This window comes from Phaethon aethereus (assembly GCF_964289735.1).
Source record: "Phaethon aethereus genome assembly, chromosome: 1".
NCBI classification, from domain to species: Eukaryota; Metazoa; Chordata; class Aves; order Phaethontiformes; family Phaethontidae; genus Phaethon; species Phaethon aethereus.
In genome coordinates this window covers 145,824,523-145,896,611 of record NC_138575.1, presented here as the reverse complement: position 1 = coordinate 145,896,611, position 72,089 = coordinate 145,824,523, and the positions used below count along the sequence as shown (strand labels likewise).

General features: G+C 41.6%; 1 protein-coding gene across 1 annotated transcript; it reads right to left on the bottom strand.

Moving 5' to 3' along the window:
• Positions 1-20,171: 20,171 nt before the first annotated feature.
• TUBGCP5 (tubulin gamma complex component 5) lies at positions 20,172-49,950 on the bottom strand (the record flags this gene model as incomplete). The annotated part of the gene is made up of 23 exons (XM_082004955.1): positions 20,172-20,218; positions 21,204-21,304; positions 23,840-23,928; positions 24,944-25,069; positions 25,822-26,000; positions 26,992-27,112; positions 27,216-27,300; positions 27,563-27,745; positions 28,716-28,904; positions 30,326-30,524; positions 31,465-31,733; positions 35,855-35,970; positions 36,633-36,835; positions 36,991-37,237; positions 37,550-37,643; positions 38,186-38,275; positions 39,710-39,827; positions 40,863-40,998; positions 41,471-41,550; positions 42,820-42,916; positions 45,862-45,970; positions 46,050-46,103; positions 49,790-49,950. The coding sequence occupies 23 exons, from the start codon at positions 49,948-49,950 to the stop codon at positions 20,172-20,174; spliced, it is 3,093 nt and encodes a 1,030-aa protein (XP_081861081.1).
• Between the last annotated feature and the right edge of the window lie 22,139 nt (positions 49,951-72,089).

The following is a 72,089-nucleotide window of genomic DNA, read 5'->3' as shown; positions in this document are numbered from 1 at the left end:
GAAATTACCATAAACTCTTCATTTTTACAAACCATACAAGTCAGACCACAGAGACTCATTTACCTCACCGTTCTTGGACACCAGTATCGTAAATACACATCTCAAAAAGCAAAATTAAGAAATTCTCCAAAGCTTGTATTTTCAGTCATTTAACCATGAGCTCCAAGAAAACTTGAAGTTTAAAAGAAGCGTGAATCCATTCAAAATGCAGATAGTTACACTTCAAACAGCCTGAAACAGTTCAGGAAAAACATATCCTATAGCCACCATAACTGCAGAGCAAGTTCCCACTGCTCGAGAGGAGAGGTTGGGGCCCTGGGGTCACAAAAGGCTGGATCAGCAGTTTCGGGTTGCAGCTGCAAGCCAGGGGCCATGTGCCACACTCTGAGCTGGATCAGCAAAGCCTGACCCGCTCCAGCACAGTTTCTCTCTCCTTCTCCACTGCAGGAGAAGTTACCACAGTACACTCAGGGACGTGCTCGTGTAATTGCAAAAGCAGGGCAAGAAGAGATGCTGCAGCACACACCACCTCCTACGGAACGGGCCACAGCTGCACTCAGCACAATATAAACTCTTGAAACTAGCATATATTCAACAGCAATAAAACAAATACAAATATTAGCCAGAGAGTACAGCCCAAGAAAGCAGGGGTGTTTGGGGACATTCAGGGAACTGGTTTTGGTAAAACCACGTTCCACGTAACCCAAAAAGATCTCAAACATTGAAATTTGTAAGTGGAAAAAATTATTTTTTATCCAAAAAATGGAGAAGGATCATGCCAAAGAGTGAGATAGTTAAGGTGGGGTCTAAACAACTAATAAAAAATTGCTGTATTACAAAAAATTTTAGAATATTTTATGATGCAGATGAGAACACTGTTTCATTTGACTGAAAACAGGTGTTGGGAATGGATGCCCCATGCCTTTTTGCAGTCCATGGGACACGTTTTTTCATTTTGCTTTTAAGTAGATGCATTTGATCTCCAAGTGCTTGTACATATTCCCAGGCTCAAAATAAGACAAAGAGGAAGTTTGTCTGCACTTTAAACAGCACTTCCTTTGACATTGCCTCTCTTCCTTTCCTAAATCTGCAAAAGCATCTTTTAATCTTAAATTAAAACAAAATCTCGAGCCTGGCATGGATACTGAAGATTACAATTACCATGCAATCCATGAATTGAACTATGTATCCACATGATACATTTTGTCTTTTCAAAACAGGCATAAATAAACAAAGAAAGCAAAGCTTACCCAACTTTACAGGGCAGCATATCATGTTGAAAATCAGGAAAATTCTATGTTAAAGGGGAGAAGAGAAGCATACGCTTCAAAAAGGAGGAACAATGGCATTCCACAGTCCATGCACAGGAAGAGAGAAATTAAACTAGAGAAAAATTTTAAAAGATGATTGAATGGCCTGCTGAACCCAGGTCTATGGGACCCATCTCAGTGAACTCCATGGGAGCTAATGACAGCAATCCCACAGGAACAGGCTTAATCTACATAGCAGCAGCAGTTAAGTTTTATCCCTCTAGCAACACAACATTTTCAGGTTTCTTCTGCTCCATTGCGTCATTCTTCTGTGCTAGGCTTGCAGAAAATCAATTAAATCATTTCTCTATGAAGAAAATGATTCAATATTCTGTGTAATGTTCCTACTCAAGTTAAACAGCAAGACTGATCACAAAAGGCCCTTGTGAAGGGAAGAGGTAGGAAAAGGAATAGATTTTCTCTTTTAAGAATAGCCCAGCAATTACTACAATATTCACTTTTCTTTTAAACCTCCAAGATCTCTCTCAAAAATTCCCTTTTAGTTCTATTTTAATTAAACTTCAAAAGCCTCAGCTGTTCAACTACATACCTATCAATTCAAACTGAGCAGAAAACATTTTAACAGACTAAAGTACTTCACAGAACAGCAATGCGTTGGATTTTTTCCCTTTGAATGCTCTTTTTCTGTGCTCTGGGCAGCACAATCTGCCTTTTTGCCAAGGGGATCAGCGTAAGATGTTCCTTTCGGGACTGGAGCTCCTCTTTGTTCCTAAGCAACAGATTTGCATAAGCTAAAGAAGCAAAATAGAATGCTTTTCACATCATTTACTGGCCTGCCTTATTAAAGTAAAAGACAGAAGAAAGCAAAGAGCAGCTGACAGTCCTTTGTGCAACAGATCTGACATACTGTTAAGCTTTCAAAAATACATCTGTGATTGGAATAAAAAAAGGCTCAACAGGTGCAAAAGAGAAAACAAAAATTCCAGCACTGAATCATCCCATCCCAGCACCATAGCAAGTCCCAAAAGATTGGCCACATAATGGGAACAATTAATTTAGTATTAGACTCCTGCAAGGCGGCGTGGCTCTTATCACCCCGAAAACCAAATTCTGTGCCATGTCAGATACTTCAGTATAAGCAACCACTGGCAACAATGGCAGCACCATTAATGCAACCTAAAAGCCACGCTTTCATGAGTCAATACTGTTCCTCCCTCCCACAAGATAATCAAGGTCAGGAGGACACCGCTGCTAACAATGCTGTCATGTAGCTGAAATGGCTCGCTGACACACTGACTACCAGCACTCAGATGACAATCGGTCACTCCTGTCAAGTAACTATAGGCGTTCCCTTCCAATGCCTTGGACAAATTCAAGCACATTTCCAATGACAGGAAGGCCTGAAACTCTTTCATCACAAGAAGTTATGAATGGGAACTCTCAGGCTCTTTGGACAAAGCCTACATCAAGACTGGTGGGCCACTGTAGGACAGAACCATCTTCTCGATGCCTGCCACCAGATGCAGGTCTACTAGCCACTCCCTTTTAAAGGGTCAGTAAGAAAACTCTCCCACAATTAGAGAACATCATGTAACCCTAGCACTCCCACATCACAGCACAAGGCTGGAGTCACTATGTTCTTCCCAGCAAGTTAGCACAAGAATGGGCTTATCTTTTCCTGCTCTGTTAGCAGCCAGCCATAGCACATGGATGAGCACCTACTAATACTACAGCAGCAGCACCTGCAGTGGACAATGCAGCAAGTCATCACCGGGTATTTTGATAGGCAGCCTGGCTAGTACTGTGCATCTGCAGTATCATTCCACATCTTGAAGCTTCGGAGACAGATGCAACTTCCTGATAACAAAACATAGGGTCAAGTGCTATCCCCTTGCAGAAATCTCAAGCGCAGTGCAATGCACATGCTTCAAAAATGGGTAACCAACTCTGCACATGCCCACTTGTTTTATTTGAGAATCCATTATTGATGGATGATGGACTATATCCATGATGATATGGGAGAAGTCTAACTCCATAAAGTTTGCTCCAAAGGCAACCCATGCATGTGAACAAGGAGGGAGGGCCTGTCACTGCAGCTTGGTCTGCAGCACGCAACCCCCTCTGCAACAGCACTTGTGCTACAAGAATTCACAGAGGGGTTTTGCTTAGTTTGTTTTATCTGTGTACCTAAGTCTGAAGCCCAAGACACAAGTGGCCAATATAAAGTCTGCTGTTGGGGGGAGGGGGGGCTAGATGGCTGAGGGTGCTTGTGCTGGTTTACTAATTAATTCTTACAAAGCTGAGTGAGTTCTGAGTGAACATGGAAAAAAAAAGTATTAATCCTAAACGTACATACATATTAAAAAACATTCTGTAATATTTGGCCTCTCTTTGGGCTAGAATGAAGTTAAAGATTTATCTGTTGTCTCATTCTAGGCTAGGTGTGATGAGATAAACAGCTGCCCTTTTGCTACCCTTATTTGCCTCACCCCTTTAATAATCCCTCATATTACATCTTTGAGTTGCACCAACTGCAACTTACATTTTGCTTGTCCTTCAGCTTCCAGCTCTTTCTTCCTATTGCTTCTTGACTAACTCCCTCCCCTTCTCTTTTCCATGTTCTCTCATGTCCTCTCACCCATTTCACTCCTCCCCTGTTGTTCAATCTTCTTGTTTTGCTGCTTTAGCCATTTTGCCATGCTGCTGCTGTGATCTCCTGCAGCTGTCCTCAACAGGCATTTCTTCCACATTTCTGGTTCCGATTCTTCCTGCTGCTGCATGGGTGTGTTAGGAAGCAATGTTGCGTGGCATTGCTTTGGGCAAGACTAAAGTTTAGCAGAGAAGCTAAGCACTGAAGCACAGCGCTTGTGGCATATTCAGCAGTTGTGAAAAGATCTCTCATTTCTGAGCAAAGACTCCCAGCATAAGGATTCTGTAAAGAACGAGGAAGGAAGCAGCAAGAGCAATAACCACCCCAGAAAGAGGAGAAAGCAATGGGCACATGGAATTAGCCTGGCACTGCTCAGGCAAAGCACCTTTCATCCTGCAGAAAGGCTACCATCACAGATTGCTCATGCCTGTTCAACATGGGTTTGGCTGGTTGTCCTTTGTATTTGGTGCGAAGGGACTTGAACCAAAAAGGGCACACCTGTGTGCCTGCACTGAAGGAGCAGTGGATGGTGGGCTGAGCACCAGTCCATCACATTACAGGTGAGGGAGATGAGCCACAAAGATCAAGAGAAAGACAAGAGTCTGGTGTCTTTAGATTTCAAGCTAAGCAACCCCTCAGCCTTAGACAAACTGTTTATTTAAGCATGTGAGTTCCTGAACTGTAATTTCTTTTCACAAGACTGGGGAGAAATAAATAAGAAAACATTGTTTCCTCAGGGGAGGTGGGGAGAGCACCCTCTTCCCCAGCCCGGTTCCAGACATGGCTGCTCCAGCGTTGGCCTTATCGCTTCTCAGTGGAGCCCACCCAGCAGCAGCCCCTGCTTGCGGGGAGGCCACCCGCGACAGCACTCCTGAGGGCAGCTGCCCGGGTAGGGGCAGCCCCCCAAGCCCCACTTCCGCAGTGCCTCCGCATTACGCATCCAGCTCTGTCTTACAGCATATGCTCCCTGATGGCATGACAGGCATTAATAATATCCGGCGGGGTTTTTTTTTTTCAACGCAAATCTGCAGCTGAAGCTCTGGCTTTGGCACTGCATTATTTTAAGTTTAAAAAGCGAACAAAGGCTTCAATAAAAATGACTCTTTAAAACAGAGGCTGTGCGCTGTCATTCCCACTCCTTCCCTCTGTCTGTAAGTAGTTAGTAAATTAACAATACAACTCTCAACTTTCATTTAAGCAAAAAAAAAATTACATTGCTTTATCTGATAAATAAGTTAAAAGATATTTTAGGCAAATTTGTACTGTTCATGCTTAAAAGTAGCTTATTACTTACTGTCCAACACAGTACAGGAATAATGTACAATTTTGCAAAATTACAGTATTTTAAAAAAACAGGCTTTAGAGGCTGTTAAAAAAAAGTACTACTACGTGCATTTCAGGGAAGAGGTGGTGAATCAAACAAGAAGCAAATTGTAATGTAATAGTTCTCTTAAAAGATTAAGGAAATACTACAGGACAGGGTGGAAGAGAAAACTGAAATAAACAAATAGCTTTTAGTTTCTTAAGCTTTCTTTTTGCTCTAAAAGAGCTCATCATCTGTAACATTTTATACAATACATGAAAATATGCAGTTTCAGTGAAAATTCACCAAAATCTTTACTTCTGATATTACCCGATAAGCATCCACATCTGTCTTGAGCAATTTGTCATGACAGTTGACCTGAACTTTACATTCAGAATATATCATTCAGTGTACTCTCCTTATTGATTTAACATATGTCAGGGATCCCACTTAAAGTTATTAGAGCTACACTGAAAGAAGACTATAAATCAAATTCAGGTCTATAGCAGTTTTATTTCCTTCCAACAAACTGCCCGTGTCCCTATCAGAATTAAAGTATTTTAAAGTGACATGCAGACTACCATATTTTTAATCTAAAACCTGGAAATAAATCTCTTTTATAACCTGTAGTGCATAATACAAGCACCTCCAAAAGCTTCCTGTACGATTTACACAGCTGGAATCACTTCTTAGCATGTCAATTCTTGAGACTCATGTCCTAACACAAAAACCACAGTACTGGTTTTGAAATCTGAGTATTTCCTTCTAAAACCAAAAGCACCATTTAGGTTTTTTTTCTTTTACTTAATATTGCATTCATTCATAAGAACATTACTGAGACTTAACCCAGTTCATCATCTGTAGAGAGTGTCATCTAGTAAGCATAAGTCTACACACTGTCTGAAGTCTTAAGATGCTTTTTATTGGGGGAAGGGGGAATGGCATTTTTGCTCCAAATGAGTAATTCTTGGCTTTAAGAAGTTGCTTGGTCATTCTACTACCTCCTGACCAAAAAAAAAAAAAAACCACACCCTGAAAAGCAGACCTGCAGAAACTAGCCCTGTAAGAGGTTTGATGAAAGATACCCCATTAAACTGAGGAAATCTCCCAGCATCTGGTCCAAGCACGGAGAAATCCTGCAATTTCGCTCCAGGAGTACCTGCTTTGTAAGCCAGGAGTGCTCAGGAACCAGGGAAAGGAGAGCACCACAGGCTGCTGCCCTGGCACATACCTCTAATGAAAGCAAGAACAGAAGCATCAGCTTCTCCCAGGTTACCCAATTACTAGAAATAAGAAAAGCTGTATGAAAGCTAGCAGGTAGAACCTCCCCTCTCGTGGGGAATATTCACTTTAGGCTGTGCCTATGCCAGGGCACCTGTCCCGGCAACATACATGCAGAACCACAGAGCAACCACTCAACTGAAGGACCACCATGTTCACCTTCGCTTCTCTCTGATTATCGAGAAGAGTTTAACCGGGACCTCACAGCACGACTTGGAGGGTTGCAAATCCACACCTGGCAGACCACAGCTGGCTAAGCCCCACACAGGGAGCACCCAGCAAGCAGCTCATTTAGCTATGAAGGGATTTCCACCCTGAGAGCCCTCCTCGAGCTCAGCGCCTCATGAGACTGATGCCCCACTGGGGTGCCTGCCAGCAGGAGCAGAGGTCTGGCAGAATGAAACAGCTACAGAAGATGTGGGGAAAGGATATGGCAGCAGGGCACAAGTGCTGCTCCTAGCTATCCCTGGGAGCAGGGAGCACCACCTCCCAGCCACGAAGGCTTGGAGAGCTGGGCTCCCTCCCAGCACCCCCAGCCAGATCTGCTCTCCACTCTGCTGCCCACAACCCTAAATCACCTCTCCCACAATGGTCTTTCTCTAGACAGGCTGACGGTCAGCAGGACAGCAAGCAGAGGGGAGGGAGTCTTCTACTGAGGTGGCAAATGCCTGACAACTATTCGTGCCAGTATCCACCTTTACCACGACCCTACTTTTTAGAGTTAGAAGTCCAAGACTGCCACTTTTCCCAAAACACACTGAACTGTCTGAAGGCAGGATTTTCTCCACAATGCACACATTTATAAATGCATGTATATTTATAGACATAATAGAGGTAGAGAGCAAACAGTGCATACTGTCACAGAGAAAATCTTTTAAGTCCTGTGAAGGAAACAAGCTTCAGGTTTTTTTGCCAGTGTGTTTACAACAGATAAGGAGCTACCCAAAAGATAAGTTACAACATTTTTGGTGCCAAGAGATAGAAAGATTATCTGCTATTTCGCACCCTCTGCTTTCCTGTAGTAAGTCTCATCAATGCATCATACATTAATTTTACCACTAGAAAGAGGTGACGTGGATTAATGGAATTATACTCCAACCAAGAAAATCAATACACACTCTGAGTTATCAGTATTACACAGCAAAGCACACCCCTGAGCCCTACAAACATCAGCTTCTAAGGGCAGATGTATGGTAAAGAATCATCCTAAACTGATGTCTGTAGCTTAAAATATAAGTACCATTACTAAGTTCTCGGTAAGTTTTTGTAGGTATTCAACCGTATTTCACAATGTTGAAATGTCCTTCTTTCAGGTTACTGTGTCAGATCTGCACACACAACAAAGGACAAATATAGGTGGCTTTCATTTGTTATGTATTCAAATAACAACGTAGCCAAAAACTAACAAAATGCCTGGCAAGAATAAGGTCTGCCAGAGGCCACTTGTTACAAGGTACATGTTCTAAATATCAATAGTTTCCAGACCTGTTATATTTACTACTCCCTCACAAGCCTGTGTGATCCAAGTGAGAGCATGTCCAAATGGAAGCTCAGGGCTGTTCAAAGGAACCACATTCCCAAGTGCCGGGATGGATCCACCCGAACCACTTCACTGGCCATCCACGCTTGGCTGGTGTCAAGCTCCTGCAGCATCCCTAGGTAAACAAGCACTTAACTTGGTTCAAGAGTAATTGGTTATTAAGTTGGGGCTTGCCATGGTAACTACAGCTATTTTAAAACATATAAACAATAAACATTCAGAAACTCGCACTGCCACCATTTCAAGAGAAGCGAAGTCAATCATATGGCCAACTTCTGATTCACTATGGTACAACACACCGCCCGATATTAAAGTTTACTTTACTTGTTGGTACAGCGAAGGAACCACATGAAGAACTTGCCCTGAGAAGGTAGAGCAACAACTGTAAAATGAAACCGTTTTGATGCACACATAAATACATGTGGAAATTATGCTAAAATCAATTTCCTCTTGTATAGCACGGCAAGCAATTCTATCAGCTTTTGGGCCAAAGGATGAATAAAACTGAATCCAAGAAAAGGAACTTTGTGGGGATTTTTTGTTCCATTTTTTTGTTCCAGCTTGGCAGCTCAAATCGAACTGCCCTGAAGTTCCCCCCTCAACCTGAGTATCTTGGAAATCTTTGAGAAACAAAACAAAAAATAAAAATCAGATGATTCTGAGAAGACAGTTATGACCAGATTGTGAAACCTACCCTTGGGAACAAGCCACCTTCCAAGACACACCTCTCGCAGAATGAATAAACAAGGCAGTAACCAAAACTTCAGGAGTATATCAGACAAACTTCTAACACAAAACATGCAGCTGGAACAGATATCTGTCATTATTTAATTACACTTTAAAGTCTGTGTAATAGGTCAAGAGAATTTGTGTGTCCAAGGCCAGGGGCCAATTTCCACCTAAAGCAAACTGAAGAAACAAGAATTTTGTTAATGAATGCTTTGGATATTACAGGCACATCACTAAAGGTCTACCAGCTTTTCTAAGTCATACATTCAGAATTTAAGAACTGAGGAGTCTGGATTGTTTGCAGAACATTCCCTTTCCTATAACGTAGCGGGTTTTTTTGTTTTGTTTTTTAGAACAACTTATGTAATTCAGCTCTATGTAAATGTAAATGCAGCTCCATCTAAATGTAATTTAAAATTAGGTTTAAATACTATGATATCTATTAAGTGAGAAGTTTTAAGTTAACACTGCTGAACACATTTCAAACACCACTCTACTCTCCTCATCATGACCCTTGACAGGAATTGACCAAACCAAAGTCTTACTCATCTTCAGCAGTGCGGGGGGGGGTGGGGGGGATGGGGGTGGTGGTATAAGATATTGAAGGGTATTTTTCTAAGCTTCTGAGTGGTTTGTTCACAAAATAACAAATTAGGTGTAGCAATCCAAAACCCACAAAGCACAATTGAGATATTCTATCAATCACATCGTCCTTTACAAAAAAAAAGTAAATTAAAAAAATAAATCTAAGCTGCTGCAAAGAAAGAATATTGTATGTTTCTTAGAGGACAAGCTGAGCAAGCTTTGACAATACCAGGACTAAGCCTTCCTGCTGTACCCCAATGCTGTACAGGCTGTTTCCGAATTCCTCCACCTCCCTTACAACTACAGAGACACTGGCTGCCTACAACAGCCAGGCTTCACACACCAGTTGTCTGGGAACACTTAAAGAGCCTTTTACATTAAATCAAGAGAAACTCTGTTTACAAATGAAAAAAAAAAAAGTTTTTACAAGGTAAAAGTAGGACTTAAATAAAGCCAAGAACCAGAACACTTAAGCAAGGACTAGCAATGCATTTTCTAGCATATAGCTCAGAGATACCTTCTCTGAGCATAAAACACTTAGTAAAAGTGCAATTAATATAAACATAATCCAGAGATCGCAGAATTGCATTACAGTATTATTAGAAGTTCCACTGTGAAAAACACACTAACCAGCAACACTGCATGTATATGTGTTCAGTAAATTTATTATAATAAAGTTATGGCAAGTAAGTAAGCTGAATGCAATAAGGACTGGAGTCGCTCATTAGCCCAAGCTTTCCATTTCCCACAATTTACAGCAAAGCGTGGTATGACCTTCTAATTAAGAAGAAGTTCCTCCAGACAGCTTTCCTCCCCCTCCAGTGCGTGCTCTCCAGGCACCACTCCAGGCAGACTGGCTACATCCCACAAAGACAACTTCCTCCTAACAGCCTCCCTGGCACAAACAACCATTTACATGCCCAAATGCTACTCAAACCTGTCATCAAACAACGCAGGAATGAAGATCAAGGCAGCGAGAGTCCCACTGAAAGGCAAAGATGATTAGCAGAGTTGCTGATGAATTACAGGAATGCTCACGCAGATGAAGTGCATGTCTGTCTGCATCTCTTTGCTCGTCAGAAGCAGGCAGAAGGATGGGGTACCAGGACACCCATCCGGGCAGTTTCGTGCCCCTACTACATTGCTGCTCTCACGACAGCACGGTTATTTTAACCGGATAAAACCAAATTTCCTCAAGAGGAAGCTACTCTACATCCTTAGGCAGCCACTAGATCATCTCCTTCATCTGAAGAGCAGGACGAATTTACATAGGGCTTTTTACTTTTATTTTTTCCCTCATCTAACCTGCTCCCGGACAGCCTGTGGGAAGCGGAACTCCCACCACCCCGGTGCTACAGACACGCTACGCGAGACAGACCACAGTTCAGACCCCACACCCACAAGAAGAGACTAAAATTGGCTTTTAGATAACCCCCCCTTGAGGCTTCACCCGCTGGCGGGCCCCGCCGGAGGGAACGGCCACCTGCCTGCCCGCCGCGCCTCCGAGGCGAGGCCCGCACCCCGGGCCCGAGCAGCGGCGGCCCCGCCACCTCCACCCGGGGAGGCCCCGCAGCTCGGCGGGACGCATCCGAGGGGGGTCAGCCCGGGGGAGCTCGAAAAACAGAGCCAGGGAGGGCGGGGGGGGGAAGAAGAGGGAAGGGAATAAATAAGTCAAAAATAAGCGTACCGGGCTCGCGGTCACTAGCGAGGCGCGCGGAGGGGGCGCGGAACCGCCCGGCGCCTCAGACAGAGCGTCTGTGACCGGGAGAAGCGGGCGAAGCCGCACCCGAAGCGTCGGAGCCGGAGCAGCCGCCGCCGGGACGGCCCCCACCCCGCGGGCAGGCCGCTCCCGGGCCCGGCGAAGCGCGGCTCACCCTCTCGCCGCCGGCTGCCGGGAACGGCGCGGCCCGGCGGCGGGAGGGGCTCGTCTGTCCGCCCTCCCGGGGGCTCCGCTTGGCCCGGCCCGGCCCGGCCCGGCCCGGCCACCAAGGGTCGCGTCGGCCCGGCGGCTCCGCTCCTGGTCCGCGCCTAGCGGGGAGTTTCCTGTCTGAGTCACTTCAACTGGGAGCTGCGCAGGGAAACACCCTTCCTGCCGCTCCAGCTCCTCCTCCTCCTGCCTTATCCCAAACCTTTCCGCCCCTTCCCCCCGCGGCAGCCGCCGGCTCCTCCTCCCTCTCCTCCTTCTTCTCCCCGCTGGCAGCGGGAGCCGTCCTGGGGCGGCCACAGGCGGCAGAGCTGCGCGCCCGGCGGGAGCCGTCTCTTTGCTCTTGATGCAAGCGACCTTCCCTGTGCCACCTGCACAGGGGAATCTATACATAAAGAAGACAAATCTATTTATAGAGACGACCGCGCCCCCCTCGTCCGTGCACACAAACCCCCGAAAGCCCGGTCCGGCCGCCCCCCGTGAGTTTTGCCGCTTTACAGTTCTAGCACGATGGCCAGGGGAGAGAGCCCAGCAGTGAGGGTGGAGGTCCTAACCTTAAAAGGATCCCTTGTAAGCGTCCTCTAGAGGGTGCTCGCGGATGTCTTTTTCGTGTCCGAAATGCCACTGTTCATTGACACTAAAAAACAGAAAAACCAAGAATGGCCAAGTTCCACTGTCTCTTAATAACCTCCCACTTTTTTTTTTCTTTCTGTAAAACACAACAAACGCGTATGTATTTGCGCATTTTAAACTTCGCTTACCTCTCCCGTGTAACGTTCTCGCATTTCAAGTTTGGGTTTTCTTTTCTTTCTTCAAGATTCGTCTAATGAACTTGATGCTGCACCACAAAATGAAACTGACAGCTCTTTTTCACTGAAGTTTGTCAAGACTGTTCTTTCCATCCGCTATTTTACGGCAGACAGAACCCACAAACCTACTAGATGTAGGGGTTACAGTCAGTCGAGTGCATGGAAACTGCCAAACAAATTTTCCTCAAAGCCTACTTGCTTGTATTTAACAGCTTTAAGTTGCAGCCAACATTTTATTTACTCTTGAAAACCCTCCCGAATCATCAGCAAACTACACAGTATTGCTGTAGAAAGCAATTTTAGATCTCCGTTTTCAACAGCTATTAGTGGGACACTGTGCTATTAATGCTGTGCTGAGAACAAAATGATTAATCCTTTACTTAATCTATTAGTGGGTTTTTTTTCAAACAAGTTTTCACTTTATTAAGTTTCCTTAAATAGCCTTTTTGTAAGAGCATCTACAAGAAAGCCTTTGAAAAGTGAAGATAAGTTGCTAAACCCCCTAATTCTCCTTATTTCAACTACTCTCTAATCCAATTATTCCCCCCATTCCGTATCATGAAGAATTCCCACAGCTTGTGGAGACGCTATACATCATTTCAAAATGCTATTGTTACCATTCCATCATACTACAGACACATTTCCAAAGTTGTATTTTTCCCAGGGCTGCAATAGTCTTTTCTGTGAAACAGCTTCTTTCCTCAGATGTTGGCTGCAGATTCTTCTCTGACTGTTTGTGTATATTCATAAAGCATTTCAAGTGCATATACCACATGAATGAATTTCACCCATCACACTCCTTGTCAGCCTAGCTTTTAAACCCAGCTCAGTAAAAACTGTAAAACACAACCAGAGCCGGATGCTCCAAGTTCTAAAATGACAGCTGATACCGTCCAACACTATCCATCCCACACCCTTTTCCACAAACCCTGCTTGGGGCAACAAGCTCACTAAAGTAACAAATAACTCACCTTTGTTAAGGCAGGATCGGTTTTGTTTCCTTGTCCTGGGTGAGTGCAAATTCAGAACAGCTTTGTCTTAAAGCAGCCACCTTGGCCTACATCAGCAGTGAGATCTCTGTTATCAAGCCACAGCGGAGCAGCAACGACAGGGAACTTGCTCCAAGCGAAGCCAAAAGCTCCCAGTGATATCTGATCAACAGCAGCTTGCCGCCAGATGGGTGATGCTTGGCAGCACTCCCATGTGAGGCTGCCACTGCAGCTCCCCTACTTGCCGAAAGCCACCTGGTGCCAGGAGCGGCTGCTTCGCGTGAAAGCAAGACGCTGCCAGCCAGCATCACACTGTCCTACCAACCACAGCTTGTCCTAAGGATTGGCTGATGCCCCAGGTCTTGCTATGCTCCTTCTACAGGAACTGAGTGGGTGAAGGAGCTACTTCCCCATGGCTGGGGTGATCTGCTCTTTATCGACACTCCTGTACTTGAGTTTATAGCTACCCATGAGGTCAGATAACAGAATATTGATGACAACATGCAGGTAGTCAAGATTTGTGTTGCTTTTCTATTATTTGATGTTGGAACTGGAGGACAATCACATTTTCCCATCTGGATGTTGATATGTTCTCATGTAAGCATGAGGCACACTTAGGAAAACTATTTTAAAATAGCCCACATCACACCATTCTAGCTGCCTGATTTAATTCTGTAATGCCCCCACAACTCCCTGCTCTTTCCACTTCTGTGCATTTTAGGTATCGCAATGACAGTACTTGATTAAAGGCGTTCAGCAGGATCTCCATGACCTGCTTCTCCCTCTACTGTATCCATCCTTCTTAATTACCCTTGCCACACTGACCCAAGCCTTCAGGGCCTAGCTAAAGGTACATGTATCTACATATTTCTCAGCAAGCCATTAACTGGTCTCCTACCCACTGGAAGTTAGATGTGGTTTTTATGAAGCCAGTAGATAGACTCAGGATCTCAAAAAGCCCTTTCTCGGGTGGTATTCATTTAAACCTGATATTTAACCCATGCCTGCCAACGATTTGAGGAAATGGCCTCAAGTTGTGCCAGGGGAGGTTTGGATTAGGTATTAGGAAAAATTTCTTCACCGAGAGAGTGGTCAGACATTGGAACAGGCTGCCCAGGGACGTGGAGTCACCATCACTGGAAGCGTTCAAAAAACGTGTGGATGTGGCACTTCAGGACATGGTTATGGGGACATGGTGGTGTTGGGTTAACGGTTGTACTTTATGATCTTGAAGGTCTTTTCCAACCTTAATGATTCTGTGATTCTGTGATTTTTAGCGACATCTAGAACACCAATGTATCATGCTCCTGGCAATTTATGTACCCTACACCTATACCTGATGAACATCAGATAATATGGTAGTAACAAGCTTAATGTAATCGTCTGAAAGCTAGATAAAGCCTTTCAAGGCACTATGCTAGCCACAGATAGCCATACGTCTACTTCCTGAATTCTAGCTATTTTCATTTTATTTTTAATTTCTTTCTTTAGGCTTTACAGTATTTACCCAAAGTCAATGAAAGAAAATCCACAGAATTCCATTCTACAGCAGTCTGAGAGCTTCAGGAATCTTGTGTTCCTGCTACGAGATGTCTGCCATGTCTAAGATGCTGATGTACTCTCTGGTTTTGCACCTTTCCACTCAGATGTTTCAGTGATTAAGCTTAATAGTGTATCTAGCTACTGAATTATTTTTACTTGCTGAGCCCACAGAAATCTCTTCATCCTCAGAAGGGAGGTAAGGCAACACACGGAACTGTCATGACCTGACACAGAAAGGTATTTATGAAGCCACAACAGGCAATGGCCGCAATGACCCATCATGCAAAACTACAAAGAAAGAAAATAGGTAATTACCTGTAAATCAGTTTAAAAAATTAAATCCAACTTCTGGCAATGTATCAGCCACTTGTCCATACTCTAAAGAACTGGACAAGATTTTTCACCCAAGAAGTCAGCACAGACTTCATTTTGTGTCAGACGTGGCAAATAGTTTAAAGCACAGGGGACAAACTTTTTAGCAGGGCCTGAAGTGATAGGACAAGGGATAATAGTATTAAACTAAAAGAGGGTAGATTTAGACAAGATAGAAGGAAGAAATTTTTCACAATGAGGGTGGTGAAACACTGGCATAGGTTGCCCAGGAAGGTGGTAGATGCCCCATCCCTGGCAACATTCAAGGTCAGGTGGGACAGGGCTCTGAGAAACCTCATCTAGTTGAAGCTGTCCCTTCTCATTGCAGAGGTTTGGACTAGATGATCTCTAAAGGTCCCTTCCAACCAAAACTATTTTGTGATTCTACAGCAAAACTACAAAAAAATTATATGCTTTCACACTACATATAGCAAAGCCACCGTTCCAGCTCTCAGGAGGAGATACACACCTACGTAAAGGGCACAGCACTTGGGAGAGTTTAAGCAGAAAAGACCGAGCAGGAAGCAGCAACTGTCTCAGAGGTCTCAATGAGTGGCCAGATCAGAAAGTGAGAACCTGCCCATGGCAGGAAGCCTGGCCCGTTTATGGCAAAGACATAACTCCCGCCACCCCTACAGCCAGGAGCTTCCCGCTTCACAAGGGCTTAAGCAAATGCAAAGAGATCTGCACACCCACACCTACCTCTAACGCCAGGAAAAGCCAGATTCCTACCCCAGAACGCGCATGTGCTGCCAAGAGCACAGCTGCCAACAAGTGTGCTGCACATTCATAAATACCCATAGGCACATGATGAGATATGCAGCGCTCTTGTTCTCATTTCCCTCCTTGTGCTGAATGCCACCATCTCAAACAGATCTGAGCAAGCAGCATTTACTGGTTCTGCTTTCCAGCTCCCCGAAACACTAGACAAATGTTCTGTTGCTAACCCAGAGGGCTTTAACTCTATCTGTAAAATGGGCCCCTGCCCCCACCCCGCACTGCTTTCCAAGAATGTTGCATGTTGTGCTGCCAACCACACCAGAGTCTGCCCACCAACTCCCTGACAGACACGACTGAGCATTAAATCCCTTCTCAATTCTGTTACAATTTACATTCACTTTGCTCATGCAGGACATCAGTAGAGAAGCTAGGGCACGTATGTTAGGCAATTCATCTCACCCACTCTTCACCCCACCCCTGCCCCTCTAGTGCTGGTAACTTTATTAGCTGTCTAGACCCCAAGACCTGTGATCCCCTATGGTCTTCCCGGCCACAAACGCACAGTGCAGCAACAAGACATTGCACAATGCAGTAAAAAATGAATTGTATCAGTGAGGAAAGGTTTTTCTGTAAGTGTGCAAAAGAGTATAGGAGGAAAGCTGGAAAATTTGTAAATCTCTACAGTTAAAAAGATTTAAAAGCATGTCAGAGGGATTTTTAAATATTTTTAATCAGCCTGCAATTTAGAGATGCTGTCTTTAATCCACACTACCATGGAAACCATGCAAGCAACAACTGGTTCCTAACTTTTTGGGGATTTTTTGCTTGACACAGGCAAAGGTCCTCAAGTACCTAGTGGTTAATTAGGGGTTATTATAACTAAACAGCAAATAAAGCATTAGATAATTTACTGTATCTGTGCTAAAATGTGGCCTAAGAGATGATAAAAGCCCACAGGAAAAAAAAGGAAGACAAATACTGAACCAGACAGATAAGGGTTTCTATGCTGCAACTTTTATGAGAGAGTGCACCCAAAGTTAAAAAGACAAAAAATAAAGGTGGAAATGAAGTATAGATGAAACTGTGACAGCATCCAGTAATGACGTGTGCCCTTTGGACATCAAACGTAACATCTCACCATGAATATTATGATCTTCTCTAATACCACCTAATCAAATCTTTACTTTTAAGCACTCAAATCCATGCTTGCTGTTCCACCCATATCAGTGCTGCTTTTTAAAGACATTCACATCTCCCTCATATGTCATTTAAGTACTTATTCTCGTGTTTCAAAAACCCACACAAGCATTTTTGTGCCTTCGCATAAAATAGAAGAATATGGCTGAGACCAGGATCTAAACAGTTTTTTTCTCTAGATTCATAATTTCAAGTTCTCTAGCATCAGAATAATCTGGCTATGACTATAAACCAGATTGTTTCTTCTCCGTCAATAATTCATTAAAGCCTCTTCTCCATAATCAAGAATGATTTAAGCTATAAAATAATTATTTCTTATTCTATTGTCATGGTTTGTCCAAAACCAGGACATTTATGCTTTTTAGATCAGACATATTTAGGGGAAAGCACATGACTTTTCTCATTAAAATACAGACCAGCCTTTTGACTTTATGAAAGCAACAGCCACGAGCTTGAAAAAGAGATCAACAAAAAAAAAAATTCCCTTGAAATTTTAAAATCTGCCACCTAGTGGGCTTTTTCAAAAATATGGTTTTAAATCAGAAGCTACCTCCTTATAACCTTAAAAAGTTCTGTTTCTATATGCTTCACTAGGTATTTTTTATGCTTTCCTTTAGCTAGACTTGATAATTTACAAAACAATAGACTATGACGGAACCCCCTTAAATCTATACACAGATGCAATAAATCAGGTCTATTTCTAACATCTCTGCAATTGCTTACTTGAAATTCCAGAAGTGCAAGTAAAGCATACTCAAAGGCTAGGTCTCCTCCATTAAAGAGGAGGTGTCCAAAAGTTAAGATTCAAATCAATTCAGAGGTAAGTGATAAAAACAGGAATTTGGAAACAGGGTAAAAAAAAGTTCAGAAGGAGTGGACCCAGGACAGAATCCAAGTAACAACACAGCTCTATAAAGAAATCAGAAAATGTTACAAGGAAATTTGAGCAAATAAATACCTGAAATACCCCAAAGCCGCTTTTTTTTTGTCTAAACAGGTAAATAGCCATTTTAACTGCTGCCAGGGGACTGATATAAAGGTCCTGGTGGCATTAGAAAGCATGCACACTAAAAGAAAGGACCTGCTTTTCTGTGGTTCTAAAGAAAGAGAAAGGGATACCATAACACAGACTCATTCAAGGGAATTTGTCAGCTGAGTATTACTGACACACAAAAAGCGAAGCACAGAGGATGTCCGTGACTAGAATCAGCCAACACTGCCAGAGCTAGATTTTCCACTGTGCTTTTGTGACGACAGAAGAGCAAATAAATATTGGAAGCTGGCTGAAAAATGGCATGTAGGCATCATCCACCTCCAGAGTGCACAGAGGTCTCTCTGCAGAATGCAAGGCTAATTCCTAAGCAGGAAATAGGGTGAAACAGCAAATTCTTTCACTTGCATGGGGTCTTTCAAATAAAATAAGTAAAATCCATAAAGGGATTTACTAGGAGTTACTATTTCATCAACATGAAGGACTGAAGGAATCCTATTTTTCCCATATCTAGCTAATATTAAACTAAAGTAAGTCTATGAAAAGCAGTAATTTCACTGAAGGTAACCACCATAAAGTAAGCAGAAATAAAGCAACCACTTGTACTCAGTGCTTTTAAAAATCTAACAAGACATACATATACTCAAAAAGTAATGACCCAGTGCATACAAGCACTGAACTTCCTAGTACGCCTTTTAAAAACTATGAGTATGCTATTCAGTTTTACTCTGAGTGAGCAAGAAACAGTTACTAAAGAACACATACTGTCTCCGCATGCAATAAATAACATGGAATCTCAAATGAGAACCAGTCATGGTAAACTGAAAGTACAAATTACTTTTGTTAATAGGTGTCACCCTACCACACAAAACATCCATTTGGAAGAGTGTGTCATGTGCTAGCAGAGGATAATACAAACGTAATGTTCTCCAAAGCAAAATCTCCACTCAGTCACACAAAGCAGAACATGCTATGGGGCAGCAGAAAGCTTCCCAGTGTTATATTTTTAACAAAAATATTTATTTTTCCTAAAAACATTTTATGGCTATAACTTGGGAGAACCTTTTGAGTTTTCCTGTTCAAACAAGAACCACAATATTAATTTTTATATAAAGTAATTACTAGTTCACAGCTGAAAAAAATAGTTATATAACGTGAGCCACACAGTCTCACAGTTGGTAGTAATATACTTCATTTATCTTTCAGAAACAGCCCTCAAACTTTTAAGTTACCAACTGGATTTCAGCAGAAACACAACAGCGAAATTCCAATTATTAAATCTTTTCTTTATTCAAATAAAGAGGTAAATGGCTATGACTGATCTTCTCTTTTTAAATGCAGGTGTACTGATGCCAGAATTACCGAGAAGCTTCCATGGGGAAGGGACAGGGTAAGCCATCTTGTGTAGAACACATTCCACATTTACTCCTCTAGAAATGTACCCTCTGTATTACAATCTAACGCTGTACAAGAGATTAGCTATGAGATGTAAGGTTTGTTTGCCAAAGGCTTAGAAGGAGGAGAACTGTCAAGTCATATCTGACCACCTCTGAAACATCTCAACAAACCAATAGTCAAAATTAATATATTACACATGGCAATCTTGATCCTACATAAACTGACAAGAGTTATAATGAAAATTAGTAAGAATTTGATCATTTAACATTAAAACTATTGGTATTTTATGGTCTGAAATAATCAATTTTGATAAATTGATATTGTATTTTTTACATCAGCTTATAGTAACAGCTATAACTGTTCACGATGAGTTCTTAAGAATCATTAAGGAAATAAAATGAATGCTTCTTAGCCTTTTTTTCAGAGAAAAAAAGGCCAAAAATTAACTCAACCAATCTTCTGAATAATAAGAATTGAGTCACACCACTCCACACTGCCCTGTGACCTATTCACAGCTGCAAAATTAACGGAAAAGGTAAATCAGCAATTATTCATAATTAAAAAAAAAAATCATTTCTACTGCATGAAATACATCTTACAAATAAGATTGTTTACACAGGATGAATTTTACACTGTACATGTTTTTTGATGTTGAAGCATATACATACAGCAAAAAATACTGCCATAACCAATACATTTAAATACCTGTATATTATTTACATTTTAAAATACTTTACACAACTCCAAACCATCAGTGTCATTTAGCTATACGCATTTCAAACTGGAGTGTAAAATGCTTACAGTTTTTGACAAGGGAATTTCAACAAAAATGCTGCTTTCAGTTCTTTAGTAATTCAATGGATTCAGGTGTTAACTTTGTTCCATGCCAGCCATCAGCGACAAAGCTAAAGATTCCACTGCAAACCAAACCATAAAAAAGTAGTTAATATTTGCATTTGCAGCAGTCTGCAAACATTTATTGTGATATTCCATTCTGTACTTTAAAAGAAATATACCAGTTTATTTTTTACATTGTAACACTTCAGATTTAAGACGTTTTATGAATCTCTCGACAGTTTATACAGTATTTCACCACTTTCATCATCATTATCATCATTAATTATTTCAGGTTGCAAGAACGTTTAAGAAATTAGCTCCTTTGTTTGAAATACTAACTGCTGTACACAAAAAAAATGAATAAACATCGTGGGGGTTTATATGCAGTAAGCCATTCCCACAGACACTTCTTGCAGACAAGCTCTTGAAGACCGAGTAGCAGTGATGTCAGATATTACCTCTTTAAGACACCACTAGAACATGCATCTACCTCCCAGCTAACCCCACTCAGCAGTTGCCCCCGTAACTCAAACTGGCACTGATTAGAAATTTAAGCTAGTATCAGGCTGCAAGTAGAAGCACAGACATGTCGTCTTCTGCTGTTTCTGCTACCGAGGAAGGAACTTCCAACAGATAGGCAGAGCCAAGAACTCTGTGCAACTGCAGCTGAGATACCATAATACTAAAATATTATCTGTTCAAGATCTATCACAGCTGTCATCCAACAGCAACAAAAAGAATGCTCTTCTATGCCCTCCAGAACTTAGTTTCATTTGTTTAGAAAACCACTTGTCACTTGCTTGGCTACATCAGCATCCCCTCATCAAGAAAACACATAAACTGAAGATAGCTGTCATAAAAAAAACCATAGCACGAATACTCTAAAAAAATAAGTTAGCTTCATTACATAAGAAGTATGGCTTCATGTCCCTCTGTGAATACCTCACAAAATGATGTTCTTTAAGATGTACTGACAAACATTTAAAAGGGTTAAAACGTAAATACATTCCTAGTAAAGCTTGTGTCCCAGTAAGTGCAGGTATATGAAAAGCCTCATGTACTTACAGTGGGGAAAAGAGCCTCGACAGACAGCTTTGTTGAGAACAGTTACAAGAAACATGTGACAGTTTTTAAAATCGGATTCCATCTTCTCTATGGATTCCATCCTATGAAACAGATTAACAGAGGAATGCTTAACAGGCTAGCTACTATCTTAACTTCAAAATACGACCAAAACTTCACAGTAAATGACAAAAGTACTCTTTGCATAGCATTCTGGCTTGAACTTACAATATTTCAATTATGCCTATGTATACCACTTCTAGAAAACAAAGGCAATTTTGACAGGAGCATCTAAGCACTACCAGAACGGCATTAGTAATTTCCTCATCATCTTAGAAATCTCTACAGTAACTATGAGGAACTGCATGGTTCCAACTGATAACCATTATTCCTACGTAGCTTTGTATTTCAAGACAGCCACTCCTGGTCCATATTGCTTCCGAGCTCCTTGAGGTAAACGTACACTGACAATAAAACAGGGATACCCACACTGCTTTACTATTAGCCAACTCTTGAATTCCACTTCAGACTGTGCCACCAGAGGAGGGAGAATATGTAGTTCACAATAGTCACTCCTTTCCTTTTTCCCCTCTCCCAAGAGGACATGGATGACACTTCATCATCAGCTATGACTTTTTCCTGCCACATCCAAAGGCATGTAACTACATGTCTTGACTTTCAGTCTTTATCAACAGCCTTCACAAATTATTTCTGACACTTCAAATTGGAAAAGCACTCCAAAAACAGCAAATTCCTAATGCCACGGGAGAGTGGCATCCAAGTTCTAGGTAGTATCTGTGCCAAAGAGAGTTAGTCCTGAAAAATATGGATGTGGGCCAGTCCATACCAGCTGGCTGCAGGGCCACAGATCAACCTGTGAGTGTTAGACATAGTCTTGGAGACTTGCCCACTATCATTCATCCTTCAAGCAGCAGGTTACACAAGTAAAAGTATAAACTGGGAGAGGAGTGGCTGGAGAGCAGCCCTGCAGAAAAGGATCTGGGGGTGCTGGTTGACAGCGGGCTCAGTATGGGTCAGCAGTGTGTCCCAGCAGCCAAGAGGGCAAACCGCATCCTGGGGTGCATCAAACACAGCATAACCAGCCAGTCAAGAGAGGTGATTATCCCCCTGTATTCAGCGTTGGTGCAGCCTCACCTTGAGAACCATGCGCAGTTCTGGGCCTCACAGTTTAAGAAGGATGTGAAGTCCTTGAGTGCATCCAGAAAAGGACAACAAAGCTGGTGAAAGGGCTGGAAGGAATGTCCTATGAGGAGTGGCTAAGGACTTCGGGCTTGGCTAGTTTGGAGAAAAGGAGGCTGAGGGGCAACCTCATTGCTCTCCACAGCTTCCTGAGGAAGGGGAGTGGAGAGGGAGGTGCCGATCTCTTCTCCCTGCTATCCAATGATAGGACACATGGGAATGGCTCAAAGCTGCATCGGGAGAGGTTTAGGCTTGATATTAGGAAGCATGTCTTTACCAGGAGGGTGGTCAATCCCTGCAAGAGGCTTTCTTGAGAGATGGTCAATGCCCCAAGCCTGTCAGTGTTGAAGAGGCATTTGGAGAATGCCCCTAATATGCTTTAACTTTTGGTCAGCCCTGAATTGGTCAGGCAGTTGGACTAGATGAGCATTGTAGGTCCCTTCCAAATTGAAAGAGTCTATTCTAAAAAAATCAGATCTTATTTTTAATCTTATCTAAGGGATGGCTTAGAGAAGAGCAGCTGATTCACAGACTAACACATTAATCTTAACTTGGAAATTACAGGTGGGTTTCTAACTGCAATCATGGCACATAAGGATTAGCACATCTTTTCTAAAAATCCCAACTGTGACACCCATCCCAGATTGTTTCTACAGAAAAGGTACTATAGAAAAGGATAGACCATAAATAACTTCACAATTTGAGCATTTGAACTAAAGTAATCAGACATTCTGCATGAAAATCTTGACTCCAACATCAATAGAAGAACTTTCAATGACTTCAACAGCTTCACACTTTTACCACAATTTTTTTTACAAAGGCTTTATAATTAAGACAGTTCAGATTAGAAAAATAAGGAGGTTTAAAGAGTACATTTAGATGTTGTTGGTTTGGGGTTTTTTTTGGGTTTTGTTTTGTTTGTTTTTTTGTTGGTGGTTTTTGTTTTTTTTTTTAAGAAAAACAAAAATGTATTCCCTTCTAGGATGAAAGCCAAACTACACAATCCCACTGTTCATAAACCAATTAACAAATGTCAGCATCCAGCTGCCTACAATTTTAAATCATAGCCAGGAGACATGATCATAAACCAAACCTGTCAACCTCTCATTTTACCACTACAAGAAAATACGAAGGAAAAGAAAACACTCTTTGTTGCTATGCTCTACAATCTTTTCAAACATTTAGAAGTTATATATTGGCCACCTTTTTAATTAGAAAATACTGAAAATACACTGACACAAGTGCATGACACTTGTGGAGTTCTATCTAGAAGAAATTTTACTTTTGCTGAGAAATAGCAATCAGCCTCTGGTATCTGCTATTAAACACTGAGCAAATTCCTGTTAGTTCACACACACACAAAAAAAAAAAAAAATCACAAAATCATATTCTGAGCTGTAAAATTACAACCATGTAGAATTTTAGGTATGTATACTCACTTCCAAGCCCCCAAACCAGCCTGCCAACGGTCTGCAAACATCAGTACTAAATTTAACACTTTCATTATAGCTTCTTTCACAAAGCTCACCTAAAATAACAATTAAAACAAAAGGAATAACAGTCACAAATTCATTGTTAAACATAATCATTTTCATTATTAAGCTGCAATACAAAGGTATCCCATGCCTTTTAATGTGATCTGTAAAAACAAATCTCCTAAGTACAATGTCTTTATGAGGAGCGGCTGAGGGAACTGGGGTTGTTCAGTCTGGAGAAGAGGAAGCTGAGGGGAGACCATATTGCTCTCTACAACTACCTGAAAGGGGGTCGTGGTGATGTGGGTGTTGGTCTCTTCTCCCAAGTAACTATTGATAGGACGAGAGGAAATGGCCTCAACTTGCGCCAGGGGAGGTTTAGACTGGATATTAGGAAAAATTTCTTCACCGAGAGGGTGGTCAAGCATTGGAACAGGCTGCCCAGGGAGGTGATGGAGTCACCATCTCTGGAAGTGTTTAAAAAACGTGTGGATGTGGCACTTCGGGACATGGTTTAGGGGGTATGGTGGTGTTGGGTTAACGGTTGGACTTGATGATCTTGAAGGTCCTTTCCAACCTTAGTGATTCTGTGATTCTGTAAGTCTTATGTGATTCTTCCAAATTTAAGATGTGTTTTGTATTTGCTCTCAAATTCGTTTCATGATGGCTGACTATTTCCATGAGGACTAAGCACAGACAGTATGTGAGATAAAAGGCTACAATGCTATTCATGTACCTCCATTTTCTGCCATTCCAGTATGTATAATCCTCATTATATTACCAAGCCTCAGTTTGCTGAAATATTCCCATCTCTTAGAAACAAATGAGTCATGTAAAATCCAATATTTAGAATTTAATTTTTTCTTCTCTCCTTCACAGAATTAAGCTGAGACTTGCAAGGGAAACTGGATCTCAACGTTAACTCTGGAAAAGCTGCCATTTCCTCAAGAGCACCTATATATTGCTTAGTACGTATGAACTGCAAAATAGACAGCATAATTAGTACTAAACTATTTTCTTGTCCTGCTAAACTCAATATACCAAATATGCCAATTTTTTTTCACCCACCTTTTCTCTCAGTAAGCACCGATCGTGAATTGTAGATAGATATCTGTAATGAATCTTTATCAATTGATCTAAATCCTTGGCTTCTTCTACCTGATGCTGAAACTCCAAGCCTGTACTGTGAAGAATCTTAAAGAGGAAACTATAGTTATTAAATGCCATGTTGCACACAAGTGCTTATGAGTCTCTTCCAATATTTAGGTTTTTTAAAGAGCCTAAACTTGCCTGATTCATTCACTATTCCCTCTCAAATTTTAGGCTTACCTTCCAAATTACCATCAGTATAGCAAAAAATTCGAGCTGTTCTCATAACTGCACAATGACATTCCTCATATAAATAGGAGTATTGCCATTGCACAAGGGCAGACAGAGGAGCTTATTTGGAGTATATTAATTTTACTGAAGGCAAAAAAAGGCAATAGTAGAGCAGATATGAATCTACAGGCATTGCCTTTATATTTGAGAAGTCATGCATATGCTTTGGATCTATGAACTAGAGATTTTTGAGAAGGATCCATTTAACTAAAATGTCTGTAGCAACACTTCTGTAAGCATAATAGCTCTTAACAGAGTAACAGCTTACAGAAACCTATTTTTACATGATTGTGCGTCAGTCATCTAGCACTGGGAGAAACAGTTAAAAAAACCTAATAATATCCAAAGGTCAATCATATGCACGTAGAACTTCTAAAGCATTTTTAGAATTACTGATTTAAAACTGCCAAGCTCAAACTGAAACATGTTTAGCTCAAAATCATTTTGCAGAAAGGACATTAGACTAAGATTTTGCTTTTCAGTTTTGTTTATGTTTTAAATGAAAATTAATACAGAATCTCCAGTTACAAATTCTTAATATAAACAAAATTGTGATATAGACAAACCCTAGTCATGATGTAGTTGTGCAGGCTGTTAACAAAATGCATAAGTTTCACTCTTAAGAGGAACATGCGATGTATTTGTTGTTTTATACTTTCTGTTTGCGGTCCAAAAAGAGGAAGCATTCCTTGTTCTAATAAAGTTCCTTCCTTAATCTGTGGGTTTTCTGCAGCACAGACTAGTTCTAAAAAGAAAGGGCAAGAGTATTACACTAAAGTAACAACTTACGAAGACAAACTATAGCTAAAATGTTACTTAAAACTGAAATTTGTTACTACTTATTATTCTGCACACAATACTGATGCAAGAGTTTTCTTGCAATTCGGGCATGTTATTAAAATATAGCAACAATATACTGAATAGCTCAACAGTATATGTACAATGCAATTTGATAAATACTAGAATAGGAAATGCTATTAAAGAGCCAAATATTATGTGAAAGGATATAAAAATCTACATTAAAAATAAATGTGTATACTATGTCCACAAAGGGGAAAAGACAAGCACAAAGCCATACCATAAAGTTTAAACAATTGAAAACGACATACTTTTAGGAAGAGAATTACTTAACTGATGTACAACACACAGATGAACCCATCAACTTTCTAATTTATTGTTCTAGGACATGAAGTGTGTATCCCCTTTATATGGGACAGGAAGAGTATAAACATTAACCCAGTGAAGGAGACACTACGAGATCTCTTTCAACAATCCCCACATGTTTAAAGTGTAGCTTAGAGTATGTATTCCAAACTATCTGGCTCATTGTTGCCATCTCAAGTAAGAGCATTATTTCATCTTGTTTTCTTAACTTGTTTGCAAGGTATTACTCACAAAAATTTGGATTATACATAAAGCAAAACATTAGGGTGTGGAAGACAGACTTTCTTTCAACAGCAAGGTCTGAAGAATGAAGCACAACTAACTAGACCTGAATCAAAGAGACAAAGGGAATGCATGAATAAATAAGTGTTGTCCCTGAGGCTGAAAAGCAGCGAAAAACATGCCCTGCTTAATACATCTAATTTGCAAAGCTAATAGAGATTAATGTTTTATAAAACAGATCAAAATTCTGACTGGTTTATACTACTTACTGCAGGAAGCAGCGGACTATTTATATCCTCAGACCACAGAACAAGTTTTTAAGAGTATCTTTCATTGAAGAAGTTTCTTACCATCAAATCGTAACACATCTAGACTATACTTGGCCCACTTTATTTGCAGTAAGAGCAGAAAAACTTGATTGTAAATTTTTTGGCACTCTAAGCTTATAACTATATCCACAGGCCAAGGAACCTAAGAAGAGGAGAGGATAATCAAGACAGAAAATGTAAGTTACTTTAGAACAGATTTGAAATGTTGTATTAGAGTAAGAACTACAGCAATATTAGCTCACTACCTTGTAGCTCAACGTCAAGCCATCTAAGGTGTGGACAGGGAGTTTCTTCTTTGCTGTGTCAACACTTTCAAATGATATAGACAACCTACGAAAAGCAGCAAGTGATTTAATTGGCCATAATCTGTTTTAAATTAGTGGTTAATTTTTTTATTTTATTTCTTACTGCTGAATACCAACTGTGATTTAATCTGGTGGACTCGGGTAGAAGAGACGACAATAGCTCAAAACTTCATTAAAACAGATTTTTGTAATGAGTATGCAATAATTAGTACTGTGCTACACAAGTTCATTAGTACAGGTAAGTATAAAAGAAACATAACTATATTTTGCAGGATGTTGCATTTTACCTTGAACTGTCCTCTGGATAGCGTTGTCCAACTGCTTCTTGAAGTTGAACGTTTAAGAAAGCAACATTCTGCCAAGTTTCCTTTTCTCTGATTTTGTCAAAAATAGATGTATAGAAGTCATACATGGTATCTCCAGCTTCAAGTAAGAAAAAGTTTCTCATTGCCTGCAAATATTCTACAAGCCTGAACAGGGAACAAACATGTAACATTTCCTCAGTCTTAACCATCCAAGTGAAATCAAACACAACTGTTACAGAAACTAAAATCTTAAAAACTCTTCACTACGGGAACTCAGTATTGAATGAAGTCAATAAGTACTGAATGAAGTCAATAAGTACTGAAGTCCACAGTAAATTCTTTGCTTAACCCTCAGAAAGCCTTCACATCCATTCAAACAAAACAAAACCACCAAGCCATTTTTTCCTGTAAGCTTAACAGCCTCACTAACTTCAACGGAAATGCTCATGGTATTTAGCTATCTTGCGGGCTAGGCAATTTTCAAAAGTAGCTTAGAGTTTGGAAATCCTGTCCCTCTCCCTAAACAGAACTTAGGGAAGGAGATGCAATTTCAGGGAGAGCTCTGTCTACGAAGATAGTTTAATATGGAGCCCCAGAAAATTATGATATGGATTTTCCTTTTCAGATAAAGTAGGAAGGATAGTACCACTCCAACTCTCACAAGAACTGTGACTATAAATACTTAAACTATTTCAGACCTATTAAAAGCATGACGACTTATAACCACCTGAAAGGTAAAATAATAGGCTGCTTTACTCTTAAGAAATACAAAAATACCGCATAAGATTCTTTTGTATGATTTTAGAGTATCATAACTGAATGTCATATTAAATATATTCTGGCTTCCTAAAACTTATCTTCCAGTTTCAAATGTCAACACTATTAAAAGTACAGTTTGAAACAATTTCCCTATTGAACATCCACTGAAGACACATGACAGCTTTGCTGTTGATTTAAGTCAGACCAAGTTTTTACCCAGGATTCTATCATGTTAGGTCCCCCTTTCCTCCTTAATGATTTTATTGTTAATTATAAAATTGGAGTAGAAACACAACATAAAAGTCCTGCTTTTAGCATATGGCATACCACTGGTAATTAAAAAAAGTTGTGAGGAAAAACAAATCTACTTTCTTACCTATAATCTGTCTTTAAAGTTTGCATTAGATTACCACAGCATTCCAAGTATTGCTTGTCTATGTGCGGATAAAGGCAAGACCTCAATGTCAGTTCAAAAGTCTGGCAGGTCACAGATTCTGAGGATCTATCCACACAAACATCCCCACCAGTAAACTTCTCATGAAAGTCACTCTGTTCCAAATATAATCTTCAAAATAAAAAAAACCACCAAAACTTACTTAGGGAGGAAGGTTCATAATTCATACAATATATAAAACAAAAACGTCATACCTTCAAAGATTTTAATGAAAACTGGATCCTCTGCTCTAAAACATATGGTGCAGTAGTAAAAGCTGTTTCATAACTACAGGACATATCAAGCCTACTAAGTGATTCTTCATACAGTTTTTGTGTGACGAGGCATAAGTATATAAAAAAGGATGGCATACTGTAATCATGTAATTGCTCAAGAAATAATTCTGAAAAACAACATCAAGTTCAAACACTATATAGCTTAAACAAACCCATTATTATAGGAACTTTTCAAACTATATTGTGCATATACAGCAGTCAGATGAATTTCCCAGGAAAGGAAAATAAAATTAAAAAAACAAAGTAAAAATTTTAACAATAACCAAAAAAAGCAACACCCAACAACAAACAAACAAACAAAAAACCACCCGAAAAACAACCCACCACCCACACGGAGAATTGGTTTGAGGCACTTTAAATATGGGGTCCCTATATATTATCTGTAATATTATACCTTGGGAAGACAGTATCTGCAGTCTACACTTGGTAAGTTTAATTATTTTGGCACAGAAAGGATCAAATTATTATAATAATTTGTAAAAAGCTACTTGCTAGCTGAATACATTGTAAGAGGCAGCCTAGCTCATAGTCAGACATTGAATTAATCTATCAATTCTGACAAATAGAATAGTCCCAACGAACAAGGGAAGCAACAGACTCTTATCTACTATTAACTATGACTTCTTTAAAACAAACTCCTCCTAGGAATGAAAACATGTAAATCACCAACTAGTATTTAGGAAAAACATAAATAGCTGTTTCTTATTTGTAATCACAAAATAAGTAAAATTTTCAGAGTTTGTCTTTCCTGCTGATTTCCAAGACATTTATAACCTCTATATGATTTCCTGCATTATGAAGAATGAAGAATTTTTATGCAATTAACATGAATTTTTGAAGGTTTTTAAAGTTAAATTATTTAAGCACAGCACAACTGAAGCTGCATTCTTCAGAGAACATACTTGGTGCAAATCAATAACATTGTGTACAAATTCCAAGCAAATACATTTAAGTTTCGATTTTACAACAGCATTCACTATTACAAACACTTATTTGCTAAAAGCCTGTTATGATAAAGACTACTCCTATTTTCTACGCTAACAGATGTGAGTAGCAGATTCTTCATTGATTTTAATTGTTTTTCTGTAACTAAGCACATGCATAGTATTTACGTAGCTTCTGTCACTGATTATTGTTAATCCTTTTTATTGTGCACTTGCTTGTTTTCAGCAGTGGCAGCAATAAAAGTTTGGTCTACCAAATGTCACCAAGCAGAACATTGCTTTCAACAACACAGCAGGAAGATCATCCATTTACCTGGCAAAATTAATAGCCAGCAGTGGGTCATGGACATCATCCAGTTCCAAGTGTCTTTCTGCTATAGACTGCATCTTTATCAGGCTCTGCTTTGTGGCCTGCTGTTCTGTAATAATATCTGGAACAGACTCTTCCCCATGCCGCAGGCGAGACTGCACCGATTCCAAGAACAATGTATACAAACTCTTTCGTTCAGCATCTAAATTGGGCAACACATTCCACAGTAAGATTTTGTTCTACGAGAAAACATAATCTGAACTACAAAAACTCCACCATAGTGCAACATTTACTTGATAAATTTTAACATACTAAATTTACACCACTATCAGGAAAACACTCAAATACATATTTAACTAAGTATTGCTAAAACAGTAGGACTAGTCCAATGCCTGAAGTTAGGCATACATTCAAATGGATTGCTGAACAGACGTCTGAAATACAAAATATTTCAGAGGCTGTTAAGAGAACTTTCTTCTTCAGGTGCAAAAGCAATTAATTCTTAGCACCTGAAACAACCCTGCAGTATTCACTAAAATAGATTATATTCTCACACCAAAGGAGGAAATAAGCCTAAAGTGTCCCCAAAATAATTTAACTTATCTCTACTTCTAAACATCAAGAAACAGCAAAACAAAAAAAAAAATAGTTTCAGAAAAAAATCAACTTGGTTACACTGTTGTACTGTTTTACAATCACTCAAGATAAATATCCTAAATATCCAAATATCTTTCATGTAATTATTAGTAAACTTTAAATGCTTTAAATGCTATCTCAGCATTATTTGACCACTTAGTAATGGAAAACGATTATTTATTAAAGCAGAACAGCTTTACTATCAGAACACACAAGCTGTTTTCATTTATCTCATAACAAAAAAAAAAACCCACATTTTGCAAGCACATGAAAACAAGTTTAAGAAAAATTTAAAGCAAACACTCAATCTTTATTCACTTTGCTCTTGTCACTTGTTTGCATTCGAAGAGTAAGTGCTTTCAGTCAGACCTGAATTTACCAACCACAATACTGACATGCAACACAGAGCCTTATATTATTCTAAAACCATGGAAACACTACTACAAAAAACACACCCACACTGTTAGATAACCTAAGGCACAACAGTCCACAAACTGGCATGTCACCTCTTGACGCAGCCTGCTGCGGAGAGCCGTCTTTGCATTGAAGATTCTTCAACAGTTGCATGGATTTTCCAGCCATGATGATTTGCTTTAGCACAGGTTTCAGAAAAGAGACCATAGTGTGTTGCCTGCTTGAAGGGGCCTGATCACTACCAGAACTGGCACTGGCATTATCACTCATCTTCTCTTCATTCTCTGTCTTCTCTGACACACTATACAATGTGTAGGTAGCATACCAAAAATCTCTATGATTAACTGGAACATTTTTGTTTCTGCAAAGAAAAAAAAAAAGCTGTTGAGTATTTCCCTTTTCTCAAAAGATGAAACTTGATTACTAGTATCATAGAATCATCTAGGTTGGAAAAGACCTTTAAGATCATCAAGTCCAACAGCTAACCTAGCACTGCCAAGTCCACCACTAATCTATGCCCCTAAGCCCCACATCTACAAGTTTTTTAAATACCTCCAGGGACGGTGACTCCACCACCTCCCTGGGCAGCTGTCCCAATGCTTGACAACCCTTTCAGTGAAGAAATTTTTCCTAATATCCAGTCTAAACCTCCCCCGGCACAACTTGAGGCCATTTCCTCTCATCCTATCGCTAGTTACTTGGAAGAAGAGACCAACACCCACCTCACTATAACCCCCTTTCAGGCAGTTGTAGAGAGCCATAAGGTCTCCCCTCTGAGCCTCCTTTTCTCCAGCTAAACAACCCCAGTTCCTTCAGCTGCTCCTCATAAGACTTGGGCTCTAGACCCCTCACCAGCTTTGTAAACCTTCTCTGCACATGCCCAGCAACTCATTGTCTTTCTCATAGTGAGGGACCCAAAACTGATCACAGTATTTGAGGTGTGACCTCACCAGTGCCAAATAAAGGGGGACAATCACTTCCCTATTCCTGCTGGCCACACTATTTCTGATACAGGCCAGGACGCTGTTGGCCTTCTTGGTCACCTTGGGCACACTGCTGGCTCATATTCAGCCAGCTGTCGACTAACTATCCCAGGTCTTTTTCTGCCCAGCAGCTCTCCAGCCACTCTTCCCCAAACCTGTAACGCTGCATGGGGTTGCCGTGACCCAAGTGCGAGACCCAGCACTTGGCCTTATTAAACCTCATACAACTGACCTCAGCCCATCAGTCCACCCTGTCCAGATCCTTCTGCAAAGCCTTCCTGCCCTCAAGCAGATCAATATACCCACCCAAAGTGGTATCATCTGCAAACTTACTGAGGGTGCACTCAATCCCCTCATCCAGATCATCAATAAAGATATAGAACAAGACCAGCCCCAGTACTGAGCCCTGGGCAACACCACTTGCGACTGGCCGCCAACTGTATTTAACCCCATTCACCACAACGCTCTGGGTCCAGCCAGCCAGACAGTTTTTAACCCAGCGAAGAGTACGCCTGTCCAAGCCACGAGCCACCAGTTTCTCCAGGAGAATGCTGTGGGAAATTGTGTCAAAGGCTCTACTCAAGTCCAGATAGACAACATCCACAGCCTTTCCCTCATCCACTAAGCGGGTCACCTTGTCATAGAAGGACATCAGGTTAGTCAAGCAGGACCTGCCTTTCATAAACCCAGGCTGACTGGGCCTGATCATCGGTTGTCCTGGACATGCACACTATGGCACTCAGGATTATCTGCTCCATAACCTTCCCCAGCACTGAGGTCAGACTGACAAGCCTGTACTTCCCTGGATCCTCCTTCCAGCCCCTCTTGTAGATGGGCATCACATTTGCTGACTTCCAGTCAACTGAGACCTCCCTGGTTAGCCAGGACTGCTGATAAATGATAGAAAGTGTCTTGGTGAGCACTTCCACCAGCTCCCTCAGTCCCCTTTGGTGGATACCATCCAGCCCCATAGACTTATGTGCGTGTCTAAGTGGTGTAGCAGGTCACTAACCATTTCCCCTTGGATTATGGGGGCTTCATTCTGCTCCCCATCCCCAACTTGCAGGTCAGAGGACTGGGTACCCAGAGAACAACTGGTCTTACCATTAAAGACTGAGGCAAAGAAGGCCTTAAGTACCTCAGCCTTTTCCTCATCCTTTGTCACTGTTTCCCCCTGCATCCAATAAAGAATGGAGATTCTCCTCATCCCCTCTTTTGTTCCTAATGTATATATAAAAATATTTTTTATTGTCTTTTACAGCAGTAGCCAGATTAAGTACTTGTTGGGCTTTGGCATTTCTAATTTTGTCCCTGCATAACCACACAACATCCTTGTGGACCTCCTGAGTTGTCTGCCCCCTTCATCCAAAGGTCATAAACACTCCTTTTTTTTCCCCCTGAGTTCCAGCCAAAGCTCTCTCTTCAGACAGGCCGGTCTTCTTCCCTGCCAGCTCATCTTTCAGCACATGGGGATGACCTGCTCCTTCGCCTTTAAGATTTCCTTCTTGAAGATTGTCCAGACTTCCTGGACTCCTTTGCCCTTCAGGACTGCCTCCCAAGGGACTCAAACAGTGTCCTGAACAGGCCAAAGTCTGCCCTCCAGAAGTCCATGGTGGCAGTTCTGCTGACACCCTTCCCCCTTTCTTACTTATCCTTATTGAAAACTCTATCATTTTGTGATCGCTGTGCCCAAGATGGCCTCCAAGCGTCACATCACCCACAATCACTCTCTGTTCATGAAAAACAGGTCCAGCAGGGCACCCTCTCTAGCTGGCTCCCTCACCAGCTGTGTCAGGAAGTTATTTTCCACACACTCCAGGAACCTCCTAGACTGTTTCCTCTTTGCTGTGTTGCATTTCCAGCAGTCATCTGGTAAGTTGAAGTCCTCCCACGAGAACAAGGGTTAGTAATTCTGAGACTTCTCCCAGCTGCTTCTAGAATATTTCATCTGCCTCTTTATCCTGTCTGGGTAGTATATAACAGACTCTCACCACGATACCTGCCTTGCTGGCCTTCCCCCTGATTCTTACCCATAAACACTCAACCCTATCATCACCATCATTAAGCTCTAGACAATCAAAACACTCCCTAACATACAGGGCTACCCCACTGCCTCTCCTTCCTTGCCTATCCCTTCTGAAGAGTTTATAGCCATCCACTGCAGGCCTCCAGTTGTGACAGTCATCTCACAACATCCTGTTTCTGTAATGGCAACTATATCAGACGATGCACTATCATCTTTGCTCTGTGCTTTGCCTTTCTCTTAGAATAGTCAAGAAGCACTTTCAAAACTATATAAAATAAGCTCATTCATCTCTCAAACTATCTAGACACCTCTAGAAAGGATGATAGCTTTAGCAGGATAAAGAATCATCTCACAGGAGATAAAACAATCGCATAACCAAATAAAGCCCCAAAACAAAGCAAATATAGTAATTAAAATTAAATTCGTCCAGGAAGTTAACTGCTCACAGTGGCATGCATCCTTAATAACAAAATGATTAATGACGGACTTGCAGATTTATTTAAAACCCACAATGAAGCAAATACTACTGGGAAAGCTTAAAAATTGGAAGTGAAACTCAATTCTTAGTTCACTTTGCTTTTTTGTGTTGTTTACCTCAGATACACAGTTTGGTCTTTGAAGTCAGATGGAAAACAACCTAAATTAGATAATTAAAATGAAGCACAAATATAAATAGAAGTTTAAATCACCCCTATAGGTAGCACTGCAAACACAACTACAGGACCACAGAAAGAAGAGTCAGGTAGGACATAATAAGGATGTTAAAGATCCCAGCTACTAAGGATTTATTACAATAGTATTAGAACTGTTCTCTTACTTTAGGCTCACCTTGACCTGCCTTAACAGACAGAGGTTCAATTAATTTTGGCAGATAGGGGAAAATGGATTTCTAATTATGAGCCAAAATTCTAATTTCTATATCTACTTTCCACTTCAAGCTATCAAAAAAGGGACCAGCAAAATGTTGCATACAAACAGAACAGAATTAACAGCTCAAATAATATTCAGGATATGTACATGTAATTCAAGACACCATATTAACTTGCAGTACAAGTCAGAAGCAATGACTATTTTAATTCTAAATAGCAATTGATTTATAACAACTATAGTAGAAAAAATAAAAAGTAAGTATTGTAATTTGTGCAAATGTCTTGGTTTTGAAAAATGTTTAATTGCTTTTAAAAAGTCAACACACAAAGTCAGACTGCTGATTATTTATTACAGATAGAAAAAATAAAACAATTGATTTCTATTACAGAACAGTACCTGGTAGGGCTCCAGATCTAATGGAACTTCCCTAATGGGAAGTTTGCAACAAGTTATAAAAGTATGATTAAGAAATTAATTCTACTTAAGTAAAGTAAGAAACGTGAAAACCTACTTTTATTGTCATCCTTTACTTCCTTGGTTCTACAGCATGTTTTCTAGTCATACTTGCACAGCATTATGCGTGTCCAGTATCAGCATCCCTACCTCTGAATGATAAATTCCTTTGCAGGATCAAACAAATTGCCATGGACTATCCACTCATCCACTGTCTGTAAGTATGGCCTCACAGTTTCCACCCAGAGAGAGAACAGAAGGGATACCTGATTTTAAAAGGGGGGTGGAAATAAACATTTTTTTAAAAAGTGGCTGAATTTTTTTATAGTAAGTATTAGAAGCAATATGGCAAGGCCTAACCTACCTCTTAATTGTGCCATTATAGTTTATAAGCTACACATAAATACACTTAAGGTCTTTTAAAGAGAAAATGTTAAACTAAAAATTACAGTTTTAATGGAAGCATGCATAATGTATGCTTCCCCTTGTTACTTTTGTCATTGCAGTTAGACCCAAAGAGCAGCTTTCATTTTTTCCACTCTAACATCTCTTAAACAGTAAAGGATAGTCATAAAACATTCTGTGGTTTTATAATGTAGAAAACAGGAAAACAAAAGGACATAATGGCATCTACTACATTTTCAGTAGTATAATCAACAAGTTACTGTAAAAATCCTCTATTTCAGCATGAACTGGCTTATGCAGCTGTAGAAATAGAAGGAGGGAAAGCTATTTCAAAGCTCCCTCTTTCATAACAGCCTCCTGGACTCCCATTCCTCACAGTTCCTCCCCATAATGCATTATGCCTATGAAATTTGTCCTCCATCCTCAGTAGCTGAAGGCTAGTGTACTCTATCACCATAAAGAAATTTAAGTTACTAAATCTTCTCCTGTGTTGTTCTATTAAGGAAGAAATTACTTCCCCTACCGTTTGCTCAGATGCTTCTCCAACACTGTCATATTCAAGAATAGCTTTGTAGAGAGTATTAAGCAGATGAGATGCTCGTACAACATTTCTAGTGTCAGGTGGCACTTCCGCTACTCCTGTGCTGAAAACTTTGTGAAGTACCTTCAGCTGTGCCAGTCGGGGAGACAACTTATCTATTACTATTGAAAGTGTGACTGTTTTATCTGGAAAAAAAAACAAGAGATGTATAAAGGCAACATCCAACAGAAAATCAAATTTTGTCAGTGTTATTAATGAGGTTTTAAAATGCAGCATGGCATCTTTCACGGTTTCAAAAATATATCTGCGCAGCATGTTGCCTGTTTCCCTTGCACCGTACCTTTGTTGATTATGCATTTTTCAATTTCAGTAAGTTCTTGTTTAAAGCTAATGAAATATTTATATAAGGCCCACATAAAAGCTTGGTAGGTTCTGAATGGGGCTTCAGTTGTTTTCTTTGGAGTGGAAACTGTTCCATGCATTATGCTTTCCGGGCTGTGTCCCATCACTTCATCAATAAACTTCTGTAGTCTAAACACAACTTGACCATATGCTGCTATCTGCTCCAATACAGATCTCAGGCAATTCTAGGAAAAAAAAAAACCCAACACTTTTTAGGATTATCTAATAAAAAATTGTCTTTTATAAAGCCTAAAAATTAAAAAACACAAAATATTTCTATGAATTAAAATATAATAATATTCTGCCATGTCTATCACTTCATCACATTCTCAGATAGGGGAACAGCCCATTCAGTTTTATTAAGTCAGATGTGTTTTGACTAAATTAAGAACAACGGTGGAAATGCAATTTTTCCACAAGCAGTTTAATTTCCTATTCCCCAAAATTACATCTTCCTAATGACAGATACATTCAGTTGAGACTCAGAAACAACTTACCTGGGTTAAATGAGTTACAATTATATCATTCCGCACAGCCACTTTTCCATCATTCAGCTGAAATATGAAAAGCTTTTTCACTCCTGACAGTAGCCTTGAAAAGAAACAGAGTAGTAATTTTTCCCCCTTAATGGACTCATAATTATATAATTAATAATTAGCTTTCCTTTGCCTAAAAGTTTCTTTTCTTCAAATAAAAGGCGACCACAGATCAACTATGCTGCTATTGGTACTGTAAGTTGTTGCTAGAACAAGAGTGTAAAAACACTGGCATCAGGCAAGTATCATCTAAAGTTCCGTTCCAGTTGAGATAATTTCCAGACATGGGATGTTTCAAACCTACTGTCTAAAATTTGACACTCTATTAAAAATCCATAGGGGCAGCATAAGAACAAGTTGGTTCTTCTTAACAGCTAGACTTGAAGAATCACTGCATACAAGAAGTAGTAAGCTACTTTCTTCTTTCTGAATCTGAATGGTTAACACACATAAGCAGCATCTTTATTGCCAGCAACGGTGCAAGCTAAAAGCTCAGTAATAATTCTTTCTTCAGACACAACTTTAAAGATAAATCTCTCATTTCCTTGAGAGAAATACTAAAAGTTAAAATGCAAGCTTTTTTGACGTTACTCTTACCAAAGAGTTTCCCGTATAACCTGAGTTTCAGTGACTAGTGTTCTCTCTTCTGGCACATATAAAGGATCACTGGTGTACAAGTGGTGGTCCCTTAGAAAAAAGGAAACAAAAACAATTTAATGGCTGACATAACAGCTGAATCACCTGAAAGTAAGAATGAAGCGATAATCTTAAGGCTCAGTTTTGTTCTAATTATATCTGGGTAGACTCAAGGTTCATGGGGGCATTTTAAGTATAGGAACAAAAGCAGAGTTTGTTTTCATATTGTGAAGTAAAATACTATGGAAAGCATTCAAGTATCATATAGTCACACACAGCCAGACAAGCAATTAAGTAGCAAATACCTGAAGTACTAAATCAGGTTTGTTTTTGTTTTTTTTAATTCTTGATCCTTAATTATTTTATTATTTCATATTCAATGCTGTGAAAATTTATAGAGTTACTTTCCGTTAAAAATACTAAGCTAAAAAGTAAAATATCAATTTCCCTAATCCATACAAGAAAATTCACACTTTAGCCCAACAGTTTACTTAAGAAATTGAAACTTTCATAGCCCCCTGAGATCCTTCCCTTATGATCCTCTGTTATGCAATTCTTTGTAAACCTTCCACAGTATTTTAAATATTTTAGCAAAGTACAGAATGATTATTCATATTTGTAGTATTTTGACTCATTAATATCATCAGTGGCAACATTTATGTAATCATGTTCAAAATTTAAAAATCCAAATTAAGTAATACTGGTTATAGATCATACACAGATATAAAATATACATCTGCTAACAACATTGCAACAGAAACAGCATTGCTTTACTTATGTTACTGATTTCCTAATATTCACTGTAAATTTTCCTTCATAACTGGCTAGATAACCAACCAATACTAAAATAAATTTAACTCCTTGATTAAGAAATTCATTAAATTAAGGAACCAAAGACAAATCTAATGATCTGTATTACTACACTACTGATACATCAGAATTTGGGATAGAGGGAAGAATCAGACTTTTTTTTTTTTTTTTTTTTTTTTTTTAAGTTGAACTTCCTTCTCATTTTCTTTCCAAAACCACAGCAGATCATGATGATATACTGCTTTATGTCCCTCCTCCACACAAAATCTGTGTTTAAGACTAACTTTGTAAGGGAGGCACCAAAAGAAAAAAGTTAAGCTTTAGGGAACTCCTCATTTCCAGGACCACTTATAACCCACTTTTATTAGCTCCTCAGAGACCTTCATAAGGGTCAACCCAAACAAAATTCAACAGTAAGATTTGCTTCTTTGAAAAAGGAAAACCCTCTCTCTGATATGACAAACATAATAAAAACTAAACAAAAGGAAAAGAATCTATTAATAGAAAAAAAAGCTCATTTGTTCATCTTACTAATTCACACCCTTTTAATTCTGTTTTTAACTAAATCAGTAATAACTACACTATCTTTATGCTTCCACAGTAATGGTGCTTAATAAAGTCATTATTTAGCATTATATGCCGGTAAGGAATACATAAGTGACACTGTTTTCTTACCAGACTGCAGCTAGGTTGGAATGCAAGTGCAAACTATGTGAAAAGCGAGGAGCTCTTCCTGTCCAGTATTGAGGAACTACATGCTGCTCCAGCCAGCTGCGGGCATCAGGTTCACCGACTGTGAAAACACATGACAGTTGCTAAGGTATTTTTATTTATTCAGGATATGCTTATAAAACACAGGAAAAAGTTATTAATAAGCTTATCCGCTCAGCTGCAGAATCACAGAGCTTTTCAAATAAGTTACAATTTACAACTATTCACACTTTACTGAACTCACATATATGATACTACTGTGCACAAATTAATTTACATAGCAATGCCTCATCTCCTAAAAGTTGCAACAAAAGTCCTAAAAAGTAAACTTGGAGTTTTATGTAGTTTCCAATTCTTCCTCAGAAAACGTGCTTCTGTCTCAGGCAATTCTCAAAGGATATACACAAAATCCAGCTAACTTAAAAAATTAACTGCCAAATATCACCAACTTTGTCACTATGTTCCTTTTTGCTATGTACGTTACCTAAAAATGTTTTTTTCTTAAACGTGATTATCAAGAAAATTTTCCCTAATACCAGTTAGATAGCTACTGGTTATACAACATATGAATATTATGCAGTCTTCTTATACAAGGTATCCTGTATCCTACAATATTCTGTGCAAAAATGTACAGCTACAGTTATTACTCCCTGAAGCTATTCAGAAGTAAGCCAATAGTGTTTCAATTACATAAAAATTAAAAAAAAAAAAACCACCATGCTGCATACCCACAACTGAGTCAAATGTTTCCGTTGTCAACCAAATTTTGTTTCAGCATTCTGATACTTAATAATAAAAATTTACATATATCCATACAACTACACGCTACATTTACTGTACAAGTTTTCATTTCTATTTTGGAATATCCATGTTTATTTCTGTAGAAATAAACAGAAGTCTTCTCCATTAGCATTAAAAGAAACCATATCAAACCTTCCATATTGCTTCTTTACTGTTAAAAAGAAAACAAGCAGTAGCGAACAATATGGTTCACCTTAAAACTACAATTGTAAGTCTAAAATGTAATACCTCACTAAAGAATAATAAGTAAAGCCGCATTAACTTGCTAAATTTGAGTATGTATGACCATATCAGAAGAATTATAGCTTACTCTAACCTTTCCAGGAAACATTAGGCACTGTTTTCTTATTTGGATCTTGGTCTTCTAAAGGTGTCCTGTCCACTTGAATACCCGAGTCCTCCCTGCTTAAAGGCTGTGTGTCCTCCTCCTCTTCACTTTCTCCAGACCAATCCTATAAAGCGCAACAAAACCCAGTACATTTCAGTGAAACATAACAGACAGATCTATATTTACTTCCTATTGACCTGAGAAGCCGAACATAAATTTTTTCGTCTTTCTGCCACTGTAAAGTAAAATCAGGACACTACAGGTCTGCCAGAGACTGGTTTAAGTTATACATAACATTAATAACCAGACAAATGGAAGAACTGGAGATGATCACAGAAATACAAGATGTTCTGATTAGGAGCAGGCAGGGTTCAGCAGAAGGAACCAGTTTAGTTGCAGGATTAAGTCAAAACACGGTGAAGAACAAAAGTATTTTTATTACTGTTACGCTGCTTGGGTCTGTGTGTATTTCATGGTATTATGTAAGAAGCAACATATCAGGTAATCCTGTGAGAGTCATACAAAGCATACAAATCAGGTCGCAAATTTCAAACCAGCTTATACAGTTGGCTTTTTTACCATAAGAAATTACTTACTGGTGTATCTATGCCTGGGCCAAGGTAAATTTCTTCTCCTTCCATCAAATACTTTCCCCAGTCAAATTCTTCTTCCTTTTCTAAGGGAAATATAAACATAAAAATAGTAAGTATCATGTAACTCTGACTTCCTTTTTTTCTAAAAACATTTCCAAAGCTAAAGTCATGTTATTACTCTAAATCTAAAATAAAAGGCATTCCCTTCCACTTAAGGTTACACCACTGTTCCTTTAACACTGTTATAGACTTTCAACATGACATGTAAATTGTGACATATCAACCAACTATGTTCCTTATTTATTAATTCTCAATTTTGTTGCTTATACACTCAGAATATGCAATGTAGTGTGCCATGAGCACATTTATCTGTATTACGTTACACTACCCTATGCTTCAATCCTGGAAAAACATGCAAGAATGCAACATATCACTTATTGTGACTAGTCCCATTTAGCTTGGTGGAAACATTCTAAATGTATGATTTACGTAGGCACAAGGATCCTGGACTGTAAACAACATAAAGCAAGAACTGTCTTACTCTCCAAAAAAGACACCACATATCCATGATGTGATGTGTAATACTTTAAAAATAACAATCACACAATATATTATATCTTAAACACGAAGCTTACTCAACTGTAATTAGTGTTGTTTGAGATAACCTCTTCATATTCACATTCCTGGAACGGGCTGAAAGTGCATTCAAAACACCGCCGAGGGAATGTGCAGAGATCATTCAAAAAGGAATCTTAAGATGCAAGATTTTCTTTAGGTTAGTCTGAAATATTCTTCTTTCAGTCTATGATACAACACTGTAAACAAATGGGGGATGGTATCCACTCACTTAAGCACAAGCTTCGTTTTTAGGCACTGAGTGAAACAGTCCTACTTTAGAAAGCAGGCAGCTGGGCTCTCCCTCCGGAAACCTTCAAAGGTACCTCCCTTTCCTTGACTACATAGGCAGCATAGAAATTTACATCACCACAGCCATTTCAACAGGTCTCCTACTGAGGTGCAAGACAGAGACTGAGGACAGAAACCTGTTGCCTGTCTTTGAGCATGTAAGCACTGCTGAACAGGTGGAGAACATTAGTAAGCGATAGCGGTACAAGTCAAAAAGAGCTCCCAAGGTACTTCAGTGGCTGGAAAACTTAATTTGGCGATGTAACATGAACGGGGGGTAGGAAAGATTTGCAGGCTATTTTAAATGTATAAATCATAAAAAGACAATCAATAAAGCACCTTGAAGTGAAGGAGATAATAAAATGGAAAGGACAAATGTCCTCCTTATCAGATTGCATTAACAGATTGTATCTTCTATTAGCAATATAAACATCTTGTAAACTTACCCACTTCTTTGCCTCTTGTTTTTTCCACATAGATGGTATTGGACGGAGAATCAGACAAACACAACAGAAGAGACAGTATGGAATAGTGCGTATCTGTCTTTAAAACACATTTTTAAAAAAGCAAGTCAGTAAGTGGTCTAAAAGATTTTGGTTAGGAACAAACTTAGCCTATTACCTGCAGGAATGCTCCCCATTAGTTCCCATTCCGCAGTCCTGAATTACACAGACAACATAGAATGGATAGCATTCAATATTCTTCTGCCTACTAATTAGCCAATCAATATACAAATACATCAAAAGTAGCCACAGCATAAGCTGCCTCTTACTGAGCTGATAATCAGAGAATATGGAAAAGAGGTAAGAGGAACCCTGAAGTACTGTGAAAGAAAGAAGTCACCACAGGACAAGGATAATGGACAGCTACATTAACGTGGATGAGGCGGAGTCTTAGATGCCCTTATTCGTATGGCTCATTATTTCAAACAGAGGCTAAAATGAAGTTACCTAAAACACTTTACTAAAATCATTATGTTTTAGTATCATCTTCACATTATCTTCCCTCATCTGAAAATCTACACAAAGCATTAGGGATGCATCTTTAACTCCAAGATTACACTAATTGGTTGTAAAACAGAGGCCTTCAATCAGGTTAGAATACTGTGCCAACACTGGTATGCTGAAGAGATTTGCTTTGTGGTCTATTCCCTAATATCTGCTTACAGCACAATCATTCCTTACTCAAGAAAGATTTTTCTTTGGCGTGGTTCTAACTTCCCAATGTTCTTCAGCAGACGATTTCACATCTAGACGCATGGAGATTCTGCCATCTACATCCTATATACTTTGACATAAACATATATGTACACACACTTACAAAGCTCTTTGGAAATGTGATCCACTTGTTAAGAAAAAAAAAAATCTCAAATTTCTGGTAAAGCAGCATCACACTAATCTACTATATACGGAATATAATATATTCCTACTGAACACTACTGACTCTACAAGAGTTTGTCAAAGCATTGACAGGATCACAGGATTTCACTTACCAGCCATAAAACTGATAAATACTCCATCTTCCCACTTATATGCCACTGCTAAAAACTAAATTCAATTTAACTTCCCAAATATGGGATATTATCTATCTCCAGCTATACCCCACTTGCAGTCTCAAAAGGGAAAAAAAAAAAAGCAAAAGAAAAAAAAAAAAGCCTCTTCCCACTCTTAAGACACTTGCAACATTCAAGTATTAAGTGCTTCCTTGGGCTTTTGTTTTTGTTTGTTTTTAATTGTATTCAACTCTCAAAACAAGAACAACTAAAGGCACTTTTTCAAAAGTCTACAGAGTACAGCATAATAACTGAAGATATGTGTAAGCTATTGAGGGTTCTGGGGTTTCCTCCCAAAATTAGAAGAAACCTAAAGAAAGGTAAATGAGAAGTAAAATCGGACTACAACTCAGAACACCTAGCCCAACTAAAGAATATCATTATATGAAGCACCATCTCTTAAATCACAAGCTTAAATTTCCCAATAGCACAAACTTCCAGTTTTCAAAGATCAAATTCATGATTAAACTACCACATTGGAAAGCGTTTAAGTGAGACAACTTTTGCCCTACCCATCCAGTCCGTATCCTAAACTGAGCTGATACAAAGTGTATCAAAGGTGAAACACATACATGGTCTCAATAAAGAAGCTACAGGGCAAGAGCACTCCATTTGGAAATACTAAAATCAAAACGTCCAGACGCATTATTGAAGGTAAAAAAAACTGGGCAAAGAGTAAGAACTGCTCAGTTCGCCATTGTTTTAGAACAGACGGGAATCCAGGTACATCTAGATAGCTACAACATTTGTCCCATGTGGACCATAAAACACCCGCTCTGCAATGAGAAGATGTCCTTTCACAGAATCATTAAGGTTGGAAAAGACCTTTAAGATCATCAAGTCCAACCATCAACCCAACACCACCATGCCCACTAAACCATGTACCGAAGTGGCACATCTACACGTTTTTTGAACACTTCCAGAGATGGTGACTCCACCACCTCCCTGGGCAGCCTGTCCCAATGCTTGGCCACCCTCTCGGTAAAGAAATTTTTCCTAATATCCAATCTAAACCTCCCCTGGCACAACTTGAGGCCATTTCCTCTTGTCCTATCTCTAGTTACGTGGGAGAAGAGACCAACACCCACCTCACCACGACCCCCTTTCAGATAGTTGTAGAGAGCGAGAAGGTCTCCCCTCAGCCTCCTCTTCTCCAGACTGAACAACCCCAGTTCCCTCAGCCGCTCCTCATAAGACTTGTGCTCCAGACCCCTCACCAGCTTCACTGCCCTTCTTTGGACACGCTCAAGCACCTCAGCATCCTTCTTGTAGTGAGGGGCCCAAAACTGAACACAATATTCAAGGTGCGGCCTCACCAGTGCTGAGCACAGGGGCACAATCACCTCCCTACTCCTGCTGGCCACACTATTTCTGATACAGGCTAGGATGCTGTTGGCCTTCTTGGCCACCTGGGCACACTGCCGGCTCATGTTCAGCCGGCTGTCAACCAGCATTCCCAGCTCCTTTTCCACCAGGCAGCTCTCCAGCCACTCTTCCCCAAGCCGGTAGCGCTGCATGGGGTTGTTGTGACCCAAGTGCAGGACCCGGCACTTGGCCTTATTAAACTTCATACAGATGATCTCAGCCCATTGATCCAGCCTGTCCAGATCCCTCTGCAAGGCCTTCCTGCCCTCCAGCAGATCAACACTCCCGCCCAACTTGGTGTAGTCTGCAAACTTACTGAGGGAGCACTGGATCCCCTTTAAGTCATGAAACTGTGTGTGCTGAAACCCTGAGAAGACAATAAATACATTTCTAAAATAGATATGGAAACTAAAGAATACAATCCTGAAAATCCATGACCTGAACAGCAACTGCAAACTCCACTGCTAAGTCATCTGAAATTTCCAACACAACATTACAACTGAAGTCCCCATCATTAGCACAAATGCAAGAGTGCTGGGAAAAAACAACAAGGGAATTGCAACATACATACCTTTGTTTCTTCAATACTTGGGAGGGGCGAGTTCAGAAATTTTTCTGTTAGTCTTTTCCAGCTTGCAGCTTTTCCAAGGTCAGAATGAACTACCAGTTTTTCATGTATTCTAATAACAAAAATAGTATCAAAAATGCTTCCAAAAAAAGTTAACTAATCCATTATTAATCCACAAGCATAAAACTTACCCTTCTATCGTCCTCTCTACTTTGTGACTGTTCACATCAAGAAAACGGTGAAACCTGTGTAAGAAATCTGTATTAGACTATGTTTTAAAAGGAAGCTTAAGTAAGGAAGAAAATAAGGCTGGTTTACGTATATGAGGACAACATTATTAGTTTAATAATGCATGCTTAACTCGACAACAGTATTAAATGTCAACAAAATTTAATCTTAGTGTCTCCTACCTCAAGAAAGATTAAGTACAATTGACATTAAAGATGGAAAAATGGAATGCAGGTTACATTTAACCAGCACTTTAAGCTGAATGGAAAATTACTACTGTATCAGCAAACTAAGCAATTAAAGTATGCTGTCAGTTAAGTCAAGTAAAGCACGGAGATCAAGAACTGTATTTTCAAAGGCATCTGTGTCGAATACACAAAAATTATCTGGGACTTGCATCACAAGCACAGGCAAAGCAAACACCCACATGGGAAGGCCTCTAACCCAAATGAATCTCCTTTATAAATAGTAAAGGAGAGTGCCTAAAAGAAAAGAGAGCTTAATCAAAATAAGGAAAGATATACAGAATCACAGAATCACTAGGTTGGAACAGACCTTCAAGATCATCAAGTCCAACCATTAATCCAGCGCCACCATGTCCCCTAAACCATGTCCTGAAGTGCCACATCCACACGTGTTTTGAACACTTCCAGAGATGGTGACTCCACCACCTCCCTGGGCAGCCTGTGCCAATGCCTGACCACTCTCTCAGTGAAGAAATTTTTCCTAATATCCAGTCTAAACCTCCCTTGGCGCAACTTGAGGCCATTTCCTCTCATCCTATCACTAGTTACTTGGGAGAAGAGACCAACACCCTTGTCGCCACAACCCCCTTTCAGGCAGTTGTAGAGAGCGAGAAGGTCTCCTCTCAGCCTCCTCTTCTTCAGACTAAACAACCCCAGTTCCCTCAGCCGCTCCTCATAAGACTTGTGCTCCAGACCCCTCACCAGCTTCGTTGCCCTTCTCTGGACACGCTCCAGCACCTCAACATCCTTCTTGTAGTGAGGGGCCCAAAACTGAACACAGGATTCAAGGTGCGGCCTCACCAGGGCCGAGTACAGGGGCACAATCACTTCCCTAAGTCCATGCCACCAAAGGCAGCATGTGTAGGGACAAAATAAGAATTCGTGAAAGGTAAGATAGACTTTGCAGAAGAAATTAGAGTAAAGTTCTTCAGTTACACAGAGAGAAAAAACACGGAATGGAATGTGACAGCAGTGAGGACAAGGTCAAGATTCTCTATATGTAGGCCCTCAAAGCCAACCTAGTATTTTGCCTCAGCTTCCAGCAACAACTGTACAGAACACAGGGGTAAAACCCTCATGATCCTAGACAGAAATGAAAACTACTGGATCTGAATCAGGAGCAAATATTAAGCTAAATAGACTGAAATTGGAAAGACAATCTGAAATCACCTCAATATCAAAGTAATAAACTAGAAAATGAAACTCTAAGGCAAGTAACAAGGATTTTTAATAAGTATCATCGGAGGATGAAGACACGCCCATATTAACAAAGTAATTTTTTCTTTTCTTTACTACAGTCCTATTAGTCTGATTTCAGCTGTGTGTAAGGCTTTGGAATAAAAGCACAATAAAATGTAACATTAACGAGATAGCTGACACTTAGGTTAAGAAAATATAGCTTACCTCATCTCTTACAGCACATTAGCTTATATAGGAAATCATTAGTTCAAATGGAAAATTGTGGTAAGTACAAGAACTGGAAGATTTAGAAAAACAGACTGGAAAGATAACAAATAAAAAAAAATCTGAAACCAAGAATCTGCACTGAAAAGAAAAAATAAGCTGTTAAGCTGAAGGGAAGTTGTTAGTGAAATTCCTTTAGTCTACTATTACTTAATGCTTTAATTAATGACCCTAACACACACACTCACAAGAAGTACCCATTTTTTTAGGCAAATTGGGAACATCATGAAGGATTACGGTGCTGCATGGAAAGAAACAGATAAATCTGAGCAACTACAGCATAGAAATATCATCAAATCCAACAATACAAACCACAAGTTTCACAAACTTGAAACTAAAGCAAGTTTGTGCTACAACCAAAGGCCTCCTGGTCTTGAAATACATGATATTAGTCAATCCCAGGCTGAAGTTGCACACACATTTCTTAGACAACAATTCTTGCATAAAAAACTCCCTCTTCCCAATACTCCCTGTCAAAACAGTTTGTCATCAACTCTGCCTCATCCCCTCTGTTTTCCTGCTACCTTGTTTAAATAAAAAAAAAAACAAAAAAAACCCAAAAAACACCCCACAACTGCCCAGTCTAGAAGAGCACATAGCTACACAAGCAACTGGGTCACTGGAACAGGAGAGAGGTCAGACAAGAAGATGGAAGACAGGGCGCATTTACCTGGCTCAAGAAACCCTGCTATCACTACCAATCTGCAGACTCAGAATAATGACTGTTACAAGCAACTATTCTGACACAGCCACAAAACCAATAAACGCAATCCCATGATGCATTACAGTAACTATTTCTGGTAAATATAAAGAACACAGGGAGACAGCAGTTACAAACACCATATTCCTACATTCCCAATGAAGACAACTAGTCTCCACAAAATTCAGCGAAGAGCTGAACTTGTCAAAACACTAGCTACAGGTCATACCCAGCTCTGCCACACCTCAGACTCACCTTTGCTGTTGACCAACGGCTATTTGGTTATTAAAATAGTCTTATTTGAGCCTGTTAGTATGTAGGATGCACAGTCTGACTGGATGCAATGCAGTTATGTCATTGCTCACCCCAAAAAATGTATTTAAACACCATAAAAGAATGTAAGTAGCACCGACATTAAATGGATTAGGTACTGGCTGCATGAAGTTAAGCAAGTACATAAGACTCCAAAGAGGCAGCAGTTAGTGATAGTACAGGAAACTGGAAATAGATCATGTGAAAACTGGCAGCAGAGACTGAAACGACACTGTGATAACTGAAAAAGCAGCATGTAAAAACATCATTAAGGACATTTTAGATGGCAGTGTAATAGAACTAAAGGTATACAGATAATATCTATTACAGGTTAATAAAGACCATGTTTACGACAAGCTCAGATAACATCAAACACATTATCTCCTGCAGATTGAGAATCTTTCATATAAGCAGCACAGTATTCTTGGCCAGAAGCTTTACCTCGATTTGGTGGAACTCTCTGTTTTTGCTTATGTATAATGATTATTTCTTGACTTCCCTCCAACAAACAAAATTTTGGATGGCTAAATGAAGGTGCTGAAAGGTATTTTTTTACGGATCAGGAGAACAGCCCTAAAAGACCGAGATTTAAAAGTGACGGAGTCACAGCCACTGGCTTGGCCAAAACAGCTCTGACAAGCGCTGGCAAACGGCCCCTGGGGCCACCCCCGACAGCTTGCACGGAGAGCACGGCAGGACACGGCCCCGTACCACACCCGGGCAGCCACAAGGCACTTCCAGGCTCGCTTCCAGGCGAGCGGGTGGCAGCGAGTGACACCACAGTCCCTCAGAGCAGAGGAGGGGGGCCCGGCCCCGCGCCGGGTGCCGACCCCGCCGGGGACTCCTCCCTCCCGCAGTGCCGGTGGGCGCCGGCGGGAGCTGGGACCACTCGCTCGCCCCCAGCCCCGTTTGCTGACGGGCACCGCGGGCCCGTCGCAGCCGCGGAGCTTTTCCCCCAGGGGCGGGGGTGATGGGCGCTGACCTGAAGTTGGACCAAGCGAAATTCAGCGCCGTCTGGAACCGGCCGCCGCTCAGCTCCTCCTCAGGCAGGCCGGTCACGCTGCGCACCAGCTGGCGGACGGCCCGGTCCTGCTCCTGCTCGAACCGGCTGCGGTGGCCGGGCGAGGCCAGCGGTGCCGCCATGGCCGCAGCGGCGGGAGCAGCAGAAGGAAACGACACCTGCGGGAGGCGCCACAAACCCTCCCCTCACCACCGCGCGGGCCGTCGCCACTTCTCGCGAGACTGCCTCCTGCCTTGTCGCGAGAGCCCGCACCCTGACCGGGCTTTCGAGGGGAGCGAGGCGGGAGGACGGCGCGTGCGCGCGCGCGGGGCAGGAGGCGGGGTAAGGGGGACGCTCGGTGGCGGGAGGGGGCTTGAGGGGCCGGGGCCGTACGCGCTCCGGAGCGGCCGCAGCCCGGCTTCTTCAGCATCTTCTTGTCACGGAGATGTCACTTGTCTTGGGACACACCCCCATAAAGGCATGATCACCCGGGATGCGTAATGGGCGAATCCTAGCCATCGCAGAGTCCGTTTCAGCAAACCAAAAATGCAATACCCGACTCGATAGGAGGATCAGAAGTCGGTTAGTTAGGGCAGGACGCTTCATCACTCAGAGGTTTTCCAAGGGGCCCTGCGCTCCATGTCCCAGCAGCCACTCAGTGACCCTTTTCAGCCATGCTTCTCCAGCACGTGTTACCTAAGAGGCTGCATTTCAGCATCTTGCGGAGACCACCCTGCACCAACAGGCCCGGCTGCCACCAGGCTTTTCCGAGGCAGCCGGTTGTCCTCCTCCCTGAGTGAACCTCTGCTTTTGCACGGCTGGATAAACCGCCATTAGTGGATATTTGGTACACAGGACACGAGCTTGCACATCAGGAGTGGAGTAAGAAACCAGTTTTGTCCTATCTCCGTGTCAAACGTTGGCCATTACAATGCTGTGCAGCTTAAAATGTTTCTGTGCCTCCATATGGTTTTATAGGGCAGCAAGCACAAGAGCTTGACCTTGAGCTTCCTTCTAGAAAGAAGCTAGCCAAATCATTGGGAAATGTTATTATTGACCAATTCCTGTAACAGTCTGTGCTTTGCTGCGGTTGTCGTATTCTTCATTGTTGGGCTTTGTCTTGCTTGATGTCATCAACAAATATTGGACTATAATCCACCCCGCCAAAAATTTTTGTTCTCCATGAAAGCATTTATATTGGCACAACAAAAGGAGTAGCCAATGGATCAGGAGGAACAGTAGAAAGAAGTCCTCAGAAATGTCCTTTTTAAGTTAAAATATATTTAATGTACCAATATAATGTGAAGATTTATGTAAAAATAGAGTAGTTAGTATAATTTTCATAATCCTAACAATAATAAAATAATACTGAAATTCGTATACGTTGTAGCGTAGTAAGAAACACTCGTACATTTTTACCCAGGTAGGCTAAATCTTACTTAGGGTTCAGACGCAGAACTGCAGGAAGCGATGGCCTCAGTGGACCTGCGGGCAGGACGCTCAGCATGAACGTGAGCTCAGAGGGGCTCTGCTCCAGGGCCTTTCTTATAAAGCCTTAATTTACTAAACATTCAAAGGAAAAGTCTATACAACTTTACTGGTGTTCCTACATCTCCTCTGACATTGTATGTGTTTCCTACTTAAGGTTATCAGCAGCCTTTTTACTCTTTAGTTGGCTTAGACAATGTTTTGAGCCATAACTTGTTGTCCTAGATGTTAACTAAAGGTCTAGACAGTCAGTAGACACTGCAATGCTATATAGAGTAGTAATTAATGGCTGGAATACTGTGAATGTCATTGAAACAAAATTATTAGATATTAAGGCTTCAAGTGTTCATTATACAATGTAACTGTGGTTATCACTTAACTCCTACATATTTAAGCACACCTGTGCTATCACTTCTGTCGCTGTTCAGAGTGGAAGTTTTAGGCTTTGCAGCATCACGAGAGCATGTGTGTGTCACCTGTGCCCTCTGTGGAATCAGGACCGTGGGAGCCACCCATTTCAGCACCCCATCAGAAAAAAAAAAAAGGAATTTTTGCAGCAGGAAGGATTCCAGATCTTAACAACTGCCTCATGACAAGCTGAGTACCATGAAACATGGGCTTTAATGACAGTGCTGTCTGAAAGGTTTCCTGCTTCCCAGCTGCCCTGTATAAGTCCATTTCCCCTCACACCACATGCTATGTGTTGTTTGTGGAGCAACACAGCGAACCAAATCAGGGAATTGATCCAGGTTAAAAATAGTTTTGCCAGGAGTTTTAACCCAGGTCAATTCACTGTTCCATTCCCTTGGAGGCATCAGGAAGTGAGGGAAGAACCACATACCCTAAAACCCCCAGGCAATGAAAGCACACCCTCCATGGCGGGTGAATCAGAAACCTGTGGCTGGTTTTCAAAACAGGATACAAGGGCTGGGACAAATGTATAACATCTGTGCTGCCTCAGTCATAAAAGGCTTTAACGCTACAAATCTTTTTTTTTTTTCCCTTTCCCTCATCATAAGCCTCATTTCTATTTTCATTTTGCCAATTTACAGTAGCAAGGTTTGGTATTTGATTTCAGCTGGGGGACGGAACACTGGTCAAGGAGAAGACATGAAGGCCCTCTCTAAAAGTAGACTTAAACTGTTTTTTAAAATAAGATTTAATGGTAGGAAGCGTAATAGTTCATTTTGTATTCCTTGATTCTTGTATGGTAACAGTCACTTCCCACCCAACTGCCTGTCCAGGTCACACTGCTATGAACTAGATGTATTTCAACTAAGATCTCCCTTGATCACAGGATTAGGTTATATTTGGGAGATGTGTCCCTCTCTATAATGTCATATAAACACCCGTGTCCAATCACATATTGGAGGAGGAATTACAATACAAGCCTTTTGCTGAACTGTGTGTCCTTTAGAGAGACTGCTCTGAGCAGGCAGTCTCTCCCCTGCTTCTCAACTCCAGCTAACAAGCCTATTTTCAAGCAGGATTCCAAGGCAGGAGAAGGAATACAGGAGGTGAGATACGTTGGGCGAAGGCCTGGCTGCAGTGGACCATTGGGCAAGCCAGCTATGTGAGGCTGACGCTTCATATGTGAGTCTACTCGGGTCTCACATCACTTTGAGCAGTCACCTCTGTTACCAGAAAAGCATAGGATAAATTCCACAGCATGGATGGATGGATGGTATATTTAAAATACTGTGTTTAGACAAGTATTTAAGGTTTTTAAGGTGGGGGTTTTTTTATTTTCCATGTACCTATAGAAATAATTATTTAATAATTAGTTGGAGAGGGATACAGAAAACTGATATATATCACAAATATGTTATGGCTATACTTCCCTTGAACACTAACTTTAGGATATGTGAGACCAATATGAGTGCTGAGCTATCAGTAAAGAGTAAGACCTGCCTTTATGGTCATGCAAAAATCAATCCAGGTGACTGAATACCAGAGGAGGCCATAAGCTCGTCATTTACACCAGAAGTTACACAAAAATACCTCCAAAAAGCAACAGGAAGATGATATACCCGATTTTTATGCTTAACAGGAAGAAGGTCATCTGATAACTTTCTACTACAATAGTTTTCAAAGTGCACCATAGCTTCTTACTCTCAATTCTTCATGTGGTGAAGTTTCACAACTGAATATAATACAGGACAGATTTCAAAAACTGCTGAAACTGACTTTAAGGCTGCAATTTATAATGGTTTGCATTTCCTCTTAGTTGGATATATGTTTAAGTAGACAATTCAGTTAAAAGTGTCATTAATTGCAGATCCAACAGATTTTTGTGCAAGACCAATAAAGATTTGATGTAGTCCTAAAGGAAAAAGAGGATGGAGGAGTGCAGATAAATAAATTGTAAAGGTACCCAGCTGACAAACTGAAAACAAGACAGTAGGGCAGTAGGTGTGATTTGAGGAATTTGGTATTGTATTAAAGTCCTGCTTAAAAATCAGCATTTAACATGCAGTTAAATTTCCACTCAAGGGTGTTAGTCTATTGAAACAGAATGCATACTGCCAGTCTTCTAATGACGCCATTATCATCAGCTTCAGCAACGATCATTGTACAGTTCTGATGCGCCTAAAGCATTGTTTTGACTACAGAGTAGAATATTGGGTAAAATTCTGATCATGTGTAATTTTTTCTTACAGACTGTGGAGGACAGAGTGGGCCAGCAGAAGCCTTTCAGATATGCATATTGCTGAAACCTTACAGACTTGTAAAGTCTTCTTTATAAATCAACAAAAAAACCCCACAAACATATATGACGTTCTGCGTAAAGAAAGAAATAGAAAGCAGAGCCTGGGCTTACTGGAGATCTTAAGGGATGCAGCCAGCACATAGAGGAAAATGAAAGCAAGAAGAGCTGGGCAGGAGACTTCAAAAAACCTCTTTTTTAAAAAAACAAAGAACAAGCAAGAGGTGTGTGATATTTACATAGTTTGGTAGAGTTTAAATAACATAGAGTGTAACAGACTGTGAGGCTTGGCTTAGGTTACTGTGATCCATCCCATCAGGGCAGTAGCGGTAGCGCTGTAAACCTTGTGCTGTTTGGTTTCATGGAAGACTCAGTCACAGAACATAGAAATCATGTTGTAACCCGGCTCACTATCTCAGTGACAACAGCAAATTGTTAGAATATTGAGATATCTCTAGCGCTGCTGAAGAGTTACACTTCAACAGTCAGGTTGTAGCTTAGGGAAACTGCATCCGTGGAAAGCCTCTTTGCTGAAATAATGACTCTTTACTCTGAATTTTTACTTGGATAGAATGCATTTTCCTTCAGTAATATAATTCCAAAAGGTCAGTGAGGTTGCCGGGAGCCCCAGGTTTTCTTACCTGTTTGTGGATTAGGCTGAGGAACCGTTCTTTTAATCCTTTGTAGGAACTGGGCTTGACCTTCATGAATGCTAGCAAGTGTTTCAGTTTGTGGAGCCCATCACATCCATTTATATTCTGGTTTTGCTTTCTTCACCTTTCCCACCCACTAAAGCCTTCAAACTTTCTTAGACAGCTCTACCATATGCTGCTTTTCTTTCTGCTAAAAAATGTAGATGCTTTCTTATTTTATTGTACCTTTTCCAACTAAAAATATTTTGCTCTTCTAGATCTGTCTTGATTTTTCTTGCCAGTGTAAATGCACTGGCTTAAGTTTCCACACACAACAGATCCTTCTGGTAGCATGTTGTTATTCAGTTCTTCTGTGCGTAAATGTTACAACTTGATTCGCATGAGGGACGGGTTGCCATCCAGAGGGACCTGGACAGCCTTGAGGAGTAGGCCTGTGTAAACCCTCATGAAGTTCAACAAGGTGCAAGGTCCTGCACCTGGCTTGGGACAACCCCCAGTATTAATATAGACTGGGGCATGAATGGATTGAGTGTAGCTCTGTGAAAAAGACTTGGGGATACTGGTGGACAAAAAATTGGACATGAACTGGCATTGGACATGTGCACTTGCAGCTTAGAAAGCCAGTCATATCCTAGGTTGCATCAAAAGAAGTGTGGCCAGCACATCAAAGGAGGTAATTCTCTCTCTCTTCTCTGCACTCGTGAGACAACACCTGGAGTCCAGCTCTGGGGTCACCAGCACAAGAAAGACATGGACCTTTTGGATCGGGTCCAGAGGAGGGACACAAAAATGATCAGAGGGATGGAACACCTCTCCTATGGCGACGGGCTGAGAGAGTTGGGGTTGTTCAGCCTGGAGGAGAGAAGGCTCCAGGGAGACCTTATTGCAGCCTTCCAGTACTTAAAGGGGGCTTAGAAGAAAGATGGGGACAGACTTTTTAGCAGGACCTGTTGTAGTAGGACAAGGGGTCGTGGTTTTAAACTAAAAGAGGGTAGATTCAGACTAGATACAAGGAAGAAATTCTTCACAATGAGGGTGATGAACCACTGGCCCAGGTTGCCCAGAGAGGTGGTAGATGCCCCATCCCTGGAAGTATTCAAGGTCAGGTTGGACGGGGCTCTGAGCAACCTGATCTAATTGCAGATGTCCCTGCTCATTGCAGGGGGGTTGGACTGGATGACCTTTAAAGGTCCCTTCCAACCCAAACTATTCTACGATTATATGATTCTATGATTTCTTGGTTTTGTCGGCTGCACTGATGTGCAATCATTTTATCTATAGATAAACAAGAACGTGATAACAGCTTTCTTCCCTCATACAGAAAATATACTTCCTTTCTGAGCTTTCGAGACCATCCAAATCTTCTTAGACTTAAATGCAGATTTCTCTTTGTTTACAAAGGGATCTGACCATATAAGCTTTCTTTGTAAAACTCTTTAATTATGAAATAGTGGAGCATCTAACTTTGAAAATCTCTGGATCAGAAGTTTCTTAAGGCATGTACTGGCCTGGTAGATGAGAGGAGAGCAGTGGGTGCTGTCTACCTGGACTTCAGTAAGGCTTTCAAGACTGTATCCTCTAAGATCCTCATAGAGAAGCTGTTGAAGTATGGGCTGGGTGAGCTGACAGTGAGGTGGGTTGAAAACTGGCTGAAAGGCTGGGCCCAGAGGGCGGTGATCAGCAGCACAAAGCCTAGCCGGATGCTGGTAACTGGCAGTTACCCCAGGGCTCAATACTAAGTCTAATCCTGTTCAACATAGAAACATAGAATCATAGAAACAACTTCATTAATGATCTAAGTGATGGGGCCCTGCACTTTCAGCAAGTTTGCTGATGACACAAAACTGTGAGGAGTGGCTGATACACCAGAAGGTCATGCTGCCATCCAGAGGGACCTCAACAGGCTGAAGAAATAGGCCAACAAGAAGCTCATGAAGTTCAACAAAGTGCAAAGTCCTGCACTTGGGAAGCAGTAACTTCGAGCACTAGTATATGCTGGGGGTCACCCAGCTGGAAAGCAGTTTGGCAGAAAGGTTCCCGGGGGTCCTGGTAGACACCAAGTTGAGCATGAGCCTCCAGTGTGCCCTTGCTGCAAAGAAGGTGAATGGTATCCTGGGCTGCATTAGGAAGAGTGTTGCCAGCAGGTCGAGGGAGGTGATCCTACCCCTCTCCTCAGCACTGGTGAGGCCACACGTGGAGTGCTGAGTTCAGTGCTGGGCTCCTCAGTACAAGAGAGACATGGACATACTGGACACAGTCCAGTGAAGGGCCGCAAAAGTGATTAAGGGACTGGAGCATCTGTCTTATGAGGTATGGCTGAAAGAGCTGGGACTGTTCAACCTGCAGAAGAGAAGACTCAGGGGGATCCTATCCATGTGTGTAAGTATAGAAGGGAGAGTGCAAAGGGGACATGGACAGACTCTTTTCAGTGGTGCCCACTGACAGGACCAGAAGCAAAGGGAACAAGCTGAAACACAGGATGTTTCCTTTGAACATCAGGAAACACTTTTTTCCTGTGAGAGTGACCGACAGGTTGCCCAGGGAGGTTGTGGAGTCTCCATCTCCATCCAAAAGCCATCTGGACAGGGTCCTGGGCAGCTGGCTCTAGGTGGCCCTGCTTGATCAGGGGTGTTGGACCAGATGGCCTCTGGAGGTATCTTCCAATCTGAACCGTTCTGTGATTCTGTATCCATTGTAACCTCTATCTACCACTGGCGATAGACCCCTTCCTATCTTCCAGCACTACTTCACATTCACTAGGCTTTTCCCATATCACCGCAAGTTTTACTTTCACTGTTAGAACTACAGCACAGCATCCCAGGGCATGCGTCACGGTAGAAAATGTCCAGTCATTCCCCTGGGAAGAAAGCTCCAGAGACATCCTCAGCTACTGTAGGCTGCATAGCTCTGTGATCCTAACAGTTCATGCTAGCTGACACGCTGATACCAGGTCCTTGACCACTGTTTCTCTCATACGGTAGACCAAAAACAGACCGAAATGCAAAGCATGTGTTTGCTCTTGGACCTGTCTGCATTTAAGAAGAGTCTAACAACAAGTGAAGACAATCGATAAGAGGGCTAGGATTTGATATTATGGTACTAGCAAGCACTCCCTGTCCTATTTGAAACAAGTGAGCAGCACTGGTCCTGGTACCCAAACACACCTCAGTCACCAGACCCCAATTCTCTACTGCCTTTTACCTCCTGCAGTCATCTGCAACCATGCAGAGGGGAACAAAATACTACCAGGCTCCCATTGACTTGAATGGCCTTCAGAAATTTCCAAGCGGTGCTCTTTGGAAAACACCTCTTCATACCTCTCAGGAAGAGCCTACATAGTTTTCAGTTGTTTTCAGACAGTATGCTTGGGTGAATCTGTTACTAGCTCTTGCATGTACAGGTAATCAGCAAATCTGAAATCACTTCAGGTGCTCTGCTGGAACAAGCAATGCCTTGTCTATTGGGCTGGAGAGGTTTCCCATTCCGAGCTGTCACAACGTTGATATTAAGGGCATTTCTTTTTATTCAGCTGAGTAATGGAATTGCAACATGCAGTTGGGGCACCAGTGGTGGTGGCGTTTGAATCTGATTTCCAGGCATAGAATGGAAGACATAGTGTAAAGATGACATTCAAGAATAAATCAAGTACAAGAAATTAATTTGGGCTTGTCCTTGAGCTGAACATTTCCAATGACCATATAGAAAATTACATAATTGCTATATAAGAGGCCTAATTGTGGGGAAAACTTTGTTTATGAAATTGCTGGTGTGGTGGACCAATATGCGGTTTCTGTCTTAAACATTTCATGGTTCCGAGGAACCAACACCTTTTTTGGTCCAACGGCTTGAACATGCCTTGATACGGAGTGGATCCCAGAAAAGACCGAGATATGGTGCAGGCACAAGGACCTGTTCCCGTAAAGCAGAGATACGGTGCCTGCGCAATGACCGGTTCCTGCAGAGCAGAGATACGGTGAGAGGAGACACCAAGGCCTGCAGATGTGCCGTTGCCTGATTGAATCAGCCTGACTGGTTCCTGCAGAGCAGAGATACGGTGAGAGGAGACACCAAGGCCTGCAGATGTACCGTTGCCTGATTGAATAGCCTGTTGCATATGCATGCAGCCTGTTGTATATGCATGCAGACGGAGATTGTGGGACTCGGACTGTATAAAAAGGACACCATCAGAAGCAAAAAGGGGAATGCCCACCACCAAGGAGCATCAAGAGGACCAACAGGACACCACTGGATCCACGGGTGGTGATATCTTCTTTGCTGTCTTTCTCTATCTCTTTCTCTCTCCTCTCATTGTCGAAGTGTAAAAGATGTGCTGTAGGGGACTTGTTTGTTTAGTTGAATTATTTAGTTAGAGTAGTTGCCATTGAGTCATTTATGTAACCTCATGCCTTGCATTTTGTATTATTAAATTGTTAAATTGGTTGGCTGGTGTCGTTTCACCTTAATTCAGTCCAGGGGGATCACGAACTTGGTCGTCGGTCTCACGGGGAAGGAGGTCGTCCTAAATGACTCCTTTTGGGCCACGACAGCTGGTAATTTAATATGATTACAAGTTGGATTAAAACAAATTGAAATAATTGGAAGTAACCTTAATTTTTCATTTGAGAGTATTGTAAGAAATCTACAAGTTAATTTATCTGAACTGGAAGCAGAGATTAAGGCAGCCTTCTTACCCAAAACACTGGTAATATCCCTGCCTAAAAGAAAGAAGAATGATCGCTGCTCAGAAGTTTCTCAGGAACTACCATGGGCTTTACTAAGAACTGTTTTGGTGCAGTGGCGTCTGGAAGGATGAGAGGTAGTCCAGATGGTGAAGGAGGCAGGCAGACCTCAGAGCAGTCTAAACAAACCTAGCAGTATGATTCTGAGAAGAGGTATTTGTGGGGTGCATGATGAGAAGGAGCTTGGTGATGAAAACTCTGTTAACTTGTCTGATAATCTGTATGTTCAAGAAAGCAGAACTCTGTGCATGCTTTTTAGTACAGAGAACTGTGCTGGAGATGAGGATCCCTCATGGTTTTTCCTTTTAAAATCAACTAATCTGCACCAAATCCCACACTTACATGCCGCACAGACCTTTTGCGTTAGTGGGGATGAAATTGATGCCTGCATGCATTTTAGTCCCAGAAACTGGTGCAGGTAGCACATCACTATAGAAAAAGGAATATTTGCATTAGATCTTGACTGCAGTTTTACAGACAAATTAGCATTTGCTTTATGTCTTACGATATAGCTGGCTTACACATTTTGCTGGGCTTAGCAAATACATCCCTTTGGAGATGCTAAGCAAGTATAAATTATATAAATTACGAAGGTTTTACTAGCCCTTTTATCCAGGTGATCTGGGAACTCAGAGTCTTCATCCAGCTGACCTATGACTGAGATACCACAAGTGTTTAAATTGGGCGGAGGGAGGAATGTTTATACAGTTACTTATATGATTTTCCATGAGAGTTATGGGATTAACCAGAGGTTACCACCATGACCTCACACAGCATTCCCAAAAAGACACAGTCAAGGAGGGAGGATTTGGGAATGGATAATAATGTTTTTTTAGCAGGTCATTCCCAAATGATAAACCCCAGGTAGCTCTGTTGCTAGGGAGGCCATAATATTTTCAACCTCACTCAACACCACTACGCTCAGAGGATTTCCCATTGCATAAAACAAGTCTCGCTGCTGACAGAAATACTGAGAGCCAAGGTGGCCTCAGCAAGAGGTCAGCTTAATCTGAAGCATGCAGTGGCCTTTTGCCAAAACACAGAAGAAAGCCAGGTCCTGAAAAGTCCTGTAGGCCACATCAGTAATGAAAATTGAATTGAAGAGTGTAAGATTAATGAGGGAAACTGATAAAATGTCTGGTAAAATAGAGAGCTTTTAATATCCTTAAAATTACTATTAGTAGGTGGCCCAGTCTGAGCAAATTATACATCAGAAAAAAAATCACCATTGTCCATTTCCAGAATTTCTGTGACAGAAATTTGGCAGTGCTGTCTCAGTGCTGTTGGAAGCAGAGCAAGCATTGACTCAGGGACAACCCCTCAGTGAGAGAACTACTAGAGTTTATTTCTAGATCAGAAAAAAATAGCAAACATACAGTATTGAAAACCTATTCTAAAAACAGGAAAAGTGAAGGTTCTTGTTATAACTTGCTACAGCATGTGTTCCTTGAGGTCTTTAGGGATGACATCTAGTGCCTAGGTAGCAATTTTAATGCAAAATAACGATGTTTTGTTTAAAATCTGGGGCATGCTCAGACTGGTTCTGAGTCTAATCAAAATGCTGAATGATTAAGTCAAATTTTGCTGTGTGAATACACTGTTCATTCACGGAGCTCTACTTACAGATACATAAAATGCCATGGAATTCTTCAGAGTGCGCTACAAAAAGACATTTCTGGAAAATCTGACAATTATAGGCAAACACGCATGCCCTGTTGGCTGGTGAACATGGTCATGACACTAGCACGTAACTGGAAGCTCATTTAAATGGAGAGGGCCAATAGACACCTCTCCAGTAGTCCACCAGTAAAAGACAGAAACACTCAATGTTCAGCTACAACTGAAGAGCTGCTTCAGTTTCATTACAGCAGCTGCGAAAAGCAAAACATGCAAAACGAAGAAAAGTACTACTTATAAGGTGGGGAGAATGACAGCAATAGCAAAACAGCTTAGCAGAAAGCAGCAGAAGAAGGAAGACCAAAGCAACCTTCATGAATGCCAAACAAGTAGAGACAAGCATTCCTTGAAGAATATCCTGAGCTCTGTACAGAGCAGCTAAGCAGGCTACCAGGAGTGCCTGGAAGGTATGTAGTCTGCTTGCCACTTTCCACTGGTCATATATAGGAGTGGTGCAGGTGCAGAGACATACAGGCTGGTTTCATGCGTGTCTTACTAGCTTGGGTACCAGACAGTATGAGTGTAGCTACACTGCTTCTGGGCCCAAAGCCCAGAGACAACATAAACGCTTTCTCATTACTCTGAACTCAAGTGAATAACCTGAACCTGTAAGGTTCAAGTAGATTCTACACCTAACTTACACAGGTGTTTCTAGACCACACACCAGCTGCAAAGGGGAGCACAGCGCTAGAAGGAGCCCAGCAATACAACACTGAAGTGCTTCTTCGTAGAGCTGACACACATGATTCGGTGATGCCCTTCCACTTATGGGCTAAGGCAGCGAGCTCTGCACGGCAGCTTAGGTACTGGTAGGACTTACTAGCTTGGATACGAGGCGTACTGACAGAGCGTGGCACCTGCCACCGATAACTTTTGCAGAATTAGAAGTGTGATGCACATCATCCTAACTGCAGTATTATTTCTGCACTACTAGCCATGAAGAAGGTAACTATGGCAAGTAGCTGGATTTCTCTGGATTTTCTTAATTATTCTGAATGCTCTGATCCGTTAAAAATATTACCCAGTGCAGAAGAAATTTGTTCTTTGATAAAAGAAATCAAAGTGTAGTGCAGAGAGAAGTATTACAGGAAGAAAATAGTTTTACTTATCTGCATAGGCAACGAGCAATGAATGTCTTGGCAACAAACCACCTTCATAAATTAAGAACGTCCCAGAAATATATGCTTTCAGTGCAGACCTCATACTTTTTGGTGAGGGGAAATGGAAAACCACTAGAGTGACTAATAAAAAGATTGAGTTATTCTGAAGTAAATGCTCCTAGGAAATCCTCAGAGAAGGATCTTCTTACAACATCAAGAATTCTAACTAGAACAAACCCACATCAGCATCAAGCACAGCAAGACGATTGACAGACACATTTAGGACACCATCAATGACTTCCATAACAAGTGACAATATGGATGCCATCTGGAAATCACAGAAAGGGAGTTGGATGTGGATGTGTTTCTGTCAAAGTTGATATCTATTTTTTCCTGCTATTTTTTTGTGCAAGTTCCTGACTGATTATTTTTATATAATAAAAATTCTCTTGCTCATACACAGTCTTAGCATACTTATGGGTGGAGAAGTTCTGAGAGTTAAGGGCTTTCAGGGAGCGAATGTTTCGTTCTGCAAGGTTTCAGGGAAAGGATTTAAGCTGGCTGGCTTTGCCATCATTTGTCACAGTGGATCCTAATAATTTGGAAACACCGCCTTCACTGCCACGAACAGCAGAAAAGCTGTAGAAGGGGTGTGGGTTCCAGACCATATTGCAGGTTGTTCTTATGATCAGGTATTCATAAGTAACTTGTACTCCTGTAGGTCCCACAAGCCATACTAGTACTTAACGTGTCTGAAGGCAAGTCATTCCTGCCCTGCCTGGTCGCATATGCATGAACTTCCTTCCGAGGCTGGAACACCTGCGTATTTTCACTGGACCTAGTTCTGCTTTATAGAACTGAGATGAGACTCTAATCCTTTTAAGGAAGAGCACCTCACTCTATCACCTCCAAATTCTTACAAGCCCCTTCAAACTTGTCATTGAAAAATTTGTCATCAAAAACTTGTCAGCAAAAATGGGATCGTGCAAGGTGTAATAGAGGCAATGCCCAAGTTATCATAATTACTCTTTGTCTAAAACTAGTAATAAGCTATATTTCATGTTCGGACTGAAACAGTCGTAAAATATGTAGCTGTTGAGGCCTGCAATGCAGAGTGTTTATATGCTTGAATTCTCATAAATTCAGCTCTTAGTTAACCTCTTTGACAAAGGGATGCGTTCGCATCAGGTCAGGGGCCCGTCTGTGATGAGTTGAGACTAGCAGAGGGCAGGGCAGGTGGCCAGCCTGGACCCTCCAAAGCACGGTGGCAGGTCACAAGCTAATGCTGGCTGAGACAACGTTTCACAAACCAGGGAGTCATAAGTTAATGCCCTACTTAAAACTGAAGCATCAGGACCATGGCACACAGGATGTCTCCAGAAGTGCCTTTATCACCAGTGTGCCAAGAAACTCTCCGGAAGAGCTTTGCAGGTTGTAGCAGGGTGGATAGTGCCAGAGCACACAGCTTGTCAAGGCAACCAGCTCCCGGCTCCCACCAGCTGCAGATGTGTCCCGGCAGCTCCCAGCTGAAGAAAACACGGAGAGGACTTTGGGAGTCATTCCAAACACAACAGATAGCAAATAAAGTTTGTGGTTGCCCTGTTTCTTTTTGTTTGTTTTCTGAATCTGCTTGCTAGTTCTCTAATTTGTTTTACTTTTCAGCTGGTCATCTGGCAAATGTCACCTGGTTTGAAAAAGACTGTCAGCATGAGCTGGTTTGGAAAACACTGTCAGCATGAGCTGGCAATAGTTCAGGTGGCCTGACTTCAGGGGAGAGCAATAGAACAAGCTTCCACCAAATTGCACCTACGGTATTAAGCCACACATGCTTAAATTAGTGTGTCCTGCTGCCTTCTGGAAGAAAGTAGTGCAAGGAGAAGCTGTAAAAAAAGAGGAAGAGCTGCCTTCTAAGCAAGTCAAACTAGGAGAGAAGCCAGCCTAATACTGGCTAAAAAAATACATGAAACGTAAAAAAAAAAAAAAAAAAGGTGGAAATTGAAAAACTGTAACGAAGCGTAAGAAAATCAGTCAGCAATGCAATGAAGTTGTTGACCAAGAAGCAGGTGGCAATAAATTGGGGCAGCTTCCAAGAATCACAGAACTAAGATGAGGGAGCTCAATGCTGAGAAATAAGATGATCTGATATTTGAGGGCAGATATAACTTTTTTCAGGTTACTAGAAACTTGAAGAAGTTCTTACGAAAAAATGTCAACTTGGTCACCTTAAATTTTAACCAAATGCTCAAATTGTATTCTTGTGTCCAAAACACAGTGAAGTTAATACTAGAATAGCAGAAACAAACAAACAAACAAACAAACAAAAGAGCAGGGAAAGACTGAGGGGTTGTTTGCTTTACTGAAGGTGGCTCTCCAGAGTAAACCAGCAGTAGCCCAGCTCAGCGCTGCACGGGCTGAGACATCCATCTCTCATATTGCACCTGCTCTCCATGCAGGTTGGAGTCAGAGAGAGCCTGCCTGGGGGCAGGAAGAGGATCTTGCATCTTCCAATCTAAGGGTGTCAACCCAGTGGGGCGCTTACCATGAAAAATACTGGAAACTTGCTAACATGCACAGGGAAAAATAGCCAGCCCAGGTATCTGCAGGGTATTCAGCCCCCTGAGATGGAGGACGGGGATGGAGAGCACAATAACCTGCCCGTAATCCAGGAGGAAGCAGTTAAGGACCTGTTAAGCCACCTGGACACCCACAAGTCTATGGGGCCTGATGGGATCCACCCGAGAGTACTGAGAGAGCTGGCGGAGAAGCTTTCCAAGCCACTCTCCATCATTTATCAGCAGTCCTGGTTAACAGGGGAGGTCCCAGAAGACTGGAGGCTTGCCAATGTGACGCCCGTCTACAAGAAAGGCTGGAAGGAGGATCCTGGGAACTACAGGCCTGTCAGCCTGACCTCTGTACCGGGGAAGATCATGGAGCGGTTCATCTTGAGACTGCTCACAGGGCATGTGCAGGACAACCAAGGGATCAGGCCCAGCCAGCATGGGTTCATGAAAGGCAGGTCCTGCTTGACCAACCTGATTTCCTTCTAGGACCAGGTGACCCGCCTAGTGGATGAGGGAAAGGCTGTGGACGTTGTCTACCTGGACTTTAGTAAAGCCTTTGACAGCATCTCCCACAGCATTCTCCTGGAGAAACTGGTGGCTCGTGGCTTAGACAGGTGTACTCTTTGCTGGGTGAGGAACTGGCTGGATGGCCGAGCCCAGAGAGTTGTGGTGAATGACATTAAATCTGGCTGGTGGCCGGTCACAAGCGGTGTTCCCCAGGGCTCGGTTCTGGGGCCAGTCTCGTTCAATATCTTTATTGATGATCTGGATGAGGGGATCAAGTGCTCCCTCAGGAAGTTTGCAGATGACACCAAGTTGGGTGGGAGCATTGATCTGCTGGAGGGTAGAAGGGCTCTGCAGAGGGATCTGGACAGGCTGGATCGATGGGCAGAGGCCAGCTGTGTGAGGTTTAATAAGGCCAAGTGCAGGGTCCTGCACTTTGGCCACAACAACCCCATGCAACACTACAGGCTTGGGGAGGAGTGGCTGGAGAGCTGCCCGGCGGAAAGGGACCTGGGGGTGCTGGTTGACAGCCAGCTGAACATGAACTGGCAATGTGCCCAGGTGGCCAAGGTGGCCAAGAGCGTCCTGGCCTGTATCAGGAATAGTGTGGCCAGCAGGAGTAGGGAAGTGATTGTGCCCCTGTACTCGGCACTGGTGAGGCCACACCTTGAATCCTGTGTTCAGTTTTGGGCCCCTCACTACAAGAAGGATGTTGAGGTGCTGGAGCGTGTCCAGAGAAGGGCAACGAAGGGGTCTGGAGCACAAGTCTTATGAGGAGCGGCTGAGGCAACTGGGGTTGTTTAGTCTGGAGAAGAGGAGGCTGAGGGGAGACCTTCTCGCTCTCTACAACTACCTGAAAGGGGGTTGTGGCGACAAGGGTGTTGGTCTCTTCTCCCAAGTAACTAGTGATAGGACGAGAGGAAATGGCCTCAAGTTGTGCCAGGGGAGGTTTAGATTGGATATTAGGAAAAATTTCTTCACCGAGAGGGTGGTCAGGCATTGGAACAGGCTGCCCAGAGAGGTGGTGGAGTCGCCGTCTCTGGAAGTGTTCAAAAAACATGTGGATGTGGCGCTTCAGGACATGGTTTAGGCAACATGGTGGTGCTGGATTAATGGTTGGACTTGATGATCCTGAAGGTCCTTTCCAACCTTAGTGATTCTGTGATTCTGTGATTCTGTGACTTTACAGAAAGACATTTGGGAAAGAGAGAGCAGATTCTTAGAGAAGGCTGCCAGAAAGCAATTACTCGGCTAAATGCACAAGCTATGTCTGGGATGGGGTTATCGCTCAGCTTATTTAGCAAATTAAGTTATTTCAAGGGAATACAAGTAGAAAGAGATTGCTCTTACTTAAAGAGTGGTGAAAAAGGAAGAAGCACTGGGCTCTGTTCTTCATCAGTCAGAAAAAAGTGGCTTAGCTGCAAGAGGCAAGTGAATTACTGAAGATATGCCTGAGTATAAGTAGGAAAGGACATGCCTAAAGTGTGATAGTATCTCATTTCCATTTTGCTCACCAAGACGTTCTTGGACTCTGCCGCTTCACCTGGATGGTCAATACACAGAGGTCCTTTTGATTTCTTCAAGGACTGTGCTTTTCTTTAAGCAAGCACTGGATCTCAAGATGCATGGGAAAAGTCTGCCTTCATCGCTTAGTTGGAATTTCAAAACACAAAACGTGAACGAATTCAGACAGGACAATGCAAATTTGACCCATTGGTCTCCATGGGTGAAGTTTTCAAGTTCAGCAGCAAGGAGGAAGACCACAAAACATGTACAGAGCTCCATCAGGAGACTTTAAAAGGCAAATACAAAAATGAGAGAGGAGGCTAAATCTGCTCGGATTCAACATTCCCAGTACAGACATCTGCTGTGGCATTGGGCCCTTTTTGTAGTCAGTGGAGACCAATAGATGCTTCTGGGCATGACTCATGCCATTTGAAAGCTGGTATTTGTACTAGGTCAAACAAACTGCACCCTGAATTTGTCATTTTCTCGCCTGTAAAGAGTAGGCAGGGTGATCGGCTCAGTTGTAAATGCCTCCAACACAGACGTACAAAACCAAGTCAGAAGAAGTGGACATTGGACCAGAGGACCTCCAGAGGTCCCTTCCAGCCTCAACCATCGTATGATTCTGTGAAGCCCAGGCAAAATGCCAACATGTAAAATTGGAGCAGCCAAAGGCAGCTGCCCATCAAGGCATGTACCCAAACTAGCTGCAAGTCCAGCCTTTCTCAGCATTTGAAATAACAGGACAGTCAGGAGGGGTCAGTGATATTGTCACTCCATTTACTCATCCGGGTAAAAAAAATGCAAGCTTTGACAAGTCAGTACATGCAGAAGCTCATTAAGACGTTGTCAGGAAAGCAATGGAAAACTTAGTGAAGGGTTGGTCCTATTACAGACAATCCTAATTTTGTTAAGATGTTGATCTGTGTGCCATCGGTCATTGTCAAGAACAGATAGACATGAAACTGTGGCTTTTGGGAACTGAATAAACAACTTTTTACATGACGAGAGTTAGCCAATTACTAAATAATCTTTTTTTTTTATTCCTGTGTGACCAGACCAACAGATGTTGAACTGATGTCCAAGCTGCTGAGGAATATAAAGTGCCTTGGGCTGGGGGGAGTAAATGTGCAGCCGCCATAGGAACAGGGAAAGATGAAGGCCTGCAACCAAAATGGCATGTTTCTGCGGCCACTGTGATGGCCAAAGAAGCAACTGACTTGGAAAAGGTCACCTTATTTGCCTAAAAGTCTCATTCTGACACTAATTTCTGGAAATAGATCAACTCAGAGGAGTGAGTGTAATCATCTCCAAGCTGTTTATGAGTCAGAGATTAAAATGGGCTGATAGGGTGTGAAGAAATACGGAGGTGTGAGGAAAAGAAAGTGCTCCTCTGTGACTGCTGTCAGATACAGCATCTAACTGCCCAAAGGTTGATTACGTTGCAGAGGGAATGTAATACCCTTTGTAATCATCATAGGATTAATCTCCCAGTATTCTTTAAGTTTGTGTTTAATGCAGTTGCCTAGGCTCTCCAGAAGCACCTTGATCGACGATGGCCATAATTCCCACCCAAAAAAAACCCCTTAAAAGGCTGTCCATACTTTTCATGAACTTGGAAAAAAAAAAATCAGAAGTAACCTTTCTCAGATGTCCAAAACACTGCTAAATACCAGCAAGTAACTTGGACAGATGGACATCCATGGCAGCTGTCTTGAACTAACAAATGCTTAGAAGGAAAGGCTTTATATTGCTTTTTATGCCCTTTCCCTTTTCAGCACTTTCAGCCCTGAGGATTTTATCAGTAAACCCAAGGAAAATATTTAGGATTACACTGACAAGGGAGAAAGACTTTGTTTCCCTAATTCCCCCACCCCACCAAACCCACCTACCGCACTCGAGAGCTATAGGCATCTTTGGGCTGCAAGGTGAGGTATGCATTCATCTCCACAACAGTTTTCCCTCTGGGGGTTAGTATTCCTTTCCAATTCATATTCCAAAAATGTACATTTACTATCTGAATAAATTTTGTAAACAAGCCAGGAACATGGCTAAGAGGAAATGGAGGTGAGAAGAAGAAGGAAAAACAAAACATCAAAATTCTTGGTGAGTATTGAAAGTACTCCTTGTCTTACTCAGGAACAGGTAGAGAGAGAAAGATGTATGCATTAGGTTGGCACTGGCAATTTTATATTCAACCTCTTTATTGCTTTCCTGGTATATTTAGTTCATGAGGGATCTGATTCTCTGCTTTGCTGTCCAGTTTTACATCAGGAAATCATGGAACCTGTACTTTTCACTGTGCTAAATGAATTAAGGCAGCTTGCGTGGCAAGGGAGTAGGTGACCTAACAGACCTATTTACTTGACTATTTTAGGTTAGTGACATTTAATTTCTTAGTTCCTCACGTATTTCCTCACATTCCCAGCCAAAAGAAATGTTCATGGCAGCCAACAATTGCTGCCCCAAAGGAGCACACAGGCTTTGCCGCTGGTCGGCACTTCCAAGTCCCGTGTGTGGGATGAGTTAAGGAATGGCAGCAGATGTGACAGCAGGACTGGCACAAGCCAGGACTATGTCTCAGCAACATGCACTCCTGCGTGTAGCATCGGCAAGGACGCAGTGCGGACACCCCTCGCTTTAAAACACACTGTCCCGTGTCTTGCAATGCCTCCAGAATATCTGACCCTACCCTGAACAAGCACAGCATCTCCAGGCCTGGCCAGGGAATCCTCTGGCATTTGGTGCACTCACCTCTAAAATCACACACACGCACATGAAAAAAAAAAGAAATTCAAGAAAGGCCTTGTTGGTAAAAGCATTGCAGGAGGAGCTCACAGCCTTCCAGAAACTATAAAAGCAAAAATTTTAAAGTTAATAGAAGCCTTTCTTCAGCACGCTTTAATAGTCTCCATTATTTAGCTGGTTTTCCATCTTGTCCCAAAGCATATTTCCATGTTTGGTTGTTTCTCTCCCGCTGGGATTTGCTGTGATGCTGTCAGCAATTATCTGCATTATGGGTGCCAGACCACATTTAGGCATTCTCAGCATCCCAGCCCTTTTCAGCTTCTGGAAGTGGGGCCCGTCTCCTTCTGCCCAGGAATTGCTGTGGACTCTCTCCTGGGCCAGCAGGGCCACCGGCTTCCATCCTCCTGGCTGAGCTCAGATTTACCGCTCCGTCCCCTCACCTCCGAACATGACTCCCTCTTTTAATTTTTATTCTCCGCTTTCTATGCTGGCTGCAGTTGCTTTAAGCTACAGAGCCCCATCGCTTATTTTTTTAAACAAAACAAACAAACAAACAAGCAAAGGATGGTAAGTACTTTAAATGGAGTGCCCCCAAATTTGACCCTCAAGTGAATTCTGCAAAGGTTAACCCCCACAACTGTTGTAAATGCAGCTGCAAGTCACAGGAGCCTGGAAAGTCCAGCCCCGTGACCCAGTTTAAACACACAATCACTGATTCATGGTAGAAATCTCATTACGGACACTCATTTTTTTTGAAGAACTGCTGAGCAGCGGATAACAGCATATCTTCAAATTAAATCCAGTTCAATAAATAGTGCAAAATTAAATCACTCAATGTCTGTTCTGCCTTGAGCTATACTTAAGCCCTGTGCATGATTAACAGATTAGAATGCGAAAAAAAGCAGCTTAATCCCTCCGCTGCAGAGATACTTTTATGCCCCTGCGCTGCAGATTGTTTTATCTCTAGATACTACATCAGTAAAGGTCTGCCTTTTGGTCTCAGCAGATGGTGTGGCTAGAGGAGTACTGAATTTCCAGTTTATCCTGAAACCTGGATATTTATGTTGTGTCCTTTTAATGATAATACTGTTTTCAATTCTTGCAAAGAGCTGCATATTTGCCCTAAATACATTTTATTTTTTACAGTAGTATCCCCAGTCAAGATCAACACAGACAAACAAATGCTGAGAGCCTCAGACGTGGGAAATGACTGGTCCTGGGCTATGCAGCAATTCAGTATAAAAAAAAAGAAAAAGCGATGGCATCCAGACAGCCTGAATCCTACTCTAACGCCTTATCTGTAACAACACAATGTCTGCTATATGGCTCTCGCTTATCCTTTGAATTAGCATTTTATACAAGGACATTTAAATCCTAAGTGTCCCTCACCGGGAACTTCAATTAATGAACAAAACTGGTGTTCCTAACGTTTATTTTCTTAAATGGAGCCTGGTTTAATTTTTGATAAGGCTGCATAACTGTATGACTATACCACTGCACTTAAAATAAAAGTAACTATAGTAGGTTAATAGAAGACTCAGTCCAACAGAATATGAGCTGAGCTTTTCCAGTGCAGCAGGAGCACGTTTCACTTCCAGCAGAAACAGAGGCGAGAGCGCTCAGCATTTTGCAGCACAAAGCCATTATATACTTTGAAATATTACCTACGCCGCGTATAGCACTGGTGACAAAGAATATCAGGCACACACTCAGACCACGCTCAGATGCCTGGAGTATCACCACACAGTCTTCGGCACCTAAATAACCAGAACGTCACCAGCATCGTTTGCACTTCGTAACTGCAACTCTCATACATGTAGGGGCATATCAGAATACCAGTGAGCCACACTGGCATATTCATATCTTTTTAAATATGAAAAAAAAAATCCCCCTGCTGTACCAGGTGATGTTGTGCAGTCTGCTCTGGTACCCTCCTTCATTTACACCAGCTACTTCCATCAGGTGTTTTCTGCTGAAGTGCCTAAACAAATTTGAAAGCTGCTGCCACAGGGGATTTTTCAAATCCAGCAGTGGGATTTTAATTTAGACATTCTTTTAAATGACCGAAGGTCCCAGAAGCCTGGAGGCTTGCCAATGTGACACCCATCTACAAGAAAGGTTGGAAGGAGGATCCCAGGAACTACAGGCCTGTCAGCCTGACCTCCGTGCCGGGGAAGATCATGGAGCGGTTCGTCTTGAGACTGCTCACAGGGCATGTGCAGGACAACCAAGGGATCAGGCCCAGCCAGCATGGGTTCATGAAAGGCAGGTCCTGCTTGACCAACCTGATTTCCTTCTAGGACCAGGTGACCCGCCTAGTGGATGAGGGAAAGGCTGTGGACGTTGTCTACCTGGACTTTAGTAAAGCCTTTGACAGCGTCTCCCACAGCATTCTCCTGGAGAAACTGGTGGCTCGTGGCTTAGACAGGTGCACTCTTTGCTGGGTGAGGAACTGGCTGGATGGCTGAGCCCAGAGAGTTGTGGTGAATGGCGTTAAATCCAGCTGGTGGCCGGTCACAAGCGGTGTTCCCCAGGGCTCGGTTCTGGGGCCGGTCTTGTTCAATATCTTTATAGATGATCTGGATGAGGGGATCAAGTG